The 69,759-nt window shown below is 39.9% G+C and overlaps 2 protein-coding genes across 2 annotated transcripts in view; one reads left to right on the top strand and one right to left on the bottom strand.

Moving 5' to 3' along the window:
• Positions 1-10,859: 10,859 nt before the first annotated feature.
• On the bottom strand, positions 10,860-49,597 carry LOC124144887 (scm-like with four MBT domains protein 1). Its single transcript, XM_046514502.2, has 17 exons — positions 49,514-49,597; positions 47,113-47,179; positions 29,982-31,052; positions 28,788-28,885; positions 28,043-28,283; positions 27,049-27,137; positions 26,002-26,242; positions 24,917-25,023; positions 24,305-24,557; positions 22,900-22,982; positions 21,915-22,198; positions 21,107-21,180; positions 19,052-19,289; positions 17,610-17,785; positions 14,521-15,014; positions 13,270-13,407; positions 10,860-11,457 (listed from the first exon to the last, which is right to left on the bottom strand). Exons 2-17 carry the CDS (start codon positions 47,159-47,161, stop codon positions 11,317-11,319), a joined length of 3,777 nt encoding a protein of 1,258 aa, XP_046370458.2. The 5' UTR covers positions 47,162-47,179; positions 49,514-49,597; the 3' UTR covers positions 10,860-11,316.
• Positions 49,598-66,274: 16,677 nt separating this feature from the next.
• Positions 66,275-69,759, top strand: part of LOC124144886 (store-operated calcium entry regulator STIMATE-like) — a 13,963-nt gene continuing 10,478 nt past the window's right edge. The window contains exon 1 of the mRNA XM_046514501.2: positions 66,275-66,708. Coding sequence (XP_046370457.1) covers positions 66,450-66,708 — 259 coding nt within the window. The 5' untranslated portion in view covers positions 66,275-66,449. The remainder of the gene's footprint in view (positions 66,709-69,759) is intronic.

The raw sequence follows: 69,759 nt of genomic DNA, 5'->3' as shown, positions 1-69,759 counted from the left end.
AAATAATGCTTCAAATGCTCATAAAACCAATCCTAATTATAGCAAAAGGTTGCATCAAGTAGTATGTGAAAGCCTTTAAAAAGAGCTTTCATTTGATATATTGCATGATATCCTGAATGTAACACTATAAAATTTAATATTTTAAAAAATATTGGTGGCCATCTTGGAAATGGTGGCCATTTTGAAAATGCCACCAGGGGGAACTTTATGCCAGGGTCATCAGTATGACCCTCTGAAGGTCTCCAGAAAAATTCGGCTTTCTACTATTTTTTCCCAGGTTATACCTTATGCTCTTGGCCTAAGAGATAGGATACCCTGGATAGTCAAGGATGTTTCTGCAGCTTGACTTATGTTGATAACAGGAGGCCCTATGGTTTCTGTGATAAGATTGGAGCTATTGATACATATACTTTTAATAAAAATGGAGGATTAGTGGGGATTAATAATGCACATTTCTTGCACTGGATTTGTTTGTATGAAGTCATCAAGTAAATGATATTGTGTTTAGCTCGACTGAACAGAAGAGCTATTTGAGCTTATGGGACTGGAAGCCCTCACTGTTGGTATCTTTGAACTCGTAGTACCAGTAACGCCACAGTTGCTTGATTGGATTGAGTTGAAATTTGCCGTAGGTGTTTCTGATCACATGTGCAGGTTCAGAGTGGGGTTCACCCCTGTTCCCCACAGCTGGATCTGCATACAGATGTACAAGCTTTTGGATATACAAAGCCTTTATAACTTCGGACATTTTAGGTGATTGGGTATACTAAAAGTAAACATATAACAACAATGGTTTATTTGATATATTTTCAACAAAATTCTACGATTACTGAATTTCAACTGCCAAATCACAAAATGCACCTTCCTATTCTGACTTGGATCATTATAGGATTCGAGTTTGTTACAGCCATCCAAGTTAAAAAGTCAATATGGCTGCCAGTTGGCCATCTTTGATTTTGATTATTGGATTCAGAATTAGCAAATAGTTTTAGTATGACCTTAACACATGAGTCATTTAAATAGTAATGTACTGTGGGGAGGTGATCTGACAGCTGATTGGATGACATAAATAGCTGTAATACCTAAAATGTTCACCTTACTGCATCAAACTATATGCTAATGCATTATGAAAGATAGACCGAGGTCAGTGTAACCCGATTGCTTGAACTTCAAATGGCTACAACTTCTAGATATCAACCAAGTAGTACTTAATTTGTAAATATCCTTATTCTGTCAGTGTCTATGCATTTCCATAGTTTGAGAAGGAAAATATTCTCATCAAATCAACTCTCTAGTGATGCACTCTAGCTACACAGCCAAGTGCATCTTGTATAATATTCCTGTCATCAGCAAACACTACCAGACTTGACTGATAAGCCTACAGTGATTCATCTTCATCATCATCCATATGTCTGTGACAGCCGTGTTTGTAACTTTGAAATGAAGTAAATGTACTTGTCCGTGTCAGAATAACTAACTGTGGGAAGACAAATCCAACCTGCATCTTGGGTTGTTGAGGATGAACTCACAACTCAAATAAAAGTGATGAGTTTCATTTTGTTTGATTTCTTTTTTAGTCAACTGAATCCTTTCGATGGCCGAACCAGGATTGAACATATTGTTTTTGCAGCCCTTGAATTGCTGGTGTGCTTTTCAACAGGACAGCCAGTCCCGAATTAATAATTGCATTCGCACTAAGCAAGGTACCTTAGGTGTTTTCCGATTGATTTCTCAGTGGGCTACATGGAAAATAATTGCCTGTTTCTTAACCAATCAGATGCTAGTATTTAAGTGAGTGAGTTGGGTTTTAACGCCACTTTTAACAGTATTCCAGTCATATCACGGCATGACGGGACCTATGGCATGACAGATTAACACAAGTAATATGAAAGAATCTGGTTTTCTTTAACTCCTTTTGACTGGTATATTGCTGTAGACACTTGTTGAAGATGCATTTGTGAAATGAAATATTCACAGCTGGCAGCCAAATGCATGATACAGGTGACCACGAGATAATAACTTGAACCCTGCCAATCATTCATATTCACTGGGGTCAGACAATAGGTGTTCTGTGAGAATTCCATTACAATAGGGCCTCTGCAATATATGCTGGTTTTATGAGGTGAACTAATGGATCAGGTTTGTTTGATTGTTTAACACCGCATTCAGCTATATGACGGTGGTCTGTAAATAATTGCGTCTGGGCCAAACAATCCAGTGATTAACATCATGAGCATCGATCTACGCAATTGGGATACGATGACGTGCATCAACCAAGTCAGCGAGCCTGACCAACCAATCCTGTTAGTCGCCTCTTATGACAAGCATAGTCGCCTCTTATGGAAAGCATGGGTTGCTGAAGACCTTTTCTACCCCGTATTGTCAAGGTGGTCAGATTCCAAGACTTGGTTGATGGCGTGTCATTATACCCAAAAGGACCCTCGATCATAATATCAATCACTGGATCTTCTGGTTTGGACTTGGTTATTTACAGGTTGATGTCAAGCTCGAATATTACGGAGTGCAGCATTAATCAACAACACGGGTCTCGTTAACGCGTATGTCTCCTGTGTGGTCCAGTACGGTATATTTTGCTGTGGATGGAACAGGTATAATATACAACAAAGTCGGAATCATTTTTCTGAGTTTATTAACCACTGATGGTGTGATCCCTCATGTACTACATATAGATCGCATAAGCCATATTTACATCACAAATATACATCCGACCACAAACACAGCCAGGCTGCTAGAGAAGGGAGTAAATACCCACTAGAATAAACATCTTCCAAATCTAGTCAATGTCCTCTTACAAAATAAAGACGAGAAGGATAGATCAACAACTCATAACAAGTACGTAATAGCACATTTCAGTTGCTGAAATAGTCTGGCATTAGATTAAGATCAGTACACGGTAAATAGTATTTAATGACATGATTAGCAGATGATGGGAACTGACTAAATGATTTCTTGAATATCAGTAAATTCACATATGAACAAGTTTTGTTAAAGTGACATGGATCAAGGAAATTTGAGATCATTTACTTTTGAGTATAATTGAGATTCATTATGAGGTTAGTATACAAGGTGCTCATTCATTGATATTCATCACTCATCCTGTCCAGGTACCCACTATTCAACATGTTAACAGTTGGACTGCATCAAGCCATCAGCACTGTGAATGTCGTAACTGCTGTACTTTAACATAGACCATAGTCACAGTGGTAAGATTGGTTTACAGAACATGGCGCCTTTGTACAAAACAACCTTAGCGCTTCGATTGTCGTAAGTCTATGTTAAGGTATGGAGTTACGATCACCTTAGCGCTAAGATTGCTTTGTACAATGGCACCCAGGGCCCTGTTGCACAAAGAAATCTTAGTGTTCAGAGTGAGTGAGTGAGCTGGGTTTAACGCCGCTTTTAACAGTATTCCAGTTATATCACGGCGTGTCAGCTTAATGTGGGAGGCCCAAATTCTCAGACATTTTCCACTTCAGTCAAACCCACGAGCACAGGTATGGTGCTGACAAACCTAGAAACATGATCAGGGCGAACAGTGATCTGAACCCACAATAATATAGGTGTCTGCCATGCCCAAGGGACATGTTTAACACCTCACTCAGCTATATGACGGCAGTCTGTAAATAATCCAGTCTGGACAAGACAATCCAGTAATTGACACCATGAGCATCGATCATGCAACTGGGATACGATGATATGCTTCAACCAAGTCAGCGAGTCTGACCACCCGATCCCGTTAGTCGCCTCTTACGACAAGCATAGTGGCCTTTACGACAAGCATAGTGGCCTTTACGACAAGCATAGTGGCCTTTACGGCAAGCATAGTGGCCTGGATGAAATGAAGTACCAGCAGTGACACTAAATACAGGACACACACAGTGAATGGGTACCTGGCAAGATGAGACGGTAATATGACTGTAAACCTTCTAGTGTCTCCTACGACAGCTTGGTTTGTATACTCCCCAGGGAGTTGAAATGAAATTTGAGCGCACGCTGATCCGAACACCAGGGTGACTATGAAGTAGCGCCTTGAGTATTCACTTGGTGAATAGAATCACATGCATCATAAATAGGCATATCGGTATTATTTACCTGTTCCCCTACTTCTTTCCCTCAGTATATAGAATTGTAATGCAATGATACATTTCTGTGATTTGGTGCCCTGTTTGTATTGTACACAGGGACCAATACTTCAATCGTGTCTCCATGTCCCCATCACGAAACAAATGAAGCAATTTTGGCTCATAGCTTCACTAATTTCAATTCTTCACAAGTAAAAATAGTCTGATATGCTTGATGAAAATCCCTTTTCATATATTTTTTTTAATTACCGTATTCGACTCAATAAGCGCCCAGGGCGCTCTCAAAATTAGAAATAGGGGACTCTTATTAGAATATAATTTTGGTGAGATTAAAAATGAGGTTGAAAAATTGTAAATTTGTGGTTTATGCTGACAGCCTGAAATGATATAAATAGAGGTTATCACGCGAGTGTGTTTGGGGATGGTAAATATCCTGCATTAGGAATAAACATTGTATTTAGCGAGCCTTGGCGAGCTAAATACATAGTGTTTATTCCTAATACAGGACATTTACCATCCCCAAACACACAAGCGTGATAACCTCTTTATCATATAATGTCATTCTTTAATTCTGTGCTTTAAAATCGCTTTCCCTCTCTCACAAACATTACCGAAACATTGCGAGTTTTCTTGGAATGCGCGCATTAATATTTATTACGTCACAGGGTAAGTAGGACTGTGACAGTAGCCAATATAGTTTCAACTGAAATCTGTTTCATATACAGTGGCGAAGCAACTTATTCGCAAAACAACAGTTGTTTTTAATTGCCTTTCGTGGCAATCCATCGGTCTGTCCGCTAGAGTAACTGCCCTTTGTCAAAGGGAAGCTACTCTAACCCTAGTCTATGAGTCACGGCCACGGTCAGACGTTGTTGACAGTCGGTCTGTCCTTTCATAACGTTAAGAAGTGTAGTCAGATGTACACACAGCGACAAATCGAAACAAGGTAACAGTTCAAACATATTTCGGCCGAATCCAACCATTTTGATTTGTGGAGAAGGTTTCAAGCCACAGAGGTCTACAAGCAGAGATATGGCTACTGATCCCGCTTGGCTAGGCCTCGCGCCTTCGCAGAGTTGTTTCGAAATTTATATCTCGAAAGTTGCCAAAACTTATAAAATGCCTTAGCTACGTCACGGTTAGACACTGATTTTCAGTATATTAGACTGTTCGTTTGATAATGATAGCAATTATCCCTGTAGTTTATCCAGATTCACGATGGTTAATTCTGACTCGATCGCCGAATGGCGAGGGCGACGCCATGTTTGTTTATAAACAGTGAAAGTAGTCCTACTTGACCTTTGGTATTTGCATCTCTATCCGCATATGACCCCAACGGATATCGTTTTTATCCGTTGGCTTTATCCTGCCGAGAAACCTACCCATTATATGATAAAAGAAGAATCTGTGTGTATTATACACGATAGATATATTTTTTTCCAGAATTTAATTGCCCATAATCATGGGTGCATATAACAAACAAGTGCGTATTATACTTGAATAAATAAGTCTTGTGTACATTGATCAATCGGAAAGGGTGCTAACTGGGATTGTTCACTAGCCAATATATTAGCAAATAACGCCGTGGGTGCTTATTAGAGCGGGGCGCTTATTACGTCGAATGCGGTAGCTTAACAATATGAGCAACAATTTGTGAGGTTTGCCACAAAACCTCAGGGTGCGTTGACGATCCACAAACATACTCTTTGGCCTCTGGATTTCAGGTTTCTACAACAAATTATCAACGTAAAAAGTTTCCCCATTGACAACAATCAGTAGCACCTAGTGTTGCAGATACATGAAAACGTGAGCAATTACAGTCTGATAAATAGGAATACTTCATTGCACACAGAAGAATTGCGTGATTATAAGATCAGAAATGTACAGTCCAGATGCCAACTTGAAAAAAGCTTAAGAAAATTGTATCATGAGAGCATCCAAAAGAAAAAGGCAAGTGACATAAAATCATGTCCGTGTGTCGAAACAATCATGCGAACACACTTGAAATTCATTTCGTCATTATATAATGAAAACAGGTTCTTTCTTAACAAACACATCAAAACAGTAACACCCTTTTTGTAAACGTTCATCCGTATGAAGCAGAGTGCACCATTTAAAAAAAATTCATGTTCTTCATTTTTTATACTCCTTGCTCTTTTTCAGTAGAGGTGGGAAAATTCATATTTTCAAATCACACTGAATCATGGTGCTAACCTTTGACCTTGATCATGATGTAGCATTTGATTTTTCGTAAAATATCTCACAAATCAACAGGCAGTTTTCAGCCAAATAGTTTTCTCCTTAACCTTGACAACGATGCTGTTTCAGCTTATATTCTAACTCTAAAACAACACAAACAGTGAATAAATAACTAAACACCTACTTTAACTTGACAACACTGAGCAGCACCTACAGATGCAACAGACTAGATTTGGCTTGTAGTATTCCTTAAACAACCGAAGTAACAATAATATAATCTATTCTCTCTGGGCTGATAATACTTCATGTTAGAATGTATACACGTCTCCTAATGACTATACAAGATATACTACTAAGGGCAGACCAATCTAATTACTTCTTTTAACAACCCTCCTGTCATATTTTAGCCGTTTTTTAACAGAAAATAAATTTAACAGTTAAATAATTGTGACGAGACTGAGACTAGTCCAATTTACATAACATTGGCATTTTGACTATGAATAAAAACAATAGTCGTTACACTCTCGGTAACATCGCTGCCACCAGTGTGGGCGCAGCCATTACAAGAATCTTGAAATTTGCCCTCTAACCCCAAATGTAGTAACGTTTATACTTTTGTTTAATTCTTTGGGAATGCCATCATATTTCATTTTGAAAAGGTCTACGAATGACCATGTTTTTCAGATGAATTTACTTTGTTGTTTTAATAATCAGATTGGTTCAAGATTACAGACTAAGGGAAAATCAACCAACTTCTCCCTTACATTCTTACTATATAAATTACATGATAGTTTTAATGAAATAGAAATTCAAATTGACCAACAAAGAAAGTAATTTAGCAGGGGTAAGTGTATTGGGCGTCACGACAGTCGTCACTTTATTGTAAACATAACGGTCATTCGGTAGCGAGATCAACTCCAAGCATGGTTGTGGTCATCTATCACTGTTGGGAGTTTTGACTGGTGGCAGCGATAGTATTAGAAAGCTCCGCGGACGGGATATCGCTGTGAGGAGCTTGATTCAGTACAGACAATTGTAACTTTGTTTTTCTGTGATTGAAGGTCTTGTGAAACTATTTTTGTGCTCTCTCTTTCATTAACCCTAAATGAAAAGATAAACAAAATAAAAAACCCATTTACTTAAAAAGGTGAGTGAGCTCGGTTGATAGCCATCTTGAACAGCATTTCAGTGATATCACGATGTTACATGTTCATGTGGGGGAGAGCCCAAAGTGATGTAGGTCTGACTCATTTAGCACTTTGATGAAACCCTAAAGCACGGGTGTGGTCGGTGCCAACACACCAAACAAAAGGGGCGGTCGGGTAGCCTAGCGGTCAAAGTGTTCGCTCATCACGCCGAAGACCCGGGTTCGATTCCCAACATGGGTACAATGTGTGAAGCCTATTTGTGGTGTCCCCTGCTGTGATATTGCTGGAATATTGCTAAAAGCAGCGTAAAACCTCACTCACTCACAATCATAAGTGTGTGTCACATCTAAGGGATGCAACTCCGCACAACGAATTGCAATGCCTCATAAACTGGGCCCCTCGTACTTAAGAAAACTGATAATAAACCCAATCAGTCACTGATTTATTTATTTTTTCTCTTTGAAAGTATTTCTTAGTGTTTTTATTCCCCGGCCTTTGGACTATCTCCAAGGTCTAGTGGATAGAACATCAGCCCTGAGAGCAAAAGGTTTGTATGATCCCCGTCTTACCAAAGGCGTCAATAGATGGTACTTCTTGTTACCCTGTCTGGCATTCAGCAAGAATGGAATAAAACCAGGAGTGTTCAGCTCGCAGTCAGTATACTGTGTCTGAGCAGAGTGTCCATGTTAAAGTGTGACATGGTACCTTAGTGGGCTAGTATGATAAAACCGGCAATAGTCCGGACTAGTACAAGCAGCCATACACACACATGCACACTTGATGCACGTTGCTATAAAAAATCAATAATCTTCAACACAACATTTAACGCATTAGTGCAATAAAGCCTATTTCACCTCACCCCTACCTTTGGGTACTTTGGGGACCCCAAACTGTAAAACAAGTAATTAAATTGGTCAAGCCTCAACTAGGATCAATGTACCTTCAATCTCTTCAACAGTTAGGCTGAAAAAAAATAACAGTCTTGGTTCTCAGGCACCGCCCGCATCATCATAACATCTGCAGCTCGTTTTGTTTTTATTTCCATCCCATAAAACCCTTATACTTAAAAACGTGATCCAATATAGCACGCACTTACTTCCCTTTGCATGCACACTGCTTTAAAGCGCATCTCATGTTATGGTCATCGCGGCAGTAGGAGTTTGTGTGCTTGTTTATGCAGGGAGGCCCTTTCCCAGGTTGATTGTACACAACTGTTTATTTAGTTACATACAAGTTTGAACAAGCAAAACAAAAACAAACAAAAACCGCTGCCCACGGCACTATATTTATAAGTCTTTGCCTGAGAACCAATTCTTTTATTGTCTTAAGCCTTATGTTATCAAGACTGTCAACTGATATCACCTTTGAGTAGAAATACAATCATCTCGTTAGTTATAACGCAAAACTATCACAGGATTCTAACAGACACTGACTGGGATTCCACACAGGAACCAAACAATCAAGATCTCGCTTCTAACTCTCCTAATCATGATACTACCTGATGATGAATAACAGTGTCAGGCCGACCTTAGAAACCAAAACCAAAGCAGCGAATCTGAACCTACAACGGAATGACACACATTCCATACGACCATAAGTCCAGTTAGACTTGATTAATTAACACATGCCTGCTAAATGGTTGTTTGTAATTTGGGATTGTTACATATCATTGAAGATGGACTAAACTGACTTAGGGAACATATTTATTTTTATATATATATCTATATATTGTGATGTTAAGGAACACTCGATTTTTTTTCACATGACTATAGTTAATCTTTCATTGTAACGTTTGCATTGTAACGTTAAGGAACACCCAAATTTTTCATATGACTATAGTTAATCTTTCATTGTAACGTTTGCATTGTAACGTTAAGGAACACCCGAATTTTTCATATGACTATAGTTAATCTTTCATTGTAACGTTTGCATTGTAACGTTAAGGAACACCTGATTATTTCACCTGACTATAGTTAATCTTTAACTGTAATGTTTTCATTGTAACCTTAAGGAACACCAGAGGAACACTCAATCTTTTGATGTGATTGTAGTTAATCTGTCATGTCATGTCATGTCATGTCATGTCATGACAGATTAACTACATTCCCATCAAAAGATCGAATGTTCTTCAACTTCTTTTGTAGTATATGTATATTTTGGTTATTTTTTGGTGCTGACAAACCTAGAAACCTAATCAGGCGATTCTGGGATTCAAACCCACAATCATAGGTTTCTGAAACATTTCTGATTCAATTCTGCACAGCGAAATGAGGCGCCTAAAACGTTTTCAGCCTGAACCTTGGCATGGCTGACAGGAGGCCCAAAACAGGTCGTATAAGGATCTGTACCCAATTATCGCCTTTACGGAAAAAAAGAAGTTATCCATAAATTGAGTCCACTTTGCCCAAAACAGGTGTTATTATTGTGACCTTAGCTAGAAATTCAATTTCTTGACAAAATAAAAACTAACCCGTAAATTATATATTCCTTCCACACATTGAGATCCCTGACCTCGCTGCTGTTTGTTTCCAACTCTGAGGCAGGCCTGTTGATGCTGTATTCTGATGTTTGGCATGTTGCAAAGCGATCATGTGACCTGAGTAGAGTGGAACTGACCGTATCGTTGATAAACTCAGATATGGAAACTTTGATATACTCAGCTGATGACAGTGACAAGTTGTGAGAATAATGTCTGCATATCAATAATGTCTTTCATAATATCACCCCATAATATCGCATCCCACCAACCATTGACTCTTCTCTGGTCTCCAGTTTAAGACACAAAAATAAGCCAGATCGAGCAGTCATCAAATGCTATTTTAGCATAGCAAATCAATTGTTACACTTTCATATGAAATCAAAACAAACAAATTGAAAAAAATGTACTCATTCGTATTTCATATGATTCTGTGTTGTGTGAGTGAGTGGATTCAACGCCATTTTGACAGTATTTCTGTAATATTACAGAACGTCAGCTTCATGTTGAAAAAATCCCAAAGTGACCCACTTTGTAGATATTTACTATTTGCTTAAAACCATAAGCACAGGTCTGGGTCTGACAAACAAGGATCTTAACAGGAGCAAAACAGGATCTCCAGGATCCTGACTTGGCAAAGGGACACAACTCTGCATGGCAAACTGTAGTACCTGAGACCACTGGGAAAAAGTGTGGCTCCTTGAGAAAGTGAGTGAGTGAGTTGGGTTTTACGCCGCTTTTAACAGTATTCCAGTTATATCGCGGCGTGTCAGCTTAATGTGGGAGGAAAGCCCGAAGTGATGCAGGTCTCAGACGTTTACCAGTTCGGTGAAACCCACGAGCACGGGTATGGTGCTGACAAACCCAGAAACATGATCAGGCGAACCGGGATTCGAACCCACAATCATAGGTTTCTGGCGTGCCGAAGGGACGCAACTCTGCACAGCGAATCGCGGCGCTTTAGACGACTGGGCCACCTGTGCCCCCCTTTTTGAGAATGAGTTGTTCGTCTGTTTCCACATACTCTCTTTCAACGGGGAGCTTGCAAGTGGAATAATATCCTCGGAACTGCATTAATTAATATCATTCGCTTGACTGATTCAATGCCGTGTGTTAAGTTAACATTGCTACAGTTACCAGATCCCCCACAATTAATCTGTTCTTCATCGATCTTATTTAAGAACATATTGGAATTTCATTATTCCCTGAAATAAAAAAATGGAAACTGAAAGAAATTGGCACAAAATTCACATACAGGATGCTTGTAACAACAACCGCAACCCTGATGGCACAGAAAGAGAAGCTGGACTGCACCTCGGCCAACGTCCAACCCCAGTGTGATTATGACGTCATCCAATACTGAATGTAATTGCACAATGAGCTGCTTCCCTCACTTGGCGAATGTTTCGTAAAAAGCTATTTTCACTCTTTCGATATGATGACACAGCTTTATGGCGGGCCCCAGCTTCAGGTCGAGGTGTTCCTGTACTGTGGGCAGGGTCAGAAGAAGGAGGGCCTGCCCGTCGATCTCCTGGGGGTAAAAGGGGGAAGTAGAGATTATTGAGTGAATTTTGGTTTAACGCTGCTTTGAACAGTATTTCAGTTATATCATGGATTGTCTGCTTGATGTGAAAGGAAAACCAAAAGTGATGCTTGTCTTAAGACATTTACACTTTGGGCGAAACCCATGAGCATGGGTATGGTGCAAACCCGGAAACATAACTCATGAGTTTTGGTTCCTGGCATGCCTAAGGGGAGCAACTCTGTAGAGCGAATTGGGGCACCTTATATGACTGGGCCACCCATACCCATACCCATACCCCTTCCACAATGGGAGTTACAACTTATGATTGTAAAAATATGTTTCTATATTTATCACATATCTTACCAAGTCTCCAAGTAATTCTTGGATCAAACAAGTGAATGGCTGTCTTATGCCTCATTCAGCAATATTTCAGCAATATTCCAGCCATATAATAGCAGTATGTAAACAAGAGGCCCATAGGGCCTGAATAGGTCACCTGGATATTTACGCAATCATGACAAAATATACATTTGCATTGTACATGTATATAATACTGCAAATATTTCGTAATTTTGACTCCGTCAGCATCTAAAAGGGGTGGATGGCAAATCTGACAGCATGAACGTGTACTCTAGATACAAATGTAGCATAAAGATCTGAACCGTTTCCATGTAATGATCTAAGTTTCCAGAGGCAAGGCTGGACCCCAGGGTGAATCCTATTGGCATAGTTGTATTATTCTCTTCATAACAAACAAATGTATACAATGTATCTGTTTATTATAGGGTGGGGATAAAATCAGTTTGCATGTTATGGTCAAGGTTCTTACTCCTTTGGGAGTGCCAGACAGATGAACAGAAGGACCAGTCGTGGTATCATATGTGTATTTGTCTTGTTATACTAAGCAATTACATGTATACATGTATATGGTAATAGGGTGGGGATCTCAACTATTTCCAAGTTTTCACCTGAGAACTTAATACTTATGGGTATGGCAAGACCACAAGCTCAATACTAATATCATGATTGTGTTTGTCTCTTTATGCCCAGCAATTGTATATATGGTTATGGGGTGGGGATCTCAACTGTTTGAAAGTTATGACCCAGGGGTTAAGTCTACAGGGGTGGAGCAATCCCCTCCCCCCCGGGCCACACTGGCAGCATATGTGCATTCCTCTCATTATACTAAGCAATTGTATATATGGTTAATATGGTGGGGATCTTAACTGTGTCCAAGTTAATAAACTCTTTTTAACCCTGCCTCTCAGGCCCTGGGGGGTGGGGGGTGGGGGGTGGGGGGGGTTGGTAAGCCTTTCTATTTGTACAATTTTGAATCCTCACCACCAGAGAATGCTTCCAACCAAATATGGTTGATATCTATCTTTTAGTTCCAGAAAAGAAGTCGTTTAATTCAATATAGCCAAATTACCCCCATTTGGCCCTGCCCCTCAGCCCCTGGGGTGGGGTCAGCCCTCCATTTGTACAATTTTCAATCCCATTTTAAAATTTCACTAATTTCCAATTAGTGGTCCAGAAAAGAAGTCGTTTGAACAAAATTGTTGATGTACGGATGGACGGACGACGGATGCCATGGTATGGCATAAGCTAACCCTGGTCCTTTGGACCCGGTAGCTGCTAGTAGACAAACCAGTGTTTGAAATTGAGTAACATTCAACAACAAGCATAGATTTCTTGGGACTTATTCTTGGGTCAATCAGTTCTTTAACAAAGGTCAAGGTCAACTCATCCACTGGAATAAGTGAGTGAGTGAGTGAGAAACACACTTGCTACAAAGCCAGCCAGTTCCTGCCAACTCACCTGTTCCTTGAAGAGCCTGGCTAGGTGAGCACAGTCTGTTGTTTTGATGAATTCTACCACATCACTCAGTGACCACTTCAGTGGGTTCTTCTCCAGTCGGAGTATTTCCTCTTTCTTCACAGATGAATCTTGATGTTTCTAAAGTGAACATAACGATACATAATAGCTACTGATTCAAGGACTGTTTCTGAGACTGAATTAATTCAACCAACAACTGGTGCACAGTGTAATTAAACAATTTTTCTTTGTTTTAATGCTACACTCGGCATTATTCCAGCTATGTGACAGTGGCATAACAATACTGAAATCTGGATGGGTCAAACCAGTGATTGATATTGTGAGTGAGTGAGTGAGTGAGTATGGTTTTACGCCGCTTTTAGCAATATTCCAGCAATATCACGGCGGGGGACACCAGAAATGGGCTCCACACATTGTACCCATGTCGGGAATCGAACCCGTGTCTTCGGCGTGACGAGCGAACGCTTTAACCACTAGGCTACCCGACCGCCCCGATTGATATTGTGAACAACGATCCACACCTCCAAGATATGATGACACGCAATCAACCATATCTGACCTTCTGATCCATTGAATTGCCTCTTACAACTAGCACAGGTTCCTGGGGACCTATTCTAACCAGGGCCCACTTGCACAAAGCGATTTTAGCGCTAAGACTATTGTAAGCCAATGTTAAAGTATGGGAGTTACGATCATCTTAGCGCTAAGGTCGCTTTGTGAAAGTGGGCCCAGGAATGATGGGAAACTATTGCATTGGAGAGCCAAAAATAACATTAGCATTTGACATGAATAACTCATTTTGGAAATTATGTCTCAACCTACATCATTTCAAAATTAAAATTACCTCAAAACAGTGTAGTGATACGTATAATATCTTAGAAAAAGTATAACACTACATATTAGATCCAGCTTCATGTGTCATTCCTCCAACACTTGAGATGCGAAATTACATCAGAAACAAGCATGAACCTCTCATATCCCCCACCAATACCGCCATTTTCAGCCATAGTCAAATGAGTTGCCATGGAAACTCGAAAATAATTTTTGAAAAATCCCCAACTATCAAAAGGCACCAGTTCACCACTAGGCCTATCTATGTGCCAAGTTTGGTTAAGATATCTCTCATGTTTTTTTAGTTCTGCTCCGGAAACGATACGTGACGGACAGCACCCATTCCTATATCCCCCTTCCACTTCGTGACGGGGGATAATAAATAATACAAAATCTACTAACCCGGGACATCCCGCTGCCATGTTTAGAGTTCATCCCAAGTCCAAGTGCACTTTGAGACTTGGTCACGATTGAGCTGTTGCCATGGTGATGTGAGGAACCATGATGGGATGTGAGCATGATTTTTTTGTGAGTCCTTCGTTCGAAGCTATATTTGGGCAGTTTGGCTCCCCGAGTACGAATGTCTGAGGGCGGGGGCACGTGGTGCGTGTACTTCCGTTTAATCCGCAAGCCCTGGCTTTGTTTCAAATCTAAGTCTTTATCTTTGGAACCATTGGTGCTGGTGCTATCTACAGTCCTGGTGTCACTGTTAACACTGTCTTTGTCATCATCGATGCAGTCATCGTTCTCATCCTGCGACGTCCGCACTTTCTTGGTAACAAAGTTGATCTTTTTTCTTTTCCGTCTTTTGCCTGGTTTCTTGGGGCCGTCCTCCAAGTTTGTGTGACCGCCAGGGGGACGTCCTACCTTCTTCTTCTTCTTGCCATAGTAATATGCTGCATAAACACACAACATACATTTGAAATACAGATGGACTTGCTGAAGATCTCACAATTTGTCTTGTTTAATACTAGGGTTGTCACAATAAATCGAAATATCGATATATTGCTATTGGTAAGCACTTAAAGTCAATAAATCGATTGTTAAATCAGTTTCCGATCAATAGCATCGATTTCAGTTAGGAATATCGATAGTTCCGATTGTATTTACCATATCAATAAAATACATGCAATGCTGTTCAAATTTGTTTTTCTTTTGATCATGAATGGTAGTAATTTACACATGGTAATGTGGAAGTTTCTTTTTCTTAAATTATTAGGGTAAAGAAAAAACAAATCAGTCATATCTCAAACTTTACTTTTTATTTGTTGTTATAACATTCAAAGGAAACTTCAGTTCCAAGGTTTAATTCACCTCCATCTAATTCAAATCCATCTAAAATGATACACTGAAAACTATCGATATTTATTGCAATAGTTGCTTGCAATATCAATAGTTATCGCAACAGTGATTTCCAGACCAATAATCATCCCTATTTAATACCTCATTCAGCTATATTCCAGCTGTATGAGAGCAGTCTCTAAAAATCAAGTCTGGATCAGACAATCCAGTGATTGATAAATGAGCAACTGTCTACACCATCAGGGTACGATGACACTCATTGATCCAAGTCATCGCGCCTGACCACACAGTCCTTTTAGTCGCCTATAAGTCAAGCATAGGTTCCTGGTGACCAATTCTAACTGGGAAATGCTGACTGGTTAATCATAAAGTCATCTCATAAAGAGAAAAAAAAAGTAGGATGTTAGTGAGTGAATGAGCTTCATCCAACTGTATGGAGTTATAATCAGAGTTGAGAATTATCATAATATATATGAAGTTAATGCCGAGGATGAGCATAAACTTTTCCTACTTAATTACTAATGTAGCTCCCAGCAACTTTCACGGTCTTTATTCAAATTAAGTCAAAATAATACATATCTCAAAATTATCCTACTATCCTTAATCACTGATGCCTGACACAGTCCAACAGGATCTCAGCCAGTGCTGGCAGGAATTCATTGGAGGTCAGGTGAGGTGATTTATAGTGCTAGCCCACTGAGATACCATGCCGCAGTTTAACATGAATACCCCACTCAGACACAGTATACTGACTCCGAGCTGACCAGTCCTTGTTTTAGCCCCTTAATGCCAAGCGCCAGACAGGGTAACAACAAGTACCATCTCTTTAACATCTTTTGATATGACGTGGCCAGGGATCAAACCCCGGACCTGGAATTCATTGGATAACGAGTGTCATGCAAGAGACTATCATGACAACTAATGTCACTGTTCAATTTGTTTTTGTTTACTTTTTACTTCAAATCAAAGTGTGTTTTCCTAGTTTCAGTCAGGCACATTTTCCTTAACCTGTCTTAAAAAATGGCCATCATATTATTCAAACAACATGCGGTTGGAATTTGGCGTTAAACGGTGAATTCATACAATATCCCTACTCCACTGGTGACTGGTCGTTGTGTAAGTATCTCCGGACTAGTGATGAAGCAGACTGTTGATTGCAATCAAAAATGTCCTAACGATATCCAACACTTTTGGTCATGGTGTAGAAGAAATATAATCAAAATATGACAAAATTAGGAAATTATGTCCTAATTGTGAGATGGAATGGGGTTTAACGTCGCGTCCAAGATTATTGCACTTATATAGAGATGCACGTGTGTGTGAGTGTGTGTGCGTGTGCGTGTGTGCGCTTGTACTAGTCCTGACTGATGCCGATTTATAGTGCTAGCTCACTGAGATACCATGCCGCAGTTTAACATGAATACCCCACTCAGACACAGTATACTGACTCCGAGCCGACCAGTCCTTGTTTTAGCCCCTAAATGCCGAGCGCCAGACAGGGTTACAAGTACATCTAAACATCTTTTGGTATGATTTGGCCGGGGATCAAACCCAAGACCTTCTGCTCTCCGGAGGACACTCTACCACTAGACCACGGAGGCGGTCCTATGTCAAAATGATAGTTGTCTAGCAAAGTCACTACTTTGAAGACAAATGCAGAATACTGGGCCTCTTCCATAGGCTCCCTTCTACCCATTTATATTTTTATTCATTAAGAAGCCAGTGAACTGACTGAATGTGTCAAGGATAGCACTAAGATAGCTTCGAGGAATGGGGCCCTGGGCTGTTTGTTGTTGTTTGTTGTTTTACGCCGCACTCAGCAATATTCCAGCTAAATGCCGGCGGTCTGTAAATAATCGAGTCTGGACCAGACAATCCAGTGATTGACATAATGAGCATCGATCCACGCATTTGGGATACCATGACATGCATCAACCAAGTCAGCGAGCCTGACCACCCGATCCCGTTAGTCGCCTTTTACGACAAGCATAGTCGTCTTTTAAGGCAAGGCAGTGGTCTGGAAACAGGCACAAGACCATGGAGTCCCCCTTCAAGTTTTACAATAGTGGTTTGGTCAGTCCAAAATGAGCACTGAAACCTTAAGGTACAAGTTGGCACGAACACAGCTGCTCAACCAATAGCATCGGAGAACAGAGGGGGGTCAAGGGTCAGCTGGCAACATTCCTTACTGTATTTGGTCTTGGTGAGTTGGGAGCAGATTTCTGGACATTCTGTGGTGAAGAGATGCGGGCTGATGAGGTTGGGGCAGCATTCCAGCTTGATGCAGATCTGTCGACAGAACTCCTCCAGCTGCGACGTGCTCTTGCAGATCTCCACCGTCGCCCGGTAGCTCTTCCCCTTGTACCTGCACATCATGAACTTATACAGAAACCAGGGGAGATAACCAGTGTCTGACACATATCTACAAGCCACTAAAGATTAACTGGGTAATGCAGATTTATGTTGCATATAAGCAAATGTGTAACTTATCTTTATTGCCATGTAAAGTGATGTTATATTTACATGTTGTTCATCACTGGTCTTGTCCATTGTCCATGGCCTGTGCTTTCCGTTCAATCACGTCAAAATACAGTGTAAAAAAATTAGAATAATTCAGTTCAGTGGATGTAATACAACAGTATAATTTCCATGTGTGTCCTCATTTTAACCACTCAATTACAATTCTAACCATGTCATTGGCACCTAAATACAAGGAATTTCAAACACTTGGCATCGTCAAAAATGAAAAAAGAAGAGTTTAAGGCTTAAAAAAATAAAAGATTTGGTTCTAAGGCAATGACTTTTGAAAATATAGTGCGGGCATGCGGTGGTTTGTGTTTTTTGGCTTGTTCGAACTAGTATGTAACTAAATAAACAGTTGTGTACAATCAACATGGGAAAGCACACAAGCTCCTATTGCAACCATGACCATGAGATTAGCAGTGAGTGAGTGAGTATGGTTTTACGTCGTTTTTAGCAATATTCCAGCAATATCACGGCGGCGGACACCAGAAATGGGCTTCACACATTGTACTCATGTCGGGAATCGAACCCAGGTCTTCGGCGTGACGAACGAACGCTTTAACCACTAGGTTACCCGACCGCCCCTGAGATTAGCAGTAGAGCAGTGTGTGTGTAAAGGGAAGTAACTGCGTGCTATATAGGATCACATTGTTTTTAGGTATAAGGAGTTTTTTTTATATTTTCTTGAAAATGGAAATAAAAACGAAACGAGCAGTGGATGTTATGATGATGCGGGCAGTGCCTGAGCACCAAGACTGTTATTTCTTTTTAGCCTAATAAAGGGTTCCTGCTATATGATTTGGCTGGTTGGTTTATTTATTGTTTAATGCCACACTCAGCAATATTCCAACTATATGACGGCGGTCTGCAAATAATCGAGTCTGGACCAGACAATCCAGTGATTGACATCATGAGCATCGATCTACGCAATTGGGATCAATGACATGCTTCAACGAAGTCAGCAAGTCTGAACATCCGACCCCGTTAGTCGCCTCTTACGACAAGCATAGTTGCCTCTTACGGTAAGCATGGGTTGCGGAAGACCTATTCTACCCCGGATCTTCACAGGTTTTGAAAAACAGTTAAAACATCCATCATGATAACTCACTTGGCCTTCAACACTTGCTGATGCATGTTGGGATTTGGCGAGCCCTCCATCTGAATCTCGCGCAGCACCCTACAGGACTTGTAGGCCACGTTGATGAGCATGGACAGCACCTCCTTCATGACCAGATTGATGGGGCCGGGACCCACACACTTGGGCAACTCCGAGATGCGTCCCTTGCTCAGATAGGGGCCAGAGAAGCAGCGATGATTGAAGTAGATCTTCGGGCACCAGCCACTGCCTACAGGGGGGCAAGATGGAAGTCATTTATCAAAGGAAAGTCGGATCAATTGTCAGTCCAGGTTGGATTCAAGTCATCAAACTTCACTTTGTTCTCTCACATGTATGATGTGAGTGAGTGAGTGAGTGAGTGAGTGAGTTGGGTTTAACGCAGCTTTTAACAATATTCCAGTTATATCGCGGCGTGTCAGCTTAATGTGGGAGGAAAGCCCAAAGTGATGCAGGTCTCAGACGTTTACCACTTCGGTGAAACCCACGAGCATGGGTATGGTGCTGACAAACCTAGAAACATAATCGGGGCGAACCGGGATTCGAACCCACAATCATAGGTTTCTTGCGTGCCCAAGGGACACAACTCTGCACAGCGAATCGCGGCACCTTAGACGACTGGGCCACCCCTGCCTCCATGTATGATATGAACAGGGCTTGTTCAGAGCCTGATGTTCAGCCCCCAAGACTGCAGAAAATGTCAGTAAATTTGAGTTACAAATTTCCCAATTCATGTTTATAGTGAGTGAGTGAGTATGGTTTTACGCCGCTTTTAGCAATATTCCAGCAATATCAAGGCGAGGGACACCAGAAATGGGCTTCACACATTGTACCCATGTCGAGAATCGAACCCAGGTCTTCGGCGTGACAAGCGAATGCTTTAACCACTAGGCTACCCAATCACCCCAATTCATGTTATATATTAATAACGAATGTTATGGGTTTGAAGAAGTGTCTTAATTCACTGACCATTTTGAGCAATATAATACCTTTTTCAAAATTGCATGCTAAGAGCAAGAATGAATCCCTGGTATATAAATATCAATCTAAAAAACATATACATGACGTTTCACATATTGAACTAATTACACCATCTAGACCCGAGAACTGTGCCACCAAGCGATCTTAGTGCTGCTTCCAAGTCTATGTTGGGTAATGACAATCGTGCCGCTAAGATAGCTTCAAGGAAGGGGCATTGGAGTCCATCTTTCAAAATCTCAAGGCAAGTGAGTTAACTGACTATGAAAGTCCAGTTTCCACCCTTGCCGAACTAGGCTGGTATTATGGAGTTACAATTTGGTTCGTAAACTGTTGTGCAGATTTCGGTCGATTGCAGGATTTGCAAAGCATGTGCACCGCCAACTCGTTGTCAACAGATATTTTCAAAATCTTTTTATGTTTTTAATCAAGGTGCTCACCTGATTTGATGCATTTCGCGATGTAAGACCCGTTTTATCACAAAATAGATCTTGATTATCGAGCAGATCGTCCTGACTTTTGTTTGAAGCAAATACAAGTGATACGAGGGTAGGAATCTGATTGGTCCATAGGAGAGGCTTAGAAGGGATATAACTGGTAATAGCCACTGGTGGCACTAAGATTGAGCCCAGGAATTCCAGCCTAGTTCGGCAAGGGTGGAGCCTGGACTTTTAAAATTAGTTAACTCTCTTGCCTCGGAGAGATGTCTTTCAATAGCGTGTATGGTTTGGTCGGTCCACCACCCATTTCAAATGTCAGGAACGTCTGTCTCATTCGGACTGCTAACCTTTTTGAGGTTGCATGATTAGAGAACACATTCAGACTTTCACTCTCCAGATCTCTTAAACACAACATGAAACCCCATTTGTATACTCCCCAGGGAGCTGAGAATGATTGTTGAGTGCACACTAATCCATTGACTGGGGTAATAATGTCTAAGCACTCAGAGCATGCCCTCCTTCGTTGGGCAGCTTCTGCAAATGATAATGCCCTGAAAAATAGAGTTACCCTTATAATACTATCACAGCATTCCAGCAGATCCCAATGGATCCCAATGGATCCAAGACCTACCTCCAGACTCCCCATTCTTCACCTGGGAGTAGGACTCACTCTTGTTCTCTTCATTCCATGGTCCCTCGGCAATTCTGAAAGTATGTACGTACCAATAAAAGTAAAACTGCATAAAGAGAGAATAGGTCGGCCATAAGTCTGTAAGTGTGTGTAAGTGTGTGTAAGTGTGTGTGTGTCCACACTTTCAGTTTGTTTGTTTGTTGTTTAACGCCGCACTCAGCAATATTACAGCTACATGACAGTGATCTGTAAATAACTTGTCTGGACCAGACAATCCAGTGACTGATATCATGAGCATCGATTCACACAATTGGAATACGATGACATGCATCAACCAAGTCAGCGAGCCTGACCCCCTGATCCTGTTAGTCGCCTCTTATGACAAGAATAGTTACCTTTTACGACAAGAATGGGTTGCTGAAGACCTATTCTAACCAAGATCTTCACAGGTCTGCTGCTTTCAACGTCATTTCATTACATCACAGCATGTCAGCTTTATTTGAGAGGAAAAGCAGACGTGATTCAGACTTTTACCACTTTCATGAAACTGCTTTCAATGTGATTTCATTACATCACAGCATGACAGCTTTATTTGAGAGGAAAAGCAGACGTGATTCAGACTTTTACCACTTTCATGAAACCCACAAGCACTGGCATTGTGCTAACAAACCTAAAAACATAATCAGGTCGAATCTGGGATTCAAACCCACAATCATACGCTCCTGACACATCTAAGGGACACAACTCTGATTGTGTCACCTTGAGTAACACACTCTAGTAACACTATCATGGTCAACATCAAACTTACTCCGGCTGAACGACGGCAACTCGTTTCTGTATCGGTCGCTTCAAGCCGAGTTTCCGTGGGGGTTTCAGCTGGTAGCCATTGCTTTCACACCAACCAACAGGGAACAGGTTCTGGGACTCAATACTCTCAATGTGACTGGCAACAATCTTCATACTGATGTCCAGGTGGATCCACATCAGGCCATCTACGATCTTCGTGATGGTGGCTGCGCAGATCTGATTCTGATTGTCGGGGTTTACAGCTTCTAGCTTCATGCCCTTCTCAAACTCATGCACTGGGGGAGTCTGGAAAATGATTTCAAACATTTTATCACCACAGGGAAGGTTGGCCGAAGCAATGGCTGTTTGGGCTTTGACAAGCCAAGGGGTAATTGATACATTAATCAAATTGCCAAAATTGGTCCTGGACCATCCTACCGACAGTCCCTCCTTAACGTTGCCGAATATTTAATAAGTTCAGAATTCTGTACTGGGATTTGAAGTATTCAGCCCTTACAACAGAGGACTGGGATTGGAAGTATTCAGCCCTTACAACAACAGAGTGCTTGGATTTGAAGTATTCAGCCCTTACAACAACAGAGTACTGGTTTGAAGGATTCAGCCCTTACAAAAACAGAGTGCTGGGATTTGAAGGATTCAGCCCTTACAACAACAGAGTGCTGGGATTTGAAGGAATCAGCCCTTACAACAACAAAGTGCTGGGATTTGAAGGATTCAGCCCTTACAACAACAGAGTGCTGGGATTTGAAGTATTCAGCCCTTACAAGCCGATACTGAGCAGATTTTAGAGACATCATAGCAGGAATAATTCATACAAAGTTTCAGCCCTATAGGCCTTGTAGTTTCAGAGTCAAAATCGTAAATAATGCACTAATGGTAGAAAACACGGGGGTACATAAAAGACAGACGTCCAACAGGAAGAAAATTGAAAACATGCTAAGTTAAGGACATTTAAACCCTACCAATTGTTCCTCTCCACAACTTACCAGATCAAACATTGCATCAGGGGCTGACTGAGCATTACAGTAGGCCAGGTATTCTGACCAGCTGAAATCAGGCTTGGACCAGCCTGAAATACAGAAATAGCGTAAATATGTGAGAATGTGGAAAATATGTGATAAATGTATATAGAATCATATTTGAATGAATTTGTTACTAAAAGTCAAAATGTGGATCCTCCCTGATATCATATTCTAATTTAACAAGAGTCTTCAGGAGATGACATATCCCCCCAGTCTGGTGCAATTCAGAAATGGAGTTTGGCTTCTTAAACCCTACTTCTGGTTCATTGCCATTGGATACCTTTATTTTGATGATCAGTGATGAAGGAAAGAATAATCAGGTTCAGTATTAGCCAATATTGGCAATCATCAAACAGCCCCAATTCACCACTAGACTGATCAGTAGGGCAGGTTCATCTCGAAATATATTCAATGGTTTTGGAGTTGTGCTTCCGAAACAAGCACTTCCCTCATTTTTAGCATAATTCCAACTTAAAAAAAATATAAATCCCCAATTAGGAAAAAGCACCAGTTCCCCACTAGGGTGTTTCAACAAGAAATATTCAATGGTCTAGGAGTTCTGATCAGCAAACGGCAACACATGGAGGGCCGACGGACAGACATGCTGATCGCAGTTTCCTTGTTTTGAATAACAGTAGGATAAAAAAAAAATATGGATTAATTTGCATCCTTAGGCCACAAAGAATTAATCATTAGCTTTCAATCCATTTGTTTAAAATGCAAAGCAGGAGGGACTTTATTTTATATATATATTTTTTTTTTAATTAAACAAACTGTTCATGGAATCTATATACATCAACCATGTTCAGTAGTGATGTGTGCATGCGTGTGTGGTGTGTGTGTGTATGTGTGTGGTGTGGTGTGGTGTGCATGTGGTGTGGTGTGGTGTGGTGTGGTGTGGCGTGGTGTGGCGTGGTGTGGCGTGGTGTGGTGTGCATGCATGCGTGGTGTGCATGTGTGTGGGGTGGCGTGGTGTGCATGTGTTTAGGCGTGGCGTGGGTGTGGTGTGGTGTGTGTGCATGCGAGTGGTGTGCATGTGAGAGAGAGAGAGAGTGTGTGTGTGTGTGTGTGTGGTGTGCATGTGGTGTGCGCATGTGGTGTGCATGTGTGTGTGTGTGTGTGTGTGTGTGTGTGTGGTGTGTGTGTGGTGTGTCAGTGCATGTGTGTGTGTGTGTGAGAGAGAGAGATATTATACTAGTCCACACTCATTCCGATTACATAGCGCTAGCCCACCGAGATACCATCCCGCAGTTCAACATAGATTCCTTACACAGTCATAGTTCTTGTGGTAACACCATAATGCCAAGCTTCAGTGATGTGTAGTGATGTGGATAAAAATAATGTGGACTTCCACAACTAGACAACCAACCTGCAGGGTGCGTGAGACGGAGCCCTTTGCACTGGCACCAGTGGATGGGGAAGATGTTTGGGCTGTTGGCATGACAACTGAACTGTACACGTTTACTGGAATGCCTCTCCAAGGAGTCTATCTCCACCAGGAAGTACCGGCTGTTGAAGATTTGGATGATAGTAGCAGGACAGATCTGGTTGCGGCTCAGTGGATTCAACCCCTCGATCTTCCAGCCTTTTTGGAATTTGTGGGTGGGGATTTCCGGCTGATCCTAGTGACAGAGGGAAGGTGTCGTGACTTTGAATGCACAAGTTACATATTCGTCCTCAAGTCCGTAGCAAACGTCAGTAAACAATTCCTCAGAATTAGCAGTAACATTAAAAACACCCAATTTTGAACAATATTTTCCCAAGTTGCCTGCCGAGGTACTGAGTTTGGAATCCCAGATAAATCCCTAAGTTTGTATTTGACAGAATTTAAAAGAAATTACTCTGATTTTTACATTTATTTTCCATATTTCACTGTTTTAGGACAGATCGATAATTATTTGAATAGATTTGTATTATTTATTTCAAAAAAATTATTTTTTCTTTTATTTATCAACTCGGTGACATTTGTAATTGTCCTCACCTTGAATATGTCTGCAGGCAGTATCTGGTCCTGTGTCATCTTCAGGCCTTCTTCCAGAATCTCGTTAATCTCAGCCTCGGAGCATTTCATGAAGGACTTTTCTACTTCTGAAACAAACATGTTCATTTCACATCAATATACAATATCAGTACATTGGACCAACTTGTTATTAATATATGACACGAGACATCATCTAACTGTTTTCATCCATACCTAATATTTACATCAGACTATTCCCCGGCAAGTACTTTAAAGTAAATCATGACTTACAATCCCCCTGTTGAGGTACAACAATCGTAGATTCTACAACTAGTTTGTATATTGCATATATCTTGCATACTGCAATGTTATAGTCTGTAACAATTATGAACACTTATCTTGCAAAGTAAAAAGTCTGCAACAATTATTTTGCAATGTGACAGTCTGCAACAATTATCTTGCAATGTGAAAGTCTGCAAAAATTATCTTGCAAAGTGAAAGTCTTCAACAATAATCTTGCAATGTAACAGTCTGCAACAATTATCACCAATAATCATGCAAAGTAAATCTGTAATAATTATCTTGCAACGTAACAGTCTGCAACAATTATCTTGCACTGTAACAGTCTGCAACAATTATCTTGCAATGTGAAAATCTTCAACAATGAACAACACTAATCGTGCAAAGTAAGTCTGCATCAATTATCTTGCAATGTAACAGTCTGCAACAATAATCTTGCAATGTAACAGTCTGCAACAATTATCTAGCAATGGAACAGCCTGCAACAATTATCTTGGCATGTAACAGTCTGCAACAATTATCAACAATAATCTTGCAAAGTAAGTCTGTAACAATTATCTTGCAATGTAATAGCCTGCAAAATAATCAATTACTATCTTGCAATATAATTCTGTAACAATTATCTTCCAAAGTAAAATTTGCAACAATTATCAACAATTATCTTGCATTGTAATAGTCAGCAACAAATATCTTGCAATGTGAAAGTCTTCAACAATTACATGTGTCAACATTTATCTTGCAAAGTAAAACTCTGAATAAAGATATACTGTGAGATCTGTAACAGTAACAGAGGCCAGTTTCTCTACCTTTGGGAGGCTTGTATGTGTACTTCATCTCCTTGGCCCAGCCAATGGGATGGAGGCTCTCATTCAGGTAGAACATCCAGAAGTCATGTGTGCCTGACTCCACGCCTTCATAGCGCAGGTAGAGCCTGCCTCCAACGTTCTCGATGATCTGTACGACCCACACGTTCGTGGGCTTGCAGACGTCCTGGATCTCTAGTCTCATGCACTGTTTCAGCTGATCTACAGGTGTCGTGCCCGTCATCTACAAGGGGACAAACAGTTCAAGCACAAAATATTCCCTTCACCATAACCCCTAAATATTTCGTTATTGTTTACTTCTGGATTCTGGCATAAGAGTGAGTGAGTTGGGTTTTTACACCGCTTTTAACAGTATTCCAGTTATATCACGGCATGTCAGCTTAATGAGGTAAGAAAGCCCAAAGTGATGCAGGTCTCAGACGTTTACCACTTTGGTGAAACCCAGAAGCATGGGTATGATGCTGACAAACCTAGAAACATAATTGGGGCGAACCAGGATTCGAACCCACAATCATAGGTTTCTGGCGTGCCCAAGGGACGCTACTCTGCACAGCGAATCGCGGCGCTTTAGACGACTTGGCCACCCATGCCCCCGCTGGCATGAGAAGGCACAACACTGCACTGCAGAACACTGATTATGTCCCTCATGTCCCTTTCAAACCAGAGGTGAGCTGAAAGGGGGTTTAACATCGCACTCCATATTATCACACTTATAATATAAAGCAACATGCACGCACATGTGTGTAGCTGCTTGTACTGAAATGGGGTTTAACATCACATTCAAGATTATTGCAATATAGCAACGTGCATGCTTGTGTATCTGCTTGTACTAATGCCAGGCACCAGGCAGGATAACAACAAGTATCTGGTATGACACGGCTGGGGATCGAACCACCAACCTTCCGCTCTCCGTGCTGACACCCTATCCCTCACACCACAGTGGCCGTCTTTACAAGCCAGACCTCAGGCTAGCATGTCAAGTGCTGTACAACTGTCATGGAGTTTCCCACACACAGCAATGTTCCTTACCTTATCCAGGAGGTATGGAGGGGCCGTCCTGGCCCCCGTTAGAGATGCTACTACAAACTCCTTCCAGTCGCTGAATTTGTCTTTAATGGCTGAAGACAAAATTGAAGGAAACATCTTTTCAGAGCAGTCTGTGACAAAAACATTTCTAGATTTCCGTATTTGACGTAATAAGCACCCAGCTCTAATAAGCACCCACGGTATTATTTGCTAATATATTGGCTAGTGAACAATCCCAGTTAGCACCCTTTCCGATTGATCAATGTACACAAGACTTATTTATTTGTGCATAATACGCACTCGTTTGTATTTGCACCCTTAATTATGGGCAATTAAATTCTGGAAAATATATCTATCGTGTATAAAACACACAGATTCTTCTTTTATATCATTTCAGGCTGTCAGCATAAACCACAAAATTTACAATCTTTCAACCTCGTTTTTAATCTCACCAAAATTATATTCTGATAAGAGCCCCCTATTTCTAATTTTGAGAGCGCCCTAGGCGCTTATTACGCCGAATATAGTAAACTTGACATCAATTTCAGGTGCTGGAAGATCATTACTATATGAATTATTGTTAGTTGAGTTCTCTTGTTTGTTTGTTTGTTTATTTGTTGTTTAACACCGCACTCAGCAATCTTCCAGCTGTATGACAGTGGTCCGTAAAGAGTTCTCTTGACAGCACAGAATATTCAAAGACTTAAGCTAGAGACTATAGTGGCTTGAACTGCAGACTCAAACAGGTTGTGTTTGTTTGTTTGTTTGTTTGTTGTTTAACGCCGCACTCAGCAATATTCCAGCTATATGACGGTGGTCTGTAAATAATCGTCTGCACCAGACGATCCAGTGATTGACATCATCAGCATCAATCCACCCAATTGGGATACGATGACATGCATCAAGTCAGCGACATAGTTGGATACTCTAAAACAATTTATCATCATCATCATTTTTATTATCATTTAGGATATTTATTTACCACTAATCAACATACCATCAGGAGGCTGAAGAGTGCGGCCATTACTCGAACACCATCCCACTGGATGGATCTCGGAGGTCATAAGGTCAGCCCAGAAGTCAGCAGACCCATCCTCTTCATAACCATCATAACGTAACCGTAGCAACTGACCACATGACATGATGACTGATGCCACCCAGTATGTGTTAGGTGATGACTTGTTTGGGACTTCTAGCTTCATGCCCTTCACAAAACCACTCTGTAGACTGCACTCCACCTAGAAGCAGACATGAAGAGTTCCAGACGTCAGCTCACAAGAGGGTAACCATGGTAACAATCCGCTGAATGTTTAATCCATGTCAAGTGTCATGTCGTGTCGTGTCGATGTGTGATTCACACAATTGCCTCTTACGACCAGCTTTGGTTGATGGGGACCAATAATATTGTTTGTTTAACGCCGAAATCAGCATTATTCCAGCTATATGACGGCGGTCTGTAAATAATCAAGTCTGGACCAGACAATCCAGTGATTGATATCATGAGCATCGATCCACACAATTGGGATCGATGACATGCATCAACCAAGTCAGCGAGCCTGACCGCCCGATCCCGTTAGTCGCGTCTTACGATAAGCAGAGTCGCCTTTTACAGCAAGTATGGGACCAATAATAACCTGGAATTTCCAAGGTCATGGCGCATAGAGTTGTTGAGGAGGTCTCAGGTGGTACTATATACACCCTACCCCAACATTATCAGACACATCTGCCCCACCCCTACTTACATGGGTGAAGGCTGTGGGGGGTACACTGGTCGAGCCGGTCTCTAGTAGATATTCTTCCCAGTTGAACTCGGACTGGTCATATTCAACCGGAATACCATCTACAATATCAAATCATCAAGTCTCAATACAACCAAGGAAGTGAAGACAAAATGACATCCATATACAGGTATGGACAGGATGAATGAAATCTGTCTAGTCCATTATTCTTATCAGACTTTTCTAGGTAATATTTCTGCACTTTCCCATTAATTAGTCTCTCCTCAAAATCCTCATCCTCAGTGACTTTGTCCAACACTGCTGTGATTTCACAGGATAGTTTTTACATAATTTCCAAATTAAATGATTAACAAAATGGAAACAATTACTGCATATCTTGAAATAAACGCGATCGTGAATTTAATCCAAAAAATGTGAGTGGTCTATGCTCGCCTTAAATAACCTTGTATTTATGTCTCCAAATGACTATCAACAATAGACGTCCCCACTGCACACTTTAGACAGCGGAAAGACAAAAACGGTTTATTGAGCAGCAGTTGTAACAAGTGTTTCCTGTCACAGAGCTCCAGATAAGCTTTGGTGCCGTGGGTATTTTACCCATGCATTTTAAAATCATTGGGTATAAGTAATTCTATCTGGGTATTCAAATTTCTGTTACCCAGAAGTTTTTACACATGTGGGTATTTAAGTTAAATATTTAAAAACACTATTCATCTAGTTCCTGCAAACTGGTGTCGTGTGGGTTCGAGAGCTTTATAGGACTCAAAAATACCACGATACTTCCACAAGAAAGTGTGTTGGCAAATGATTATGATGTAACTGTCATCGTGGAGTTTGGCAAGGTTGATGGAATGCCCGTTTATAATTTCAAAATAAGTTGCTGATTTGCTAATCGAATACGCAGGGTTACTTCACAATATTTTGATGATACGCACAAGTTTTATTTTTGTAGCTTATCTGTAATGTTCGTTGCATATTTGATACGCTTGGATTTTATTTTACTGCGTATTTCTTCATTTCTGATGCGTATTTTACGCAGATAAGCAGCTTATCTAGAGCTCTGTGTCATATTATGTCAAATTTATTACCGGTATTTTTTCGCCATGACTCTCTGAAATTCAGTTGTCAACAAAAAGCATACATTTCTTATTCCAGTGATGCTAAGCATTTGAGGGAAAATGGGTAACAACAACTCACCTTCGTTGTAATCAGCCGTATCGATCATACAGAATCGAGATTTGTCATCAAGGTCATCCAAAGATTCAACCTTTGGATCCACAAGTTCTGTATTGTCCTCCATTGCTGGGTAGGGTGACTCTGCCTTTACTTCCTCCAAGGGCTTCTGTTCTGGAAGGGAGCTCTCTTCCTCCTCCTCTTCCTTCACACTGCTGGCATCAGGGGCAGCTTCCTCGGTCACGGAATTGGACTCCTCCTCCATCTTTTCAGAATCGGATGGAACAGGACTTGGTTTGGGACTTGCAACGTCTTCTACTGGTGCTGGAGAGTCTTCAGCGTTTGATTTGACATCCTCTTTGGTCGAATTGGAGTTCTCACTATCAGGCATTTCAATATCATTCTGTATGCCTCCATCATCCATGGAGGTTATGTTTAAGATAGATTCCACGTCTGCCAAGTCACCCATTTCCTGTTTGGGAGTTTCATTACTAAAATTGCTTTCGGATTCATTACCCGACTCGGCTATGTTCTCAAAAATCAGTTCTTTCGGAAGCAATGCTGGCGCTGTGATGGAGTTCAGGGAAAATGTGTTGGGCGAGGCAGCAAGTGGGGTGACACTGCCATTTTGAGGCGCTCCCATGAACGGGTTGGCCATGACTGGCTGCTGCTGAGCACTCATTATGATTGGCTGAAGTTGACTGAAGGCACCAGACAGGAACTGACCTTGACCTCCATTAGGAACAGCCAAAATTGTCTGGCTGATCGGAATCCCAAGACTTTGTGCAACAGTCGTGCAAATTTGTCCGACGGATATTGGTTGAACGAATGGATGTCCAACAGCACCAGTATTCACATTCATTGGAAAACCGAGGGTGACATTTAGCGGCGATGGTGTCCCTGGCGGAGCCTGCTGACTGGATGAGAAAGCTGACGACAAGGACGTCTGGGGAAAACAGAAGCTCTGGGGGATGGTGACGGCCCCAAGGGACTGGGCACTCAAGAGACCCTCGGGTGTGATGGGACTTGTGATGGCCGCCATTGATGTGGCTAGCTTCATCCCTTCTACAGCATCTGCTCCGGACACAGGCAAGTCTGTCATGGAATCATAAGAAATCATCAAAAAGAAACTCTAAAAAATATTTTAAAAAAACAAAAACAAATTACAACGATAATGTTTTCAGTTGACAAAACCATTTTCGAACACCATTCATGCAACCTTCAACAGGTATCCTCAAATCTTCTTACAGCAAGGCAACGCATCAGATCAAGATCTGATTTTAATGAGACTGATATAAAACCCAATCTATTCAAATTTGAAATTATACATTTTTGCCATCCTGAAAATGACTGAAATACACTAATATGTGGACCTGATAAAATTAATCATAATTAATCATATATTAATAAAAGAACTCATTCTCTACCAAAATCCTGACTTACAAGAACCTGCATCTTTTTAGTACATATTATCTTAGATATGGCAGATGAAACAATTTATATATCAGGTAAAAGAAACTAAAAAACAAATTCCATTTGCATAAGATATCAATTCAGAATACAACAGCAGAATTCAATTTTCAATTTCAGTCTTCACAAATATGTTGCGCCTTCTGCTTACTGGGTTTATTGATTTTATCCCTCAGAAAATCTCAGCATGAAAACATGAATGCTGTACAATCTGTACACAATATTCCTGTATACAATAATTATGATGAAACTGATTTTCCAAAGATTAAACATGAGTAGGAAAAAAACATAACTCTACACTCAGAGCAATTATCTATTCTTGTTTTTTTGTTTGCTGTTTATCGCCGCACTCAGCAATATGCCAGGCATGCGACGGCAGTCACCAAACAACTCAGACAATCAAGTGACTGGCATCATCAATTTACACAATTGGGATACGATGACATGCATCAACCAAGTCAGCGAGCCTGACCACCCGATCCTGGTAGTCGCCTCTTACAAGATGGTTCGACTCAATAAATTTTTCCGTTTAACAGTTTAACGCTAGTAATGTACTTGAAAGATCATTATGTGAAAGCAGAGACTGTAGTTATTACAATCCAATCCAAATGCATCAGATATATCTCAAATGACAAGACATCAGAAAGGCCTTGAGACGGTTGCCATAGAAACATTCCAGTGAAAATCTAAAATGTCTAAGCACGGATCACATGACAATGTGGCTCTAGAAACTTAACTTTGAAAAAGGACATCATGAAAACTGAATCAGAACACCATATTTATAATACCTGAACGATAAATTATCTCTAAAGTCAACAAGAAGCAAAAAACAAATTTTTTTCTGATTAAGCAAGTTCATTGTGGTTCCGACCAAAACATAAAATGAAGGCTGCAGGTGAAACATTTAGCCCTTAGTCTGTCACATCCATAAACAAGGGAGGTGACTCTTACAAATAGACCACCTCATGATGTTGCATGGTAGTTTACAGCAAAAATTATGATTAATCGTTAAAAGGTTCCGCTGGATTGCTATTTTCAATTTATAATAATGAAATTTGCGTTGTTTTCATTGTAATTCCTGCATTCTGATCTGCTAAATTGGTCACATGTTATTGCATTCATTTCCGAATGAATGTAAAAAAGTAAGCCACGCCCACCGAGGCAGACTACTTTTATTACTACGGAATGTCGGAGAATCCCAATATTACAGTTGAGTTTCTGCTCACGTGAATTGTCCTGCACAGGACGTTTAGCGAAATTCATGCATATTCATTGGCCAAACTACCCTTTGACACCAAAAGCCGAGAAGGAATCAAACGGAAAACCTCCTCGCTCGCCTGCCTTTTTCCCTGGGTAACACAAATATCATGTCTTCGGGTTTTATTTCTAACCTGCATTTTTCGAAATTGTGTCTTCCCGTTCTCAGGGAACTAATGTTTGAATCTTGCAGGAACTGACCATGTTATTTGAAACAGCCGCTTTCTCCCGGACATATTTGTTCCGGTTCGTTACAGTCTGACTGTTGCAGTTCTTCTCGCCTCTTGGCTTGATTGACAGGTCCTAGAAACTTTGTTTTGATCCTACTCTTCGTTGATTGGTTCTGACTTTGTGGGCGTGTCAAGTTATGTACATAAATTAAACAATCACCTGATTCATGTCACGCCACATTATTTATTCCTAAACCTATAATGTTTATCAATCTCGTCATGTTTGTCTGCTTTGATATATACAACTGTTTTGGACTAAATATTGTAGATAACATGTTTTCGTTGTCATATTTAATTATAAGGACTGACTGTGTAGTTTTTTCGGTTTATTGAGGTATGAATCGAAAAACCGATGTGAAACTTTTGTAAGATTCATACAGTTTGCACATCGCTTTTTTGATTCACACCCCAATGAACCGAAAAAGATACACAGTCAATCCTGATTTAAAACACTGATCATGAGTGCTTTAAATTTTCAAATTTTATAATTCATCATCACTAAGAGTGTTCTGTAAAGTGGTGCCAGTCAAAAAGCTCATCAGTGACCCAAGACCAAGAGTTGTTGATTGGATGAATGCACTGTGAACAAGTATACAAACAAATTATCAAAATACAGTAAACTACATTTATAGCAAACACGTTTATAACAAACAGACCAATATAACAAAATTATTTCTTGGTTCCGGCCATTTGTTGTATATGTGCTGTATATATACTTATAACGAACTACGGTTATTACAAACTAAAATTAGTGGTCCCCTTGAGTTTGTTATAATCTCAGTTTACTGTAGGCACAATTAAAACAAAACCCATCAACAGGTTTTGAATAGTTTAATTTCCCACTGTTGGAAAAATCCCAATCCAAAATATCTCTGGTTTGATGTGTGATCCGATGGCCCAAAATCTGATGCCATTCACATAATATGACGAGTGAGTGAGTGAGTGAGTGAGTGAGTGAGTGAGTGAGTGAGTGAGTGAGTGAGTGAGTGAGTGAGTGAGTGAGTGAGTGAGTGAGTGAGTGAGTGAGTTCGGATTAACACCACTTTTAACAGTATTCCAGTTATATCACAGCGTGTCAGCTTAATGTGGGAGAAAAGCCCGAAGTGATGCAGGTCTCAGACATTTACCACTTCGGTGAAACCCACGAGCACGGGTATGGTGCTGACAAACCAAGAAACATAATTGGGAACCGGGATTCAAACCCACAATCATAGGTTTCTGGCATGCCCGAGGGACGCAACTCTGCACAGCAAATCACGGTGCCTTAGACGACTGGGCAACCCGTGCCCCCACATAATATGACTGAGATTAATGTTTGATGTGAAATCAATCCTTGGACATTGATACAACAAGCAATGTTACTGGGCAAATGTTAGATACACACACATCAAAGGCAATCTGCCCAATGTAACATGAATACTTTGGGGGATTCAAATTCTTACTAGTCAACAATTTCTCAAATGCTATCATTACTCATGCAAATCTTCAGAAAAAAAACAAATTGTTCTCCTTGAATGTTATCGGCAAACTAAATCCAATATTCCTGAAAGATTTTTTTTTTTTCTTTAAAAAAATTGTAGTTGAAAACTGAGTTTGTCTTGACATAATGGCTTTACCAGTAGTTTTCATTGACTTATGAACAAGAATTTGCAGCAGCTTGCATTCACCACAGATAATTATCTCCCAATGGGTTTGTTAAGATCGTAAAACTACTATTTCTTCATTATATATGGGGCGGTGTGATAGCCTTGTGGTTAAAGCTCTTGCTAATCATGCCAAAGACCCGGGTTTGATTCCACAGTGTCACAGAATATTGCAAAATATCAGTGTAAAACCATACTCACTTTTAACAAGATAGATTTTTTCAACAAAATACAATAGGATTGCTCACATATCTACCTTGAATCTATAAACATGTCAAAAAACAAATTGAGAATTAGAAATCTCACAGCACACCTAATCAATATAAAATACAAATTCAGGTTTTAACATAATATCCACTTAGCATGCTTACAGTTTCTCTTTCTCAAGCTAATGCTTATTTCGAACCTACATGACATTGTTGTTTGATGAATGAGAATGGAACGTTTTTTTCCTAATAACGCAGAAGGGTTGTTAAATCGTCTTTGTTTTAATTGCAATAGAGCTCAGGCTTACCATGTCCTTATCCATGGCTGAAGCTAGCTGAAACGAGATCTCTAGCAACATCAATTCTAGCAAGGTAGGGAGACTTCAAACGTTGAAATCACCCTCGTTAACTTGATTGGCAGAAGTATTGTGTTTTTTGCGACCATCTTAAACTACTAATTGTATTGTTTTATCATGTTATCAATGGAAAGCATTGTAATTTCAAATACATCAAAGGACAGTATAAATCATTTATACACAGAGTGGCAGAGCCCGTAGCTCACCTAAGGGATTTATCTACGATTCTAAACTACGTACCAATGGCAAACAAATTGGAAAAGAAAAAAATCATTATTTTGTTCAAAATTCTGATTTTTTAAAAAGGAATTATTTTCCTAAATTCTGAGGTATTTTACATAGTATTCCAATCTCATTAAAATCAGATCTTAGTTCTCGCTATCGTAAGAGAAAGATCTGAGGACATCCCATTACGGGTCACTTCAGACCAACCTTTCGCAAACTTTGACCGACCAATGGAATGACTGACAAGAAGTCGACATAAGCCAATCAGAAGACAGCTTTCCTGTGCTTTACGGCACTAATTTCAAATTGTCGACTACGCTTCAAAACATATTTTGACAAATTCTCGCTTACAAATTTGAAACCTAAACAAAAGAACATTCTGGAATGGCTAATCGATAGTCTAGATTGTATGGATTCAGTCGTTAAGCCAGTAACTATCGTTCGGAATACCCCGTGTAAAGGTTTTTGAGGTTGCATGATTAGAAATCACATTCCGACTGTCACTTTCATGATCTGGTATGCGACGCTCTGATTGGTTGGGTGAAAGATCGTTCTGACCTGACCCATAATGGGATGTCCTCAGATCTTTGTTAAGCGGTAGCAAGAATGAAGATCTGTTTTTAATGAGATTGCATTGCATTCATTGCTATAATCTAAACATAAGCATAATTTCCATCTATTATTCTATTGACCCTGTCGTCAGTAATTTTATCAGGTACCTCTACAAAGCCACAACATAAGTCATAAGTATACAAACATGAATTGGGAAGTTTTCAATTCCATTTTGGAAATTTTTACTGACATTTGCTGCAGACGAGGGGCCGAATATTGGCCTTTGAGCGGGTCTAAATCAATCCCTACTGCTGGTCATATATCACTAAAGTGGTCAAGATATTTGCATTCACATTGGTCCAGGTGAGCTAAAAACTCCATAATGCCCTGACATTAATAGTCAAACTGCATCACGCAAATATCTCATTTTTCACATTATTGCTTACGAGAACAATACCCTTATCCCAGATAAGTAAATTTGTATTCATTTAATATCCTCAAGTAAATGTTCAAATGAACTATCACATAAAACTGCACCATTTTTGTGAAATGTAAATTGGCACTAAATTTCAATACCTTTAACTTTATTGGATTCAGTAATAATTAATCATTTTGAATATGACAGCCATTAGCAATTATCATATGATCAGTTTTGTTTTCTGTTTCTATTAATACAATATTATATAGCAAGATAAAGACTCCATGTAACATTGTTCAACTTATAATTACCAAACTTTTTTTTATTTTTACTGTAGATATACCTATTAATGTACAGTGAACTACGGTTATAAAGAACTCTAATTTTTGTTTGTTATAACCATAGTTTGTTATAAGCATATATACAGCAAATCGTCTGGACAAAAAAAATATGTTTGTTCTATCCGTCAGTTCGTTATAAGAATGTTTGTTACAAATATAGTTTACTGTATTTTCAAATAAATAAACTACCGTATTCGACGTAATAAGCACCCCTGCTCTAATAAGCGCCCACGACGATGTTTGCTAATATATTGGCTAGTGAACAATCCCAGTAAGCACCCCTTCCGATTGATCAATGTTCACAAGACTTATTTATTCGTGTATAATACGCACTCATGTGTTATATGCCCCCTTAATTACGAGAAATAACTTTCTGGAAAATATATCTGTCTTGTATGATACGCACATACTTTTGTTTTGTATCATTTCAGGCTGTCAGCATAAGCTACGAAATTTAGGATCTTTTAACTCTGTTTCATTTACCAAAATTTCTAATAAGAGCCCCCTATTTCTAATTTTGAGAGCGCCCCAGGCGCTTATTACGTTGAATACGGTAATTACTTTACATAATCATAGATATGGCCTCTTCCTGAGCCAAAGGAGTTAACTGACTGTAAAAGTCCAGTTTCCACCCTTGCCGAACTAGGCAGGAATCTCTGGGCTTGATCACAGCACCACCAGTGGCTATTACGAGTAATGTCCCTTCTATGATCCTCCTATTGACCAATCAGATTCCACCTCTCATATCACTTGCATTTGCTTCAAACAAAATGGCGGCGCCCGGACAAGACATTCAGAGTGATATACACGATGTATATTACCAATAAAACAGGTCTCACTTCAGATGGTTCATCAAATCATGTGAGCACCTTCATTAGAAACATGAAAGGATTTGGAAAATGAAGTTGAAATTTCAAGATGCTATGCTGAAATTTCAAGATAATAAGATGAAATTTCAAGATAATAAGGTTGAAATTATAAGATTTTAATTTGAAATTTCAACATAGCATCTTGAAATTTTAACTTACTATCTTGAAATTTCAACCCAAAAAAATAAACAAGTGGCCCCAAAAGGCTTCCATTGAACGCAATGTAAACAAACCTAAATAGTCATGATAATTGACAACGCAAACCAACCAACAACACTGCTCATCCTGCACACTTCATATCTGTGCATATGGAGACTCTCAATCATATATTTTCTGAGTCCCAGGCCTTAAAATTCAGGTTCCGGGATGACCACTCTACCAACAGCAAATAAGAGACATATGCATCAAGCCTAGTGCTTATCAAATCCAAATTCACTACCCTGGTACCCAACCCCCTATTACACCAACCTACCCGCTGTAGGTCTCAAGAGTTGGGTAAAATCTGTTTTATTGGAGCCCTGGCAAAAATTATTTAGATACACGTATGAAATGGTGTGATCATACATGCAGTGAAGTTGACTGAACCTTTATATTACCTCAAAATATAAAAGTGAGTGAGTGAGTGAGTTGGGTTTAACACCGCTTTTAACAGTATTCCAGTTATATCGCGGTGTGTCAGCTTAATGTGGGAGGAAAGCCCGAAGTGATGCAGGTCTCAGATGTTTATCACTTCGGTGAATCCCACAAGCACAGGTATGGTGTTACCCGTCCCAACCCTACATATCATCGATGGAATTTCCTTGATCATGTTGATTGAATCAACACAAAGATTGAATGAGGAAAATTTAACATGGACTGTCCAAACATTGTTATCAGACCCGAAATATTACATCATAAATCATAACATACTTTAAATTAATTAATTTCGACATTTCAACATCCATACTCTACAGAATCCAGTGGAACAGCCACTGGATTTTACATGCCTCCATTAATAATTTCATGCATACAGGAAGCAATATTTGTCATCAACTGAAAGCATGACACGATGCCTACCGTAGTTCACATCTTGAAAGGGTAACATTTCTATGACCAACATTCTTGTAATTAGTACAAATTGTCCCTTCCAACATGAAAATGTTTGCTGAGCATAAACGTTTCACATGGAGAAATGTTTTCTAACCTGTTTTCGCTCATGGCAAGGCAGCAACTAACTGGCCATGTTGATTAAATAGCAAGTGAATCAATATTTTTCAAACATGAATGGGAGCACATCACTAGCGGGATCGATTATTTTGAGCTCCTCCAACATTATGTACAGTGGCAATTTCCATCAAAAGATCCTTTAAAGCTTGTGTGTACATGTAATAAGGGGCTGGTCATTTCTGATGGGGGTGGGGGCCTTCTGGATTGGTCTTAGGACGGTCATAGTTTGCTCCCCGCCCCCCATTTTATGAGACATTTTATCACAAACCCCCCTCCCCTTACAAATGACCAGTCCCCCCGAACACTGTTCAAATGTATAACTGGTTATTTGAAAAACATAGAAGTGTCATTTCTTCAAGGCCTCCCCCATATAATTGTGATAAGTTTTACCCCCCTTTTTGGATCTCTTATTTTTTCATGACCACCCCCCCCCCCCCACACACACACACACACACATAATCATGATAATAAATCAACATAATAATTCAAAATTTATGTTCAGTAAAAATTTCTTTGCATTATTTTACACAAGCACTTCCTTGAAATAGCCAAGCTCTTCCATGAAATAGCCAATCATAATGTTTTCCTCTCTCTTCTTCAAGCAATACGTGACTCACACAGACATGTATCTAATAAGTCACAAACATCTTTGATGTCCACCAACACAGCCTTTGAAATGTTAAATTAAAGTGAACTGTCCTGATCTGATTCATTCTCTAAGGCAAACTGTTAAAAATGAAGAAGGTAAACCTCGGAACAGACAAAACGCTTCATAAAACAAAGAGCCATCAGAACTGAAACATGGCATTCTCTGATGACGGTTTGATCTGGTGGGGAGGCTCACTTCCATGGGATTTATTGACAGGAGACACAGTTTCATCAATTCAATAGTCCATGATGAGTTTCATGGCTCTGGTTGGCATGGCAACGGCATGCTTCTATCACATTTTCCAACATGTAAATTAGCCATTTCAAGGAGACGTTTAGAACATTTGCAATATATATTTGATAAGGGGGACTCCATCGATCAGAAATGTCACAGGTCTTGTGAAAACACGAAAAAAGTACTTTGCAAGACTTCTTCCCGAAGATTATCAGGTTTTCAACAACAAAAACAAATAAATGCAAATTGATCAGTTATGTCCAAACGTACAGAGTAAAAAAAAGAATTTACTTAACTTATCTTATGTATATTAAGTAATAACCTCTTTGTATAGTTAATGAATACCCAAAATAGCAACAGTACTTTTAGACTTGCAACAAGAATGACAAAATATTCCCCAGAAGAAAATAAACATGTACAATTAAATCAATGACAGATGTACAATCCAAATATTCAAATCTTGTTCCACATTGGTGACAATTTCCTGTATACAATGACATTGTACTATTGTCTCATGGCCATAAAATAAATTTTGCCTGTCCATGAAACTTTATCTGGACTATTTTAATTTTTTTTAACCATTGTTAACTGAAGAACATGCAAAAATATAAGAGTAAATTTGCAGGCATTATCTAGAATTCTAAACAAAGTGCCCATGGCAGACTAATTGGGAAAACTTGAAATGTTTGCTCAATATGGAGTTGTGTTAATAATCCCATTGTCCTAAAATCAGAGTGAGTGAGTGAGTTTGGTTTTACGCCGCTTTTTACAATATTCCAGCAATATCAAGGCGGGGAACACCAGAAATGGGCTTCACACATTGTACCAATGTCGGGAATCGAACCCGGGTCTTCGGCGTGACGAACGAACGCTTTAACCACTAGGCTACCCGACCGCCCCCTAAATTCAGAGGTTTTAGAACATTGTATTCTGTGCAATGATGTAAACCTAAGCATTAAGCCTCTTCCCTGTATTGGTCCTGCTATCAGTGATATACAAGTCACCTCTATAAAGCCATAGGACCCGTGAAGATTCCGGGGTAGAATAGGTCTTCAGCAACCCATGCTTGCCGTAAAAGGCGACTATGCTTGTCGTAAAAGGCGACTGACGGGATTGGGTGGTCAGGCTCGTTGACTTGGTTGATGCATGTCATCGATCCCAATTGCGTGGATCGATGCTCATGATATCAATCACTGGATTGTCTGGTCCAGACTCGATTATTTACAGACCGCTGTCATATAGCTAGAATATTGCTGAGTGCGGCGTTAAACAACAAACAAACCAACCAACCAACTATAAAGCCATAGCATTAATTATAACAATATTAACAAGAAATGGGAAATCCTAATTTCAATTTATTGACATTTTCTGCAGACTTGATCTGACTATTAGCCTCTGAGCAGGTCTAGATGAAACCTGACAGTACAGTAGACTACACTGTATTCTACACCTTATCTGAATATATACTTCTGATGAAAATTAAAGGAACAAAAGATTAAAATGTTTTTGTTTGTTTGTTGTTTGACGCCGCACTCAGCAATATTCTAGCTATGTTAGAGGTCTGTAAATAATCGAGTCTGGACCAGACAATCCAGTGATTGATATCATGAGCATCGATCCACGCAATTGGGATCCATGACATGCATCAACCAAGTCAACGAGCCTGACCACCCGATCCCGTCAGTCGCCTTTTACGACAAGCATAGTCGCCTTTTACGGCAAGCATGGGTTGCGGAAGACCTATTCTACCCTGGATCTTCACGGGGTCTGAATGTAGCTATCATAGGGGTGTATATTAACAATACTGTGGCAGTGCATCTGAACACAGCATCTAATCACACACTTAAAAATGCCTCCGAGACAGTATCTCAATGAACAGACAAAATATAGAATTCTCTACAATAACAGGAACACAAATTTCAACATCTACCATTAAAACCAACATGGCCACATAATCAATTAAAACTGGGCTTAACCGAATTGAAAGGCATATTATTGCAGATGACTATTATGGAGTTGTACAGGATTTCTAAATCACCTTGAAGTTTGATTTAGATAGATAGGTGACAAAAATGGCAATTTATTGTTGGAAAATATTCTGTCTCAGTAATGTAAAAATCCCTTGAATTCGTTTCATTGTCAATACAATCTTTACCTTTGGCGATATGAAAAAACTCATTGTCATTCTGATTTTTTTCGATAATTTTGTATTCTTAAGTCAGCGGATCCAGAAATCAACCAAAAACATGAAAGGCCTAGTGTATGTTTGAGACTACTGAAAATTAATTCTTAACCTTGTAAACAGCATATTTATTTACTGTGACTACAAATCAAGAACAAAATGGTTTCAATGTCATGAAGGGGGCACGGGTGGCCCAGTCGTCTAAGGTGCCGCCATTCGCTGTGCAGAGTTGCGTCCTTTGGGTACGCCAGAAACCTATGATTGTGGGTTCGAATCCCGGTTCGCCCAGATTATGTTTCTAGGTTTGTCAGCACCATACCCGTGCTTGTGGGTTTCACCGAAGTGGTAAACGTCTGAGACCTGCATCACTTCGGGCTTTCCCCCCACATTAGGCTGACACGCCGTGATATAATTGGAATAATGTTAAAAGCGGCGTAAAACCCAACTCACTCACTCAGTGTCATGAATCATGAATCATAATTGACATTGGTGTTTAGGTGGTGTTTGAAAAATAATTAGTTGCAAATGGACAGCTGTACTTGTATAACATGTGTATATACTGTAGGTGGAAATGTTTCCAAAAGGCAGGTATCCATAGCAACAGCAAATATAATGCAAAAAGGAGATGTATGCTTGATTCAAAATAATCTTTCAACCCTTGCTTCAAAACATTTTTTGGGGAAAGGAAGAGCTTAGCAACTATCTTAACCACAACAAATTTTATTCAGACCAACCAGAATGTCCTGTGAACAATATATTTTGGGGGTAAAACCTGGATAAAAAATGTTTTCAAGCATTTTCTGAAACAGAACATATTTTCGAAAAAATCTCTGTAATCCAAGGGAATAAAAACATACTCAGAGCAACCAATGAGTGAGCAAGTTGGGTTTAACGCCACTTGTAACAATATTCCAGTCAGTTTCATGTGGGAGGAAAGCCCGATGTGATGCAGGTATCAGCCATTTACCACTTTGGTGAAATCCATATGCACGGGCATGGTGCCGACAAACCTAAAAACACAATCAGGGCGAACCTATACCCCATAGGTTACTGGCGTGCCTATGGGACACAACTCTCATCAGCAACGGCACCTTAGACAACTGGGCCACCCGTGGCCCTGAGAACCGAAGAAATACACACAAGTTCTAAACACAAGAACATCTTACCAGTTGAACAACTGTTGCACATATCATGTTTCAGCTGATTACATAACGGCAAAGAGCAACAAGGAAGTTCTTGATGAGGATAATCTGTTCTGACAGAACAGAGAATGTGATTAATGCTTGGATTACCCCCCCTGGGGCAGAACTACTAAAGATAGCATAGTTTAGTCCTAGACAAATTCTGCAGTCAAATTATCAAAATTCTGCAGTCAAATTATCAAAATTCTGCAGTCAAATTACCAAAATTCTGAGGCTAAAAATTACGAACTTCTGCGGTAAAAACATAACTATTTCTCCCTCAAAAATTAATACAAACTCATTTTTTTTAAATGATAATTTTAATATCTTGCATTTAGATTCAAATCAAAATCCAAAACCAAATGATTCCACAACTGTCATCATCAACATTTATCAATGGATAAGACATAAAATTATTCAAATAAATATGGATAGTGTCACTGATATTTACTTATGGTTAGATGTAAACAAAGTTAATGTAGTCATAATACAATAAGAACGTGAGTATTTATTGTAGGAATTAATGAATTTATTGTAGGATTCATATTTTCTGTTTGATTCCTATGTAAAATGCTTGTGCATCATTCAAGTGCAAAATTAGATAAAAAAAGCTTTAAAATGATGAAAATTATTGTAATGATTTGATAAAAAAGAAGACAAATTCCAACATTTTTCAGCAATTCTGCTGCAAGTAGCATCTTCTGCAAATCTTTCTGTGATCGAAAAATCACAGAATTCATCTAGGACTGCTATTTATGATGAGCAAAATCTATTGAACATGCTCAACTTGTATGCCTAGCAACTTTTTCAAAAGTCAAAGGTTTTCTGTATCCAGCCAAGCATTCCATCTTTACAGCTTGAAAATATGGGTAAAAACTCATGATGGAGCTCGAGGATTTCACCTGTCCTTCCCTTGATATTATCATATTAAACACTAAATAATGGAATAAGACAAAAAAAAACATTAACTAAAGTACTGCTTTATTTTGATGACTGTTTCAAGACATTTTACGGAAAGCATAGAGACAGTGGTCAAAATAAAAGTAAAATAAAAATAATAATAATAAAAATGTCATAATTTGTATCTTAAATCTGTTAAAAGTATAGACTGTACAGTGAACATACAAAAACAGTAGTTTGTTTATTAAAGTAAAAAATAAGGGCTATTTCCTTTTTCATTATCGACATACTTTGAATTTGTTTCCATCAAATGTGCCGCAGAAAGAAGAAAGCATGTATGTGTGTGTGTGTGTTGCCTGTACTAGCCCAGACTAATGCCGTTTTTCTAGTGCTAGCCCACTGTTTAAGGACCCATAGGAGTACCCAGACAAGTGGATAGTCACGTGATATATTGTTTAAAGACAAAAATTATCTAGACCTGTATTTTAAACTACAAGTCACTAATCTTCACAGTTCTTTCTGACTACTACGCAAATTCCGTCTGACTTTTATATGTTGGAATAAAAACAAAACTTCCCGTCAACTTCAGTGTATACACCAGATTGTTTTTTATGTGTATCTAAACACATTTTGCCAGGCCTACGGTCAAACTTTTCTCAATCGAAAAGTTTGTAACCTTCCTCTTGAGACCTACAGCAGGTACCCGGGTAGTAAATTTGGACTCGTCCCAGCCCTTACGCTCAGTGTTCGTAACTACCGGTATGCAAGATACCGTTATGCATTTTGTGTCGCTAGATAATGCATCAGATGTGCATTTTGTACATAATTTATACAACCCAGTACAGGAACGAGCATGCTTGATGACCATTTGAAATAATTCTAAGGGATAATTTGAAAGTCTATTCATCAAAACACTGCACAGCCTGTGAAAGTAGTCTGCTATGTTTGAATTTAGCCCTGCTTGAACAAGACAAACTTGTTTACTATATTTACATTTTCTGTCCGTTTCAAGTTGTTGAAAAATTGAAGCATTGAGAACTGGTCCATAGTTACAGTAAACTACGCTTATAACGAACATGCTTAAAACGAACTGACGGATCAGTCGGATATAACAAACTATTTCTTGGTCCCGGCCATTTGCTGTATATATGCTTGTAACGAACTTCAATAAGTGGTCCATTTGAGTTCGTCATAACCGTAGTTTACTGTATAAGTCCTCAAATGCTGCTTTTTCATGAGGTTTGTTTGTCTGCTGTTTAACGCCGCACTCAGCAATAATCCAGCTATATGACGGCGGTCTGTAAATAATCGAGTCTGGACCAGACAATCCAGTGATTGACATCATGAGCATCTTATTTCATGAGGACTACCATCGTTTAATCTTTTCTTGTCCTTCAGCACAAACTAGTAGTGTAGTAATGAATCTCAAAGGCTGATAGCATGGGAATATCTGCTTTTGAACATATTGCAGTTAACCTTGAAGTATTGGACATAACCTAAAGAGTCAAATCATGCTTTCAGAAAAACAAAAACTTCAAATTGCTAGAACTATGATTAAGTATTGTTACGAAATTGCCAGCTGAATAAACCTTATTGATAAATTAATTTGGGGGGGAGCTTTTCTTAGCGTTAGGAATTGGCACTAATCCTGTAGTCCTCGCCAAACTGCCAAACAGTTAAGGTATTCTAATGACTAGTAGAAATTTACCCTTTGGACGGGTTTTGCTATATATTATCATTCTAAGGACCAGTTGGCTAAAACTATTAGTTTCTATCGCTGGTTCACTCCTAATATCATGTGAAATAAAGGTACTACCCGGTATACATCTTATTGTGAAACTTGACATATCAAGTACATGGACCAGCCATTTGTTCCATTGTTGAGTGAGTTAGGTTTAACGCCGCTTTTGACAGTATTACAGTTATACCACGGCGTGTCAGCTTAATGTGGGAGGAAAACCTGAAGTGATGCAGGTTTCAGACGTTTACCACTTCGGTGAAACCCACGAGCACGGGTTTGGTGCTGACAAACCTAGAAACATAATCGGGGCGAAATGGGATGTGAACCTACAATCATAGGTTTCTAGCGTGCATCTAGGTATGCAACTCTGCACAGCGGCGCCTTAGATGACTGGGCCACCCGTGCCCCCCGATTTTCTTGGATGAAAGCACTAATGAGATTTACTGGGTGGTGTTGTACCAAACAATCTTAGCGCTACGACTGTCATAAGTCTATGTTAAGGTATGGGAGTTACGATCACCTTAGAGCTAAGATCACACTCTACAACAGCACCCGAGTCTATTAGTCAGTCCGGACACTCGACGAGAAATCAACTAATTGCATGGAACATATTAAAAAAAAATTGTTTGCGCTGTTGACAAATATTGAAGTCTGTCTGGATCATTTGTAGTTTGTTTGTTCTTTAACAGTGCGCTCAGCAATAACAATCAAGTCAGGACCAGACAATCCGGTGATTGACATCATGATCATTGATCTATGCAATTGGAATACAATGACATGCATCACCCAAGTCAGCGAGCCTGAGATCATTTGTAGCTGGTAAATCAATTACCCTAACCTGCAGTGCAATCTGGATAACATTGTTTGTTTGTTGTTTAACGCCGCACTCAGCAATATTCCAGCTATATGACAGTGGTCTGTAAATAATCGAGTATGGACCAGACAATCCAGTGATTAACATCAGTAGCATCAATCCACGCAACCAAGTCAGCGAGCCTGACCACCCGATCCTGTTAGTCGTCTCTTACGACAAGCCTTGTCGCCTTTTACGGCAAGTATGGGTTGCTGAAGACCTATTCTACCCTGGATCTTCACTGGTCAATGTGGATTAGAAGAAATTAACAGAGATACTTTTTAATAATAACACCTCAAAGTTTTGATGTTTTTGTTTGTCACATGGCATCATATATTTTTTTATCACTTCTTTCAAACAGAACATGCAGTGAAATTGTTAATGTGCTAAGAAAATGGGATCACTGTGAAAAACTTCACGGATATATATTATTTAACACTTCCCACACACATATTTTTGGACATTTTACCCCAATACGCATCGGTTTATACATTTATATACCATATTCATCGGTCAGACACAGCTACAAACTGCTGCCATTGCCACAAGAACTCTTACCTGTAGTGTATCTTTCATAGTAAAATTACAAGTAGATGAAACTCCATTCTAAAAATATGTTACATCATTTATAATTTCACTCACCTGTCATCCCTGTACCGAAATGGGACTGACCCGGTCCGGGTGCTGTCATGGCCAATATCTAGCAACCCTGAAACAGGATGTTAACTTAAGCAACAATTTTCAACCAAGACATACCAAGTTGATCAAAATATTTTCTGGAAGAAAATCTTCTTTCAATTCAGATAAATATTTTATACCTGTACATTTACTGACTGAAATATTTACAAGTCATGCATCCATAGCCCAGTAGGAATTGACATTCTCTTTATCTATCTGAAATTAAAATCTATTCTTTTGAGTTTAAGCAAGAGGAGCTTTCATTTCTATCACTGAACCTGATGCTGTGACACAATAAATGAAACACTAACGATGAGAAATATTTGTTGCCATGTCAGGGTCATAACCTTTAGAAAAAAATTGTAAAATATTCTAATTTTTCTTTCTGACACAAAAACGTGTTGTATTGATCAAAAAGTAACACATGGCCAATCATAAAATATAACAGAAGTTAATGTGTTTATAATTCCAACTGAAAGCATGGTAGAAAAGATATATATATATCTTGGCATATCTTTCCTATTTCCTCACAGCTTTAACAAGGAATATAAATGTTGCAATCTATTGTACATGTTTCCTTATTCCTACTTGTGATTTTTGGTTTGGTTTGTTTGTTGTTTAACGCCGCACTCAGCAATATTCCAGCTATATGACGGCGGTCTGTAAATAATCGAGTCTGGACCAGACAATCCAGTGAGTGACAGCATGAGCATCGACCCACGCAATTGGGATCGATGACATGTATCAACCAAGTCAGCGAGCCTGACCACCCGATCCCGTTAGTCGCCTTTTACGACAAGCATAGTCGCCTTTTACGGCAAGTATGGGTTGCTGAAGACCAATTCTACCCCGGAATCTTCACGGGTGTCCTACTTGTGAAGACACATTCAGCAGTGTAAGAGAAGAAGATGGAATCATGTGTATACCAATAAATAAATATTTTGACTGTATCAGTGAGCATGACACAGCAACATTGAATGTGTAGAATTCTAAACATATAGTTTAAATTTTCAGTGAAGCATCAATTTTTATCACTGTTTAGTATTTTATACCAGATCTCATTTTATGCTTCATATTACAAAAAAAAACCAGCTGAATAAATTAAATTTTATTTAAAATAAATATGGTGTGCCTTATTAGACATGTAGAAGTAGTGAAACTATCATTCAGGAAAATGAATTTATCATGTTCCAAAATCTAAACATATTCATCATTTTGTAAAATAACAATATGTTTCAACTTCATTGCAAAGGCAGGAAATAAGTTTCATGTCGAAAATATGTTTGTGTTTATTTAACTACATCCAAATTGTGTTAAAATTTCTATATATATTGATGCATCACAATATTCAAATGTCCTGGAAATGACCCCATGGTATTTGTTGTAAATATCTTCAGAATGTTCAATAACCATAAGATAAGAACGTTATGAAAATACTTGTATATACGATTTCATCGTAACTATGACTGCTATAAAATTGTTATTTATAACGCTGATTGTCTTACTAGTTGAAATATACGGTTATAACACTGCTGAGCGATAACTGTAGCCTTGTTGGATCATTAGCATATTAATGGTATCGTCCAAGAGGGGGTGTCAACTCGGCAATATGGTTGAAAATGTCCCTTCTCCCTTTATTTACGTTATTCCTTCCCATTTCACACAAGACTCCAACATATATAATACCACCTATACCTGGAAAACACTACCATATATTATGTACAGCTCCAGTATTTAAATATTCACGACAAGTCGTTGGTTATATTCTGAAGGGTAACCGCCATTTTGTTAGAAAAAGTTTCCCGTTTCACAAACAAATTTGGGATGTGATGAGAGAAAAAAACAGTATGACACAAAATGTAATACTGAGAAATGAAACTTAGAACATTACCATACATTTCTGTAAAGTAGTTTAAATTTTTCATGCACGTTTAATGTGTTTTCTTTTCGTGTTAAATGTGTCTATTGCGATGGACTAGATTTGTCGCCATTGCTAGTCAAAGCACCCCCTGTTTTCTTAAATCCGTCTAGCTTGAAAATCGAAAGAAAAATTCATAAACAGTCATAACAGGACATTCTGATGGTACAGAATCGTGCACTGACAACTCCGTAATAAATATACGAGTTTTCTCCAAGCAACAACAGTGTTAAATAATTTTACGATCATATTTTTCTATTCCCCCGTGCAATGGGCTGTGTCGTTATGCATAATGGAAGAACCCCGAATCTCGATGACGTAGGGCAGGAAATAATATTTCATCTGCAAAATACACACTGAAAAAACAACGGACAAATAACAAAAAATAGCACCGTTAAATCTACGGACATCCTACTTATGAGGGAAAAAAAAGAAAATGATGCTAACCTGTTTTTTCGATGCAATAATGATGGAAATATTTGGTAAATAGTCGCCGTCGTTGGATTCACTCGCCAAGATGGCAACTGTTCGTTTGCGCATGCGTTACATTAGTATCTACCCCTGTGAATTTCACATGAGGAAAATATACATTTCGGGTGAAAGTGCGTTGCAGTCTTATGCTAAATTGGATATATTAATTGTAACTATTCACTTTCATTGTTTGCATATCAAATCAGAGCCGCAAGTGACTGAAAATAACAACCACAAAATTGTGCAAATGACGATAGTATTTCCGTAACGACATATTATTGGAAACATTCCCTTACATGCTTTTTGCGATCAGTCTACTTTAATGTGTTGAATGATAACGAATATCACAGAGATATTTTGCTATCTTGTTATGGGTTTTTTTCCCGTAATAATTTCCCATTCCCCTCTCCATACATATAATATAAACAAAAGAAGATTTGATCAAACTACTCACTGTGTATGGCCACAACAAACTATAATATTTGTTCTTCAGTTGTTGTGATTTTCTTATCATGAACGAGTAATGACAAGGCAGTAATAACCACTCCGCTGATAACAAGCATCATGAAAATCTTGGAAAAAAACACCAGTAATTGAATATCGTATTGTAGTTGTTATTCCATACATTTACAACAATATAGAAATTACGCTGTCTTCGAAAATGTCTTTACTGCTGTAATTTTCTAATGATTACATTTTATTACAATAATCATATAATGTATCAAATAATCAACAAGCTACGAGGAATTAACGGGTTCTGCCCCGGCTCAATAGTGTCAGCCCGAATTAAAATGGAGAGGGACTTGAATCATTCTCATAGGACTCATTAAGAAAATAATGAACGAGCTACGAGGGTTTTACGGATTATCAGTCGCGAGTGAATGAATGGTGAGGGATTTATCCCATTCATTCACGAGGGACAGAAAATCCGTAATTCCGAGTTTCGAATAGGTTTTTGTTTGTTTGTTGTTTAACGCCGCAGTCAGCAATATTCAAGCTATATGACGGCGGTCTGGGTCTGGACCAGACAATCCAGTGATTGACATCATATGAGCTTCGATCCACACAATTGGGTTGGTTTGTTTGTTTTTTTAACGCCGCACTCAGCAATATTCCAGCTATATGACGGCGGTCTGTAAATAATCGAGTCTGGACCAGACAATCCAGTGATTAATATCATGAGCATCGATCCACGCATTTTGGATCGATGAAATGCATCAACCAAGTCAGCGAGCCTAACCACCTGATCCCGTCAATTGTGATACGATGACATGCATCAACCAAGTCAGCGAGCCTGACCACTCGATCCCGTTAGTCGCCTCTTACGACAAACATAGTCGCTATTTACGGCAAGCATGGGTTGCTGAAGACCTATTCTACCCCGGATCTTTACGGGCCAAAATCCACATGTGCAAATATCGGAAATCTACAGGTACCATAAGTCTACACCGAAAAGACGTTATTTTTATTTCCATTCTATCATGACTAAATACAACGCGAACTCTTTGGTGTAAGCAAATAAAGGTTCCCAAATATATTGAGTGAAGCGGCATGGGTTGAGTCCAGTGTCTTGAGTTGGTTGTCAATCAGAATTTACGGAATCACCGACAACGAAATATGGCGCTCCATATGCTCGAGCAGTTTGTTTACTCCGTTATACTTCCTTAGAACATATGACAGGCACCGAAAGCATGTAGCACGGCAACTTGACAAGCTAACATGAGGTGGGCACCCAAAAAAGACGGCCTACCTTTAGAATACAGTACCACAAACTTTTCAAACACGTGACAATACCCTATACCCAATACCGTATTTGTTGCCATTCACACCGACGAAACAATGCCCTGTGACGTCAGGGTCATCGAGTGTGCATAAGCTCCTCCCAGTGATCCAAAAGACTGAGCAAGCCTTGCAAAGTTTTCGTTTACACAGACGTCACTATTATGACGTCATATCGCTCGTTGTGACGCAAAGATATGACGTCACAGTCGTGTATAGAAAATCGCCAAATATCAAGCTCTCTGTCAACGACCACGCGATGCTACTGCTGCAATGTCAACGTGACAGAGGGGTTCAAAATATGTGACTTTCGTGACATTGTACCCTTTGGGAAAATGAACTCTTATCTGCCCGATGAGCGAACTAACCACTAGTCGGTACCCAAACGTGGATGAAAATCCACAAGTAACAGGATAAGCATCAATCACCAGTATTTTTTTATATAGTAAATGTCAAGAGGTAAGTATATCAATGTTTGTGTTTGAGAGTACTTAATTTCAACAACATAGTATAAAATATTCGTCCCATCTTTGAGGAAACAGATTCGAAGATGTAATATTCATGTTGTTGTGGTCTTATAGATATTATCTAGCATACAATATATTACTACCCGTAGAGACATCCCGTGTGGGAGTCCCTCAAACAGGATTAATATAGAAAATATATGTCCTATAGAAATGTTTTAAAATATATAAAAAGAGAATCTCACCCGAGTGTCTTTTAATATCAAATATATCAATGAGTACTGATATATTTGATATCAAAAGACACGAGGGTGAGATCTTATATATCATCCAACATCATTCTTCCAACTTTTTCAGTTTGTAGACAGTAATAAGCAGTGTCTAAGTGTAAAAATCCTTCTAATATCTTCAGTAGCAGAGCCATTAGTGATGTCATTTGATTGTGACGTCATGGTAACCAATGCCGTCACAATTGTCTGCAAAGCATTGTGATGCAATTTCACTGCAGCGATATCTGCAATGTAGATATGCTTGATCTCACCCAAGCGTTAAAACACATCTGTGACGTCATTCTATTTTTTGAACGCTCAATTATTTTTAAGGAATGGAGAGTTGCTTGTCAACTGTACATTATCCTGAAGCAGCATTTGAATTTTTCAAATATTTTCAACCACAGAATATTTTGTCAAAGTGTAAAAGTAGGGATGAGTTTTAAGTAGGGGTATATCCTCGTAACTCTCCATTCCTTAAAAATAATGGGCCTCGGCCCATGCGGGGCCTCTGCTCCATTATTTTTAAGGAATGGAGAGCTACTCGGACATTCCCCTCTACATATCTCCCAGTTTTGTATGATAAAAACCAGGTAAGGTCCGCTTTTGGTCTGCTCTGTTCCTCATGACTTGCGTTAGACACAAAGTGACACAAGTGTAAGCAGAGTGTGTGTGTGTGTGTGTGGGGGGGGGGGGGGGGGGGGGTGTCATGGTGGCCCTGTGATCTGAGGCGCTTTCAGCTGTGCAGAGTTGCGTGTATTGTATCTGATAAATATTAGTATGGAGATATAGGGAGATATAATACACTGGTTAATCGAGGATGGCATGTGGGCGCCCCAGCCTAAAATTGACACTTTCTGTCATGGTGCTCACACTTAGTTACCTTTATTTCAGAAAACGCACCTTGATGTCATTATTAAAAATTCTTGAAAGTTGCCCCCATGTCTCATAACTGTTCAGAATTAGCTGATATAAGACCCTGCAGTTATGTCAGCGTTGTTACAAACCTCTATTATGTGCTGATGCTCCTAGCTATCCCCCTTCAACCAGGAACTGACTAATCCCCAGCCCATTGTGAGTACTTGATCTTTGTCCACACAACCGTAATCGAGTGTCGTATATCTTCATAGAGTTATTACACACACTTGTAACTATTTGTTATGTACTACTACTTGTGTTTGTAGGGGGCACGGGTGCCCCAGTCGTCTAAGGCGCCGCGATTCGCTGTGCAGAGTTGCGTCCCTTGGGCACGCCAGAAACAAGCTCGTTCCCAGCGCGTGACACCTTCGTTACACTCTCGGTAACATCGCTGCCACCAGTGTTGGCGCGGCCATTACAAGAATCTTGAAATTTGCCCTCTAACCCCAAATGTAGTAACGTATATGCTTTTATTTTTGTCTCTTGGAATGCCAATACAGTTATTTTTGAAAAGGTTTACGACTGACCATATTTCCCAGATGAATTTAACTTTTTGTTTGTTTGATCAGATTGGTTCGAGACTGCAGACGAACGGAAAATCACCCAAATCCCCCCTTACATTCTTACTATACCAGTAACATGATAGTTGAAATGAAATAGAAATTCAAAAAGACGAAAAAAGAAAATATTTTAGTTAGGGTAGGAGTATTCGGCGTCACGGCTGTCATTGATTGTTTGTAAGCATAACGGTCCGTCTGTTGCGAGCTCAACTCCAAGCATGGCTGTGACCACATATGACAGTGGGGAGTTTTGACAGGTGGCAGCGACAGTATAGAGAGCTCCGCGAATTAGCTATCGCTGTGAGGAGTTTGCGCCAGAAACCTACGATTGTGGGTTCGAATCCCGGTTCGCCCCGATTATGCCGGCCTAAATGAGCATTCAAGAACATTTTAATGTAGTGTTACCTTATCATCATATTTACATGGGGGCACGGGTGGCCCAGTCGTCTCGCTGTGCAGAGTTATGTCCCTTGGGCACGCCAGAAACCTGTGTTTGGTTCGAATCACGGTTCGCCCCGATTATGTTTCTAGGTTTGTCAGCACCATACCCGTGCTCGTGGGTTTCACCGAAGTGGTAAACGTCTGAGACCTGCATCACTTCGGGCTTTCCTCCCACATTAAGCTGACACGCTGTGATATAACTGGAATAATGTTAAAAGCGGGGTTAAACCCAACTCATTCACTCACACGCTTGTGTTTGTGATGTCGAGCGCGAATTCCGCTCAGTGTGTATTTGTTGTGTATTAAATGTTCAGAAATAGTGATTCCGATGATGTCCTTTTTGAGCCAATTATCAAAATTTTTAAAACGTTTTTATCAATATTTTCACCATGTTAGCTGATCGGACCTACCAAAATATTTCAAACGTGGAACAGAATTAATGTTACTTTTTGATTCCCGCAGAGTCTGTTAACAATTTGTAGAGAACACTTTCTTTTTTAAAGCCCCCAAATTATACATCGATACTGGAGGGGACGTAATTGTTTAAACTACTTTTCAATGAAACGCTCGAACCCAAGCAGGGGGCACGGGTGGCCCAGTTGTCTAAGGCGCCGCGATTCGCTGTGCAGAGTTGCGTCCCTTAGGCACGCCAGAAACCTATGATTGTGGGTTCGAATCCCGGTTCGCCCCGATTATGTTTCTAGGTTTGTCAGCACCATACCCGCTCGTGGGTTTCACCGAAGTGGTAAACGTCTGAGACCTGCATCACTTCGGGCTTTCCTCCCACATTAAGCTGACACGCCGTGATATAACTGGAATAGTCTTAAAAGCGGCGTTAAACCCAACTCACTCACTTGTTATACGATGTCACCGTTGTGCTTATTACTGCTTACACTTGTACGGTATTTCCTGCGCATCAGCTAATTTTTAATCGTTTGCATGTTATATATACTATCGTTTCATTATCCACTTATACTTCTATACGAATCAGTAACTAATAATCCTGATACAAGTATTTAGTTTGGTTTAGTGTGTGGTTTTGAGATGTATATCAGTTATATCACGGCGTGTCAGTTTCCTGTGGGAGGAAATCCCGAATAGATGCAGGTCAGATAGTTCTATTTAAACCCACCAAACCGGACATGGTGCTGACAAACCCAGAAACATGATCGGTGCGAATTCTGGATTCGAACCAATGGCCATAGGTTTATCGGATTCCTAAGGGACTCTGCACAGCGAAACGCGGCGCCTTAGACGACTTGTCCACCCTGTGGCTCCCAAATTACAGAGACACAAATACTCTATGCAGTCTAATCTTGGACTAGAAATGAATTCTCACCAAGGCCCTTTTACACAAAGTATGGGAATTGTGAGACTAGACAAAGATATCTTCGTGTATATGTGTGTGTGTGCGTGCGTGCGTATGTGCGCGCGCGTGTCTTTGTTGTTTTACGCCGCACTCAGCAATTTTCCAGCTATGTGAGCATCGATCTACGCAGTTGGGATACGATGACATGCATCAACCATGTCAGCGAGCCTGACCACCCGATCCCGTTAGTCGCCTCTTTCAAGCATAGTCGCCTCTTACTGCAACGGGCGGTCGGGTAGCAGCCTCTTGTGTGTGCTCATCTTCGTACGAAGTGGGGGCGGTCGGGTAGCCTAGTGGTTAAAGCGTTCGCTCGTCACGCCGAGGACCCGGATTCATGGGTTCATGGGTACAATGTGTAAAGCCTAATTCTGGTGTCCCCCGCCGAGATATTGCTGGAATATTGCTAAAAGCGGCGTAAAACCATACTCACTCACTCACTCACTCATCTTCGTAGTGATGACCCGTGAAGATCCGGGCTAGAATAGGTCTTCAGCAACCCATGCTTGCCGTAAAAGGCGACTATGCTTGTCGTAATATCCGACTAACGGGATCGGGTGGTCAGGCTCGCTGACTTGGTTGATGCATGCCATCGATCCCAATTGCGTGGATCAATGCTCATGATATTAATCACTGGATTGTCTGGTCCAGACTCGACGATATACAGACCGCCGCCATATAGCTGGAATATTGCTGAGTGCGGCGTTAAACAACCAACCAACCAATCGTAGTGATCTGGTTGGCAGAATGACTCTAAGTGGTGGGCTGAGTGATGGCGGTTCCTGTTTGATGAATATTGGCTATCACCCTGTAGTTTCACCCCAGACTGTCCGCTATATTTTGGACTAGGGTCCTGGTTGTTTTCTTAGATTGCGGTTGACACGGTCGTTGGTATCTTGTAGGCAGACCCTAGCGAAGTGTTCATTCAATCAACATTTCACACAATTTTTCCCTCTTGCTGGACACATCTTCCATGCGTTAGGCCCTCGTCGGTCACCACACCAGTGACATATGTCCCAGGTTCCCTTTCATTTCAGTGTTTGGTCCAAGGCACTTGTTCCTCTATACCTCTTGTGGACTCGTTAATTAGCTTGTTGGCTTTCTGTGCATATTGGAAGGCTTTTGCTTCATTGACACAACATCGGACAGTTTCTTCGTGTTGTCTGATTTCAAATGTGTCTTTAAAAGTTCAGTTCTAATATAACTGTCATGGAGACCAAGAACACATTTGTCAGGGCACATCCCACCAGCTTACCCTGCATAATCACACAAACTGCCTGCTTGCCTGACCTTGACCTCCCAACCCTGCACTGTTTCGTGTGGTAGTTGATTTGTGCCCCAAAACCAAAATCTGTCAGTCATGGGGGCGGTCGGGTAGCCTAGTGGTTAAAGCGTTCGCTCGTCACGCCGAAGACCCGGGTTCGATTCCCGACATGGGTACAATGCGTGAAGCCCATTTCTGGTGTCCCCTGCCGTGATATTGCTGGAATATTGCTAAAAGCGGCGTAAAACCATACTCACTCACTCACTCTTAATGCAACATGGGTTGCTGAAGACCTATTCTAACCCGGATCTTAACGGGTCGGTCTGTGAATAATCGCGTCTGGACCAGACAATCATAAGCAATGATCCACACAACTGGGTTACGATGACATGCAATCAACCAAGTCTCTGAACCTCACCACCCGATCCACTTAGTCACCTCTAATATACGACACGCATATAGTTGCTCAGGACACATATTCTTACCCGGAATTCCCACTTTGTGAAACGTACACAGCTTTTAAAAAGAACAACAGTTGAAATCGGTTTGGACATGAAAATACTGAAAGCATTGATACAAACTTTCTATCATGTTGCTTCAACATAAAACAGTGAAGCAGGGCCAAAACTATGATGGAAGCGTTGCTGTTTGTACGACTTTAGATCCACAATGAAGACAGAGGACAGATCAATAATTCCCGTCAGTCGTGAGAGTCAGGTCTTTTATCCCTTCATCCTAACATTCGGCGCCATTATTTCTCTGCCTCTCGCTCTGAAACCTCACAACACAATGCCGAGAAGAGTGGGAAAAGTTTGTGACAATAGCTTTGGTGAACCACTTACCATATGAAAAAAATCAAATATTTGTTTTATAAAAAAGGGTTGGACCCAGTATCAGCACGAACGAAAGACTCCCCCCACCCCAATAAATAAATAAATAAATAAATAAATAAATAAATAAATAAATAAATAAACAAATAAACAAATAAATAAATAAATAAATGAAATAACATAAATAAAAAAATAATTAAATAAAAAATTTAAAAATAAAATAAAATAAATAAATAAAAAAACCATTACATATTGTCCCTGATAATTCTTTAAAAAAATAAGTATGTTGCCTGCCACAAAAAATACATTGCAAGGTGTTTTTCTTTTTTAAATAATCAGACTCATAGTTTTTCATATTAAAAAAAACTGGTTTTGTAGCTGCGGCTGAAAAACTATCAAATCTCGATACAGGTTGATTTGATGCAAATTTCATCGAGAAAGTTATAACATCTCATGAATGAATGAATGAATGAATGAATGAATGAATGAATGAATGAATAAGCTGTCTTACATACCGCCTTGATCGATAGTGAAGTTGTAACACGGCGTGTCAGCTTGATGATGTAGGACATCCGAGGCAATGCAGATCATGGAAGTGTACCTCTTTGGTGAGACCCACGGGCGTGGATGTAGTGTCCGACATTAGTTATCTAACTTTCTGCGTTTCCATGAGATATGTTACTGTCATATTACGTCTTTCGATGACGTGGTCTTTTAGAGCAGTGTGTCGTGGACTATATAAAGTCGATCAAGCCAGGGAACACAGGAACAACATTCATTCAGACCTTGCAAAAACAAAATTATCATAAATAACCAATCCTTGGCAAGTCTAGATTTCTTGAAAAAATATTTATACTCCACACTGTTAAAAATAAAAGAAATTATCAGTCACACAATTATATTGTTGCAAGGCGTTTATCTTTAAAAGAAATTCAAGCTAACAGTTTCAATTAAAATAAAAGAGCGGGTTTCATAGCAGTAGCTTGAAAAATATCTGATCTCCAACGCAACGCACGCACGCACGCACGCACGCACGCACGCACGCACGCACGCACACACAAACATCACCCCATCTCCCAGCCCCGGTCCCTTACATGTCATGTATATTAACGGACATAAACACATAAAACGAGAAAAATACTTTTAATTTTAAATTTTAATTTAATTCTTATTATTATGGCGGGTACACAAAACAACATAGTGGGTGAGCAAGGTTTGAAATGTTACCATGTAGGAAATGTTTAGCTACCTTATATACTTTCCCGATACACCCTATACCCTGGGGGGTGAAATTCATAACCTGTACTGGGGGTAAGAGTTGATTAAAACGGATGGGTGGTCAGGCTCTATGCCTTGGCAGATTGCGTCTCATAGTACCACAGTGGCTTGGATCGCCACTCATGCCCCCAGTCGTTGCTAATAAAATCAATCACTGGTTTATCTGGTCCAGACGCAACTATTCCCAAGACGACACTGTTAGAGCTTGAATATTGCTGACCGCGGCGTTAGACAACATTAACCCAAACAATAATGTACCCCCCCAAAAAAATAAAAAAATAAATAAAAAAATAAATAAATAAAATAAATAAATAAATAAAAATAAATAAATAAATAAATAAATAAATAAATAAATAAATAAATAAATAAATAAATAAATAAATAATGTAAAAACCATAATAAATAAAATTTTATATAATAAACAAATAATAACAATTCTATCAGTCTTAATATAACCTGCCGGGCAAAACAAAGCATACTCTTGAAAATTGGATTGGACCTAAACAATTTTTACACGTTATCGAAACGTTACCAGACTGAACACAGTCGACGAACAATCCAAACTGTCCAAAACACAATTATGATACCACTATCAAATACATGACCATCGGATAACCATTTCATTGTGGTTTCTAGCCACCATCAAACATGGGAGTATACGTCTTTTGCTCGGCAGGTTATATCTCCATCAATGAAGAAGCAAATTGTGTAGTTTCCGACACAGATACATCAAATAAGGGTTGAATACAACCATGTCAGTAGCCTGCAAGGTCATCACTCATACAGGCTTGGTTTTCGGGTTTTTTTAAATACTTTTTTTTCAGATAACGATTTAAAACGTTACTGCCTGTATATCGGAGTATATACTTGCATTGTACTTCCGCTTCGACCAGATAACTACTTTTGTATAGAAGTTTTGGATATAAATACTTTTTCTATAAATAAAGACAACAACTACTGAAGGAACATGGAAGAACAAAAAACTACAAAACGTCGCTGGTTTCCGTCGCTAGCCGGATTAGACACCGGGTCTATTTCCGTGTATTTTCGAGTGACCGCGGGAACTAACAAACAAGACACACCAGCTAAACAATGCCCTGTGACGTCATCCTAGCAACATGGGGTGCGATGCGAAAAGACAATCGCTTACAAGCGATGTACAGCCTTACAACGTGGCGGTACCTATCAGCCGCTTGCAATCGCACCAATCGCTGGCTGAGGTCGCTTGTTCTCAAAACAAAAAATAGCGGCTGACGGAAACTTGAGGGGAATTTTGAGCGGAGAGAATCGAACTTCTTTCCTGGATCAACTGGGAAAAGGCCAAAAGAGTATAAATGGTACGCAGCCTCTTGTGTGTGCTCATCTTCGTACGAAGTGGGGGCGGTCGGGTAGCCTAGTGGTTAAAGCGTTCGCTCGTCACGCCGAGGACCCGGATTCATGGGTTCATGGGTACAATGTGTAAAGCCTAATTCTGGTGTCCCCCGCCGAGATATTGCTGGAATATTGCTAAAAGCGGCGTAAAACCATACTCACTCACTCACTCACTCATCTTCGTAGTGATGACCCGTGAAGATCCGGGCTAGAATAGGTCTTCAGCAACCCATGCTTGCCGTAAAAGGCGACTATGCTTGTCGTAATATCCGACTAACGGGATCGGGTGGTCAGGCTCGCTGACTTGGTTGATGCATGCCATCGATCCCAAATGCGTGGATCAATGCTCATGATATTAATCACTGGATTGTCTGGTCCAGACTCGACGATATACAGACCGCCGCCATATAGCTGGAATATTGCTGAGTGCGGCGTTAAACAACCAACCAACCAGTCGTAGTGATCTGGTTGGCAGAATGACTCTAAGTGGTGGGCTGAGTGATGGCGGTTCCTGTTTGATGAATATTGGCTATCACCCTGTAGTTTCACCCCAGACTGTCCGCTATATTTTGGACTAGGGTCCTGGTTGTTTTCTTAGATTGCGGTTGACACGGTCGTTGGTATCTTGTAGGCAGACCCTAGCGAATGTTCATTCATTCCACATTTCACACAATTGTTCCGTCTTGCTGGACACATCTTCCATGCGTTAGGCCCTCGTCGGTCACCACACCAGTGACATATGTCCCAGGTTCCCTTTCATTTCAGTGTTTGGTCCAAGGCACTTGTTCCTCTATATCTCTTGTGGACTCGTTAATTAGCTTGTTGGCTTTCTGTGCATATTGGAAGGCTTTTGCTTCATTGACACAACATCGGACAGTTTCTTCGTGTTGTCTGATTTCAAATGTGTCTTTTAAAATTCAGTTCTAATATAACTGTCATGGAGACCAAGAACACATTTGTCAGGGCACATCCCACCAGCTAACCCTGCATAATCACACAAACTGCCTGCTTGCCTGACCTTGACCTCCCAACCCTGCACTGTTTCGTGTGGTAGTTGATTTGTGCCCCAAAACCAAAATCTGTCAGTCATGGGGGCGGTCGGGTAGCCTAGTGGTTAAAGCGTTCGCTAGTCACGCCGAAGACCCGGGTTCGATTCCCGACATGGGTACAATGTGTGAAGCCCATTTCTGGTGTCCCCCGCCGTGATATTGCTGGAATATTGCTAAAAGCGGCGTAAAACCATACTCACTCACTGTCAGTCATAAGTGAGCTCCCGATTGTCCCTGTATAGAAAACCCGAAGTTTGTCCGTCCATATCCATGGTTTATTACCGCCTGCTTCAGATATCTGGGGTTCAGTTGTGTATCTGATTACCTGCAATCCTGCATCTGGCTCAGATGATCTGAGCGATGATATTTCAAGTTGTGGTTTCTTGTAATATTCTACCTTTTCGGGATCGGGGTTCTTCCCTAAATCTCTACAATCAGCTTTTATACAATACTCGTTGAACCTGACTTCAAAATTCTTGAAATTTTCCCGAGAGCTTAAGCTCCGGTCGTTTCGGAAGTCCCGCCATGCGCTTTTCCTACTTACAGTCATGGATCTCTGGTCAAAGAATTGTCAGACCGCTTTTCGGCATTCAGAATTCTAATGAGGTTTATCCCAGTTCTGACCCCAAGTTTCCTGACCACCAGGAAAGGACAAATCTCATGTCGTCAAATAATGTTGACACCTTTATACAATCCAGACATACATGCGGGTTGCCATGTTCTATATCCCGTCAGCCTCCTCGATATCCGGTCTGTCATTCAGAATTGTTCGTGTTATGCAATCTGAGTGATTCGTTGCTGATATGAGATTTGAAAAACTTGACCCTTCATTTAGGGAGTGCAAGGGAGAAACATTATCTTTCGAAGGAAAGGTCAATATTTTAGAATTTTGTCGGTGTATACATGTACGAGTATATATCGAAAAAATCTACGCCTGATTATAACCTGCATGGATATATAATAGGGATATAACATGACTATAAACAGAACAAGATAACACAATTTCGTGGGTCCGCTGGTGTCTTAAATCGATTTTGGTTGGAGTGCATGTGACTGTGGCTGCGAAAGTGTCTATGAGCACGAGACACTTGGGACCTTTTCTAACATTGGAATGACAAGATTTTCCAGTGATTGATATTAAGAGCAAGGATCCATGCATTCGGGGTACGATGACACTCGTCAACCAAATCTGGCAACCCTATCCATAATTCATTTTACCAGCATAGGATGCTTGGGACAATTCTGTTACCCAGACTCCCCACGTGAGGGAATGAAACCGACTTTTCCGGTGTGTGTTTGTTCTTTAATGTCGCACTAAGCATTATTCCGGATATATGACGGCGGTCTGTAATTAAACGAGTCTTGAAATGGGATACGATGACATACATCCACCCAGACAGCGAGCCTGACCATCCTAGTCCGTAAGTCGCATCTTACGACAAGCACGGGTTGCTAAAGATCAATTCTTACCCGGATGTTTAGGGGTCGATTTTCCGGTGAGTCACATTAGTAGTATTCGAGTATAATCATGTCATCTAAAAGTGGGTGTAAATGTCGCCTTGATGCAGGTCGTATATTTTTACACCTTTGGTGAAACCCACAAGCATAATAATGGTGCTGACCAAGAATCTGGGATTCGAACCAACGATCACGGCATCCTGGCACGCCCATAAGGGCTACAACCCGGTATAGAGAAACATCACGCATCATGGACAGGATGCCCGTTATAACAGAAGCTACGTAAACTTTAATGACCGCTTCCATATATCAGCAGCAGTAGAAACTAACAGTTATAGTCTAGTAGTCCTTATAATGAGGGGGCACGGGTTGCCCAGTCGTCTAAGGCGCCGCGATTCGCTGTGCAGAGTTGCATCCCTTGGGCAAGCCAGAAACCTATGATTGTGGGTTCGAATCCCGGTTCGCCCCAATTATGTTTCTAGGTTTGTCAGCACCATACCCGTGCTCGTGGGTTTCACCGAAGTGGTAAACGTCTGAGACCTGCATCACTTCGGGCTTTCCCCCCCCATTAAGCTGACACGCCGCGATATAACTGGAATACTGTTAAAAGCGGCGTTAAACCCAACTCACTCACTCACTCACCTTATAATGATAACGTATAGCAAAACCGATAAAAATGGTAAATTTCTGCCAATCCTTATGATACCTTAACTATTTGGCAATTAGGCAAGGACAATCGAATTCGAATCACCAGAAATGACGTCATGATAAAACATGTACTGTCGTGAAATAAACTACTCTTCGTTCTGCATTGTTCTTTGCAATATAGCTTTATTAATTGCCCGTGAAGAGATCACCCGTTTAATAAACATACAGTTGTATTACACATTGTGTAATACCAAAACGCGTGCTTATGCACTGTCGGAACACGTTTCACGAACAAAGATTGAAAGCTCTCAACATCCCCTTGCGTATCCAACGACATTGTGTGTGGAGATGATAGACCACTGCACACTCGATGACCCCAGCAACCTTGTTGCTAGGCTGACGTCACATGGCATTGTTTCCCCGATGGATCTTGCAACAAAATTCCACAAATTACGTCATCGGGTATTATTGCGACGTGATTGTAAACTTTGAGGTGCAAGGCCCCGTTCCACAAGGCGATCGTATTGTAGCGCAACGACAGTCGTTAGTCTAAGTTAAAGTATGTGAGTTGCGATAACCTTAGCGCTATGATAATTTTGTGGAACGGGCGCCTGAATTCTAAAGGTGGGCCGTTGTATGGTATTAAATTCATACTTTTCAACTTTTGACATGTTTGAAGTATTATTCTGTTGAAGTCAATGTGGATTATGCCGTGGATCATGTAGGTGTCAGCCTATTCACACTCAACAGTATAATTCTAAAAACGTTATCAATGGCAAGTAATAAATAAAATACTACTAAAATACTCGCTCCCGTGTAAAACCAATTTTATGAAACTCGTGAATAGCTTTCGCTCGTCAGATACCACAACTATTCACTCGTTTCATAAAATTGGCATTACAAGGGAGATCGATTAGTATTCTATATTTATCATATACGTCAGTTGAAAGACTGAGCTGAGAAAAGTGATATTGTCATTGCAGTGAACATAACACTTGATATTTCACTGCAGTGAACATATAACACTTGATATTTCACTGCAGTGAACATAACACTTTGACGGAACTATCGTCATACAAGAGTTACCTCCCCTTAAATTGTCTCCCTTTATCGTAGGTGTCAAGCCCGTTCACAAACTGTTAACGTCAAGATCTTTGTTACGTTAGTTCCACATTGACAAGGCAAAATAATGACAGATGGTCATTCATGGAGTTACAACACCTCTTGCTGTTTGTTATTCTCTCGAAAATGTTTCGTTATAAACTGTTAATTTCTCATTTAACTCGTCAATCGAGACTGTTCGTTTCGCAAAGCGCCATTCTTGTTACTTGACCAGCGTGTATTCTTTCGCTGCCAACAGCGGTCGCCTAGTTTTCGAGAATATTTTTTGTAAAATTTAATTTTGAATACAATCATATAGAAATGTATGACAAAGAATTTTCGTGACCCTAAATATTTTTTTATACCTTTGTTTACATTTTTTTAAATTTTGCAAACACGAAACTACATTTTTAGTCGCAAATACAAAGGGTAGTAAGCCTAGGTAGGGAAAATTTAGGTTTCAAGAATCACATTTGTAATAAAATAATTTCATTTTCCGGGAGAAAAATACACAAAAAGTATATAATAAATAGGATATATCATGTGTACCTGTGTATATCTCCTCCACCTCCTCCCCCACCGCCCCTCCCCTTTCACTTGATGCATGTTTCGGCTGCTGTCTTCAGACTTTGTTAATTTTTGGTCTAACCCAATTTTCAAGTGTATACTTTGTTTTCCCCGCCTGTATGTCATCGTTAGTACTTCACGGGCATTCACAGGGTTCATTGCTGGTCGTGGTGCAAAGAAACCTGTGACTACTGCCGATGCGTGTGTTTAAGATATTGTATATACCAACTGAATGGCATACAGGATAGGATGGAAAGAATGATTGCATGCGCGCACGCACGCACGCACCTATTCACTTACATATGGCCAGATTAGTTTCATATCGTCTACGTATATTAACATTTGACACGATGTCGTATTGTTTGTATGGTTGCATTAATATATATTGTATCTAGAAGTTTTATGTTATATTCGCAAGCACTTTTTTCCCATCATTTTATTTTTTCCGACGGGATGAAGAGGAAAATTCCATCATAAAAATAATATAAAACAATGGGGTGAGACGGGGGTGGGGGATGTTGAATTAGTGAATCTTTACAATGATCTATTGCGTCTATCGCGGGAATATTCTAGTACGGAGTGAGTGAGTTCATTTTAAAACATTGTCTTGATGTGGGACGTAAGGCCCGAAATAATGCAGGGCTTAGTCGATTTCCGCCACAACCATATCCCATCAAGCCTTGAACCATAATAAGGCTGTATATTGGATTCGGTGTGTGGTTCACATAAGGGGCGCAACTCTGCGCTTGTTTCTTTATTTCTGTTGTTGTGTATATATCGTTTAAGTTCATGGCGTTAGGTTAAAACACGATATTCCTATTTAAACCTGTGTATATCTTTTGATTATCCAGAGACCCCTGTATTGCCAGTACAAACTATTCAACGAGGATTAATTCTAACCACGGATCAATATCGAAATCAGTGTTTTAACCTGGGCTGTAAATATAACATGAACCGATAGAGGTCGTCACTCAAAACAGGCCAAACTTCTGAAATTATTGTTAGACACCGACATTTAGCGCGTATGACATCAACGTCATTACATCATAACTGTCAAATGTCAGAATAGGAATGTGTCGTAACAGAAGCAAGTTGTGAGTATAAGGTTGCAATCACCAGGCAACAACGAGCGATTAAGCTTGGATCACGATACGGGAACTACAGTCATGGTTCAAATACTTACAATACTCTTTTTGCAATGGTTGTTAATGTACGATAACTTTAACTTATAAAATATGATAATTTTAAAATTCAGTCTTATACTAGTCGCTATGAAGCGATACTGATGAAAAGACAAGTACGCGCGGATGCCATTATCGACGTGTGATTTGTCGAAGGGAAATAGCATTATTGTCACCGGAAGTGTAGAAAACATCCGGTTTGTCTGCTGTCAAGAATCTGCGAACGTGTTTTGTTAATGAAGATGTTATAGATCGTTGTTCAGTTGGACGAAAATGAGCCTACCTTAATAGTGTTATTACATAAATCACCAAAAAGGTTGTGTGTGTGTCTCCAAGAGGTGTTTTTTACAGGAAATGGAGAAACTACGATGGGTTTGGTTGACAGTTTGACAGCCGTACAAATTGACATTAGAGCAAATGCTGAAAGCATGTCGCTGACGTCGCTAGATTCAGACCAGTCACCTCACAAACATGTATATGATGTGAACGTATCATCGGATCCAGAGTCTCAACCGAAATTCCCAAGCGAAAGTGGTATCCTGCATTGTACAAATGGGGACCTGCTGGGACCGCTAGGCCTCCTTGTTCAGGGACTATTGGCTCTTCTGGCGTTCTCGTGTTTGATAGGTACGTATGTAGGCTAGTTACTAGGGCTGGGACGGTTAACACTGGTCGGGTTGGTACTGAGAAGGACCCGGGTACCCACACGACTACCCGGACCCGTGGTTAGTCATGTGATATATTGTTTCATGACAAAAATGATCTAGAACTAGGCCTATATAGTTACATTACATTGTCTACAAGTCACGAATCGTCGCATTTCTTTTTGACTATGCACCCAGTCCTTTTGACGTTTATATATTTGAATAAAGATAAATCTTCAGTCAACTTCAGTGTATGCATGACCAGATCGTTTAGTATGTGCATCTAAATTCATTTTGTCCAGGGCTACAGTCAAGCTATTCCAAATCAGACATTTTGTACCAATCTCTTGAGACCTACAGCGGATACCTGGGTAGGGTCGGGTATCAGCGGGGTGGGTACCTGGGTAGTAAATTTGGACTCGTCCCAGCCCTAGTAGTTATGTTCATAATGTGTTGCAGCATGATACACTTGGTAACAATTATGGTAACATGTACCCCATGACCACTGCACTGTGTTCACAAAAGCATATTTTAAGACATGTAGAGGTTTTTAATAGTGTGTTTTTGGATGTAAATATCATGTATTAGGAATAAACTGTGTATTTGGCGAGTCTTGGAGAGCTAAATACATAGAATTTATTCCCAATACAGGATATTTAACATACCAAAACACACAAGCGTGATAACGTCTTTTTCATATAATGTCGTTAAGTTCTGTATCAAAAAACCTTTTCTCATCTTTCACAAACATTAACCGAACATTCGTTCCATGGAATGCGCGCATTAATATTTATGATGTTAGAAGATTAGGGATTTGTCAGTTGGTCAGGGACAACAGTCAATATGGTTTCAAATGAAACCTGTTTCTCAGACAGTGGAGCAAATGCTTTTCAGCAAAATAACTATTGCATACACATACTAATTCTACTTGCCTTTCGCAGGAATCCATCAGTCTGCTAGAGTAACTGCCCTTTGTCAAAGGGAAGTTACTTTAATCCTAGTCTATGAGACGTCACGTTTGTTTTGAGTCTGCCTGCCTTGTCATTACGAAGTGCAGAGTCAAATGTACACACAACAACAAAATGAAACAATGTAACTGTTTTAAATTCAGGGGGAGACTTCAAGAAGCAAGAGGTCAACAAGCATAGATATGGAAAATGATCCAAATAGGGTAGTGTCCTCACTGAATTGTTTTGCAATTTATATCTCCAAAGATGACAAAACATGTAAAATGTCTCAAAAATGTTCCAGTTAGACTCCAATTTTCAGTGTCTTAGTACCAGTATATTGTTTGGATAATCATAACAATTATCCCAGTGTTTTCTGCAGATTCACGATGGTTCATTCTGATTCGATCATTGATTGACAAGGGCAAAGCCATGTTTGTCTGTAAACACTAAAAGTAGCACTGACCTGGCCTTTTATTTTTGCATCCTTATCCATAAGGTCAGGCTCGCTGACTTGGTTGATGCATGTCATCGTATCCCAATTGCGTAGATCGTTGCCCGTGGTGTCAGTCACTGGATTGTCTGGTCCAGACTCGATTATTTACAGACCGCTGTCATATAGCTGTAATAATGCTGAGTGCGGCGTTAAACAACAAACAAATAAACAAAACTTTTTCCATATATGATCCAAATGGATACCATTTTTATCCTTTGGCTTAAGTTTATCCTGCAAAGAAACCTGCCAAGAAATATGGTAATCGCCTATATCACTATCAGGTCCAGAATATCCACAGATGTGCATATATCCTCGTATTAAGAGTCAGGATCCTGAAACAACTGCATTTATCGCTAAACTCTGATGTGTTAAGCAACTGTTATATCACAGATTAGTTTGTTATGCATCAGTTGGGGTAGCAATTGTGTAGCTTTATGATTATTATTGATAGGGATTTCCTCGTTTGAACCAAACTGATGTAGTATAATCATGATATATGTAAGAAAATGTGAAAGGGACAGTGCATGTGTGCCTTGATAGTAGTTAAGAGAATATACATGTTCATACAGGTTATCATGTTTGCCATCTGTTACTTGCAGTGCATATGATTTACATCCATTCTCTTTACAGAATAAATTACTTTGTATAAAGTGCCTCAAGATAATGACATGGATCCCTTTATCGTATCATGTATTGTCTTTGAGAACATATCGTCAATATCATTGCACCCTTTGTTCACAGAGGGGCATGGGGGGCCCAGTCGTCTAAGGCGACACGATTTGCTCTGCAGAGTTGAGTCCCTTTGGCACGCCAGAAACCTATGTTTGTGGGCTCAAATCCCGGATCGCCTCGATTATGTTTCTAGGTTTGTCAGCACCACACCCATGCTCGTGGGTTTCACTGAAGTGGTAAACGTCTGAGACCTGCATCACTTCGGGCTTTCCTCACACATTAAGCTGACACGCCGTGATATAACTGGAATAATGTTAAAAGCGGCGTTAAACCCAACTCACTCACTCACTCACTCTCTTTGGTGACAGTTATCATGATTCTTTGAGCCTGTGCTGACATATTCTTTCCTCCCAAAACATATAAAAATGTTTCACACTGCAGTGGTGACTTCTTCCTCAAATCATGTGTATATTAGGGCTCTGACAATACACAGCCATGTGATCTGATACATATCACGATTCCTTGCTCACGATTCCATCCATATCACGATACTTGCATGTGCTCTTATCTGTGGTGCGTAAACCATCTTTTTCATAGACAGGATGGCCAAATACCTGGCACACAAACGATTTACAGTTCCAGGTGTCGAGTATGGCACAATTGATGAAAATATTGACCTTTTCACTACTCCTTATCACTAGTGATTAGTGTTTGGTGTAACATTTATTAATGAATACATTTAAGATAAGAAATGATACTTTTTACCTGGTGTGCAATTGTGATTGATACTTGTATCAAGAAGTAAAAACACACCTCGATGTATCATCCCACTACTAGACTGTATATAGACCAGCTTCTTCATCATGTTCAAATGTCAAGTATATATTTGAATTTCAAATGTCTGTGTGCCTATAAATGT

This window comes from Haliotis rufescens, unplaced genomic scaffold (assembly GCF_023055435.1).
Source record: "Haliotis rufescens isolate VD_foot unplaced genomic scaffold, xgHalRufe1.0.p SCAF_16, whole genome shotgun sequence".
In the NCBI taxonomy this organism is placed as follows: domain Eukaryota; kingdom Metazoa; phylum Mollusca; class Gastropoda; order Lepetellida; family Haliotidae; genus Haliotis; species Haliotis rufescens.
The sequence above is the reverse complement of the archived record's forward strand: the minus strand, read 5'-3'. Positions and strand labels throughout refer to the sequence as shown.

What these genes read in the sequence shown, in the direction of transcription:
- LOC124144887 (XM_046514502.2), bottom strand. Translation starts at nt 47,161, where the DNA reads ATGACAGCACCCGGACCGGGTCAGTCCCATTTCGGTACAGGGATGACA. An exon ending in CACTCTTCAGCCTCCTGATG is followed by an intron (nt 27,138 to 28,042) that starts GTATGTTGATTA and finishes TTTTGTCTTCAG; the next exon opens with CCATTAAAGACAAATTCAGC. An exon ending in ACTCACCAAGACCAAATACA is followed by an intron (nt 15,015 to 17,609) that starts GTAAGGAATGTT and finishes GTGTTTATGCAG; the next exon opens with CATATTACTATGGCAAGAAG.